Below are 72,089 nucleotides of genomic sequence, written 5' to 3'. Positions count from 1 at the left end.
TCGCTTAAGTCCGAGGCGATGTAAAACACAAATAGCAAATATTCTTATTTGTGCAATGGTGCGAGATTTCGCATTCGATGAAAGAAAGAAACAATCTATTCAAAGAGGCATTAGCTGAGGTGAATAGAGCATCTTTCTTTCACCTCATGCGAAATCTCGCACCATCGCACTCATGCCTATTCGCTATTTGTATAATGAAGTGTGATGAAGGTGACCCTCTACAAGTCAAATAATCACGGAGGTGGAAGCAATTATGAGACCAATCATGGGGTCTCTCATACCCTTTTATCAGGAGCTAAATTTCGCTTAAACCTGTACAATCAGTGGGGCTAAATGGGACGATAGCTCTACCTAAAGTCCAAGGTTGAGTCTAGTCTATTTTCTGTTCTCAAGAAATTTTACAAAACAGGCTAACTTAATCAATACTAGTAGTAGAGAAATCTCTGTCCCTGGAAAAAGGCAATATTAGCCACACAATTCCAGTATTCAACATGAAAAACCAAAGAGTTTATCCCTGTAGTAATCTAAAAAAGGGAGCAAGAAATACTGAAAGCAAAAAGCAAAATCCCAAAAGCGCACATGACCTTGGGCAGCATTGTGCATTTAGCCAGCAGGCTTATCCGTGTACTGCACCTTCATTTTTATTGAGCGCAATGAATTGTGACGTCACCTCCTAACGCCGTGCAATGGTACATTTTGGACGGTACATTTTTTAAGGTCATTGTGTGAAACGGTACGAATGTTTGACATTCAGCCTCCCATTTGCTCGCGTACAACAAGCTAAGTAGGCGTTGTATAATAGGGGATGATGTGTGTGTGTGTATTTGAGTTTTGTCAGACGTGTATCAATCAGATATGATTATTTACCTCTGGGACCAACCTTTAAAGTCACCATCCGAAAGACGTGACCAGGGCTCGAACCTCTGCATCAATTTGTAACTTCCCCACAGCTTGGATTACAGGTGCATGCCACAACGCCCAGATGATGGTGTGCATTAATTAGTCTGGGTTGAATAAACCACTGTGAGATATCAATAGACTTCTTTTCAACAACTAAAGTGGGGGGGGGGTGCTGAATCAACTTTTGCCCTTAAACATATATATTTTTTTGCAGAGGTCCTTAAAATCTGACTATCCTCCAATTGTTGGAAGCAAGGTTGTGATGTTCAAGCAGAAACATTTCACTGATTTGTAAAACTACAAGGTGTATCAAGAAAACATATTGATGGATGATCTTTAATACTGAAAGTACACGTGTGTTTCTGCAGGAAAGACACTTTGGAGCGATTCAAAGCCACTTCTGACTATAAATATATTTTGTTTAGTAAGTAGCAGAGGGTGAGGAGGTCCATGGAACAGAGTCTCAAATGTGAAAGAAATTAACTCTGGCTCTGACAATTAAGAGTTTACACAATATATCATTTCTTAGACCTCAACTAAATAGACCAGTGTGATATTGAAGTGGGATGTAAATTGGAAGGATAATTTGGGAATTAACACACAATAGGATGACTGGTTTTAGTAATGAGATGAAAAGGGGTATAAAAAAAGAGAAAAATGAAAATCCATATTTCATTTTTCGAAACAGAAATCAGAAATAGTAATCCTCCAAAAATTCATTTTGCACAATTAATCGTGAGCCCGGCAGACACTGGGCAGCGTCAAATCGACGTTGCTCTATCCCTTCAATTGCTGAACGCTAAACAGGGTAGCAGCAACTCCCGCCTTTTAACGTCTATTGGTCTGACACGGCAGGGGCTTGAACTCCCGACCTCCGGGTTGTGAGACGGACGCTTTACCAACTGAGCCAACACACCAGTATACATGACAAACAAAAAGTTATGAAAGAGAACAAATGAAGTATAAATAAAGAATGTATGCTAAATTTTCATTATTTTTTAAGGGAACAAGTGTAGGTGAAAGAAGGGATAGAAAAGAAAGGTACATTGCATTCTCAACAATCCATGTGCATACATGTATTGTATCTATATTTCAACAAAAAGAAGACATTAAACTTACAAAATCTGAAATCCTTTATCACTAAGCACAACAAGGGCTCAAAATGGGGAGAAGGTGGGGGAAAAGATGTGAAATATGATTTTGAGGATGGGAGATGCCTCAGCCCTCACTTAGGCACCACGATTGAAATCTCTGTTGCTAGTCTCTCTCGGGGAATACGCTGAGGCATCCCCATCAAGATTGTAACAGTTTCATCTTGCTAAATTGATTAGAGTATGGATAAATACAACCAAAAAAATCCCTGTCGCTTTTTTTCTTTCTCCCACTCTCAGCCCCCTTCCCTTCATTAGATTCTTCTAAAGAGTGACAACGCTCTGAGGCAACTCCCAGCACAGTCCCATTAGTCCGCTTCTTCGTGCTCATGATGATAACGATGAAAGGCTCTTCGAAGATGATTCGGGGCATCGGTGCAAGCACTGGAAATAGGAGGGATTGGCAAGAGAATGAAAGGAAAATCAACTCGTCCTAAAAAGAAAACCCTCGGTGAACACGAGAGGGATTGACTTTCTTCCTGTGGATGATACTGGAAACGTGAAACCACGCTGGTTAAAACATTTAATCTACAAAAATACACAACAATCATCTCTTTTGTGTCGGAGTGTAAATTCCGCTGCGAGCTTCGTCCTTCTCTGTAAAGAATTTAGATTCAACAAGTTTGCCTCTTTTCAAATCTTTGTACGCTTACCGAGCTTTCTTTCTTACGCATCCACCATGGGCCATTGTCTAGCATTGTCTATCTAGGGCTGCTAATGCATTAAAAAATGATATTAAAAAAGTGTGATCACTCCCTCCCTCAAGCAAAAAAAAAACAGTAGAAAATGATTGAAAAGATGATTAATGGGGAAAAAAATCTGTCGATAATCATACTTCTATATTCAATCTAACAGGTAAAACGTCTCGTTCACACTTTAAAAATTCAGTTTACAGCTGTAAATTTTGAAACAGCTTTAGGAAAGTATTTCATGAAAATTGTTGTCCGATAAGTTTCATAGTTGATATCTTAACGAACGGTATTACCCATGAGTTTAAATACATCATCCTACTCCATCTGTAGCTGAAATAACTCTAACAGTCTGAAAGATGAATACCAGTTGTGGCAACAATCTCAAAATGAGTTTGAACAGAATCCAATGAAATTAACACACCAAAGTGTATGTATGTACAAGTAAAAAATATGTGCCAATTAGCTTTGGAGGAAAAGGCGTAATTGATGAAAAATGAGCAAAATAAGCACTGAACTCCATCAAATGTCTGGTATTTTTCGAGCAACATTTATACAGTGACCCATATAGACACCGTTCTCACTTTGTCCCTAAAACTAGGTTAGTGGAAACTAGTTTAACGTGTGGTGAGAAAGGTCAAAGCGGTCTTGGAAGCGATCTTCCAAACCAGTTTGGAAAACCACCTCACGATGTAGTTTTCAAGATTGCTTCGCCTCGGTAAACTGGTTTTAGCGCAAGTGAGGACACATCCGTTCTTCGTGAAGCGATCTTCGCACATTTTGAGCGCGCTACTCCACACAACAGGTGTAGGATGCCTATGCTGCAGTTTCTAATTTTGCGCGAAACGTGTAACCCCACTGAGAGCGTTTCCTCAGCAACAAGATCGCTTTACGTGAAGTGATTTGGAAAACCACTTTCGTGTGATCATGTGGGAACGCTAGCAAAGCGATCTTCCAGACTGGTTTCCTGACCCGGTTTCCAGTAAACTAGTTTTAGAAAACGGCCTCATATGGTTTTCTGTGTTAGTGATCATCAGAATTTTGGCAATTAACCTTGATTCAAAAGACTTTTTCATTAAATAATTGTTTGCTGCAACTACTGTATTTACCTTTAAGAAAATCAAGAATTCTGAATAGTTAATAACCAACGAACACTGCTGAATAGCCAACATTAATGTTGAATAACCACCATAAACATTTGAATTATTTTTTCTGTACACTCTCTTGTACAATGCCTTTTTACTAGTCTGAATGTTTGTTAAAAGTCACACTCCTATAAAGTGATGCTTATAAACAATGTTTACACCTGGTTTCATATGGCTTTATACAACAAATATCCAATATTCTTTTGGTTAGCTGCCATATTTATCAGCTTCTATGTAATCTTTCACATGGCTTCCAGATACACAAATTGCATCAACAGCATTCTGGTAGTGAATTACATGTAAATGTCAGTGCCAGTGGGTAGTATGTTCCTTGGGGGCGGGGTATGGGGAGGAGTGGAGCTCAGTTCAGAGAGCGGTTAGCAAACTTTGATAACTAGTGCGTCATTAGTAAATGGTTTCGCCATCTCGTGATAACTCACTCCATGCTTATCAGGGGGATATTCATCTATATAATTGCTTTATTACGTATTCATACAAAATGACAAAAGAAATAAGTAAATCAATGAAAAAACATAGGATATGAGATCATGATACTTTTCCCACCCCATACGTGCTGCATTTTCAGGCAGCTCCATTGTAATTCAAGTAATGTAAGGCCATAAAAAATTCCAAATAAAAACAAAAATACAAAGATCGTCAAAACGAAAAAAAAGAAAGAGAAAATTACAGGAGCAGTTAATCTCCAGCAATTATCACTATGCGGTCATTAAATGTACAGAAATGCGTTTTGTCACATGATATTCATCTCATAAATGTCAAATAAAAACATCCAATGATTTATTCAATTTTGCTAATGAATCACTTAATATGATAATACCATTAGACCCCATAACTAGATTAGCTCCAATCGCATGCCGCCATGTTCCAAGAAGGAGAGCATCAGTAGTATCGCTTCCTCGCCATCAAATTTTAAAGCACTATCAAGCTGGTGCTAATTGTAATTAATGGCAATTAATAAAGTGATTGTAATATTTAGCCGCCAATCAATGTGATGTTATTTTCCTATTCACACAATGCAATCTCACCTGAAAACCTGCAGTAACATTTGAAATCCTGTCATTGATTCAGTCAGAGCAAGAAAGGAGTTAGCATTTCGATGCCATGTTATTTTTGTCATTTTTTAAAAAGATATTACTACCAACGATGACATCTATTTCAATGCAGATTAAGTGAGTATTGTTGCTTAAATGCCTTGCTCAAGGGAATAGGTGCCATGGCAGGAGGTTGAACCCCAGACTTTTGTGTGTTGTAGAGTCAGGAGCCTTGGACCACTCGACCTAAGCCTCTCCACCATTATTGGGTCATATCGTGGAGCGTTGTGGCCCAGTGGATAAGTTTCTGACTTTCAAACAGAGGATCGTGGGTTCGAATCCCAGCCACGGCGTAATTTCCTTCAGCAGGAAATTTATCCACATTTTGCTGCACTCGACCCAGGTGAGGTGAATGGGTACCCGGCAGGATTAATTCTTTGAATGCATAAAGCGCTGAAAGGCAGCTCGAGCTAAAGCCAGGGTAATAATAATAAGAACGCGCCTCAGAATAGAATATTTCTAGATAGATGGCGCTATATAAATGCCTATTATTATCTCAGGACTGCAATAAATTTAAAATGAGAAAACCATCCTAATAATAATAATACTAACATCATATTTACTCAGGTGAGCCACTTCAGTCTCTAAAACTGTTCTCCCGGCGGGCCCTGCTATTATTGATACCCCGGCTTTAGTATTTTGGACAACTTTATCAAGTGCAGATCAGGAATGTTAAATATGCAAGTGAGAGTGCCACTAATGTCACAAACTGAACTATTTCTATTGTATTCCATGGTATGAATGGTCAAATATTCAATTTTTTCCAAATTAATGTAAAATCCCTGTTTGAATCTCATTGGCCGTTTTAATTTATACTAATAATTTTGATTTAAATTTGATTTAGTGAAGGGCTTCCTTATCAAAGAATCCATAAAAACTGAAACATTTCAAACTGCCCATGATCACTGGTTTGGGAAAAAAAGGAAAACTGAAAAAATGCCCCAATTTGTTTTTACATCCTATTTGAATAAAGTTATGCTTGTTTGATTTTTCTCTATTTATTCACATAAAATTGTCGTTGGGGTAGTCTCGACCTTTAGTTTTTAATGAATGAATATTGCCTGTTATGATGAAAAACAAGAATAACATTGAATATTTATTAGATAATATGATATACCTTTCAATAGAACATCTTTCATGTCAATGCTTTTGGAAGCAAAAGAATTGCAAGTAAGATATGTTGCCATAATGCAGTCTAATTTGATAATAACTGTCTCCCTGGGTAAAATGTTTGAAGCACAAAAATATGAGTCTAACATAATGGTAAGAGTTCATTTGATTTGGATGGGGTGAAATGATGCAGCTATTATCATAAATGTGCTGGATGAGAACTTGAAAAAGAGAGAGAAAGAAACAAAAGTCAACAGGTTTCACAACCATAAGCTTTCTTCAGTTATCTTCATGTGAAAATGATGCAACGATGAAGGATCTTTCACTGGGTTGCAAAATAGAAAATAAAATATGACCCCCGATAGAGAGAAAAATTGATTTATGTCCTTGTTTCTTGCAAAACTATTTATTCATGGCTCGATGATCCCTTTTCTTCTTTTGTGTAAAGGTAAGTGCAAACAAGAGGTAGATATTGTTTCATCATGGAAAGATGGGTGCATTTCACAAATTAGGAGAGAAATTTTCATGAAATATCTTGCAGAATAGAGAAAAAGAAAGGTTGTTGCTTGCTTTGATTGCATCATATATGCTTGGTTTCATTGGCCCCATACCCGACCAACCAACCAATGCAGAATTTGATTTTGTGTAGTTGGATCTTTGTATAAGGTGTGCCATAAAAAGGTCTGTTCAAATGTTGAAGTTACCCCCCCCCCCTCCATAGAGAAAGTATCCATTAATTCTTCTTGAATATATTGCGCTGAAATTCTATCTATATCCAAAATAATCTGGCAATTACGTCAAATGCAGTAAAGGTAAAATGCTGTATAAAATATTTGGTTGTGATTCTGTCCAAAGTCATTTTGTTAATCGTTGCCACAAATACTTTGTCTTTTTAATGTTTGTGATGTTCGATATTAAAATGAAAGGTGACTCAGCTTAACGATATATCAATGATATTCATTTCAACCCTAATACTTCACTTAAAGGACTAATCCACCAAATATTAAATTGACTTGGATAAAAAGAGAAAATCAAACAAACATAACACAGAAAATGTTATCAAAATCAGATACAAAGTAAGAAAGTCATGACATTTTTTTTATTTTTGCTTAATTTTGCAAAACAGTTATATTCATCCCGGTCTGTATGCATATGAGGGGACTGATGATGTCACTCACTCATGCTCTTTCTTTTGTAGTTTTATTATATGAAATATTTTCTCCTCATTACCCTGTGAAACAAAGTTTTATTCCTTCCTGATTTGAATTATCATTGTTTTATTATATTTTGTGGTTCAGTCACATTAGTCCTTATTGAAAAATCTGCAAAAATTGAAATATTGCATAATTAAAAAAACAAAGATAGTGAGGGAGGGACATCATTGACTCTCTCGTTTGCTGAATTGTGCATATAGTTAATATGTGAAAATTAAGAGAAAATAAACATCATAACTTTCTTACTTTACATCCAATTTTTATGAAATTTCCGGCATTATGCTTGTTGATTTTTCTCTATTAATTCAAATTATCATTATTTTGGGTGGACTTGACCTTTAAATAGCATTATTATAAACAATTTTCTTCTCCATGTGTTTTACAATAAACTGACCAAGAAACAAATTGTGTCAGTATATCATTCAAAGAATTATTCATTTTAAGGATCAACTAAAATCACGAAAACATTTATAACATCGACTTCATGTTTTTTCACTAGAAATTATGGAGATTGCAAGTTGGTCATGTTATGTGTCTAAGATATTTATTCAGAGACACATAAAAATACAAAAGGCGGTGCTGCACCATTCCAAGTTTGCTCAATCTCGAGATTTAAGCCCGATTGGCCCTCTTCGCGAATAATCTTGAGATTCAAGAAACCCTATCTCCACCATCACAAGAAGAGCGATTCCTGCTCCAGCAGGGCATCGATGCATTATGGTCTGACGCCATGAATAAATAATCCCGAGTGCGTCTGCACCTACGAATTAGCGCGATAATTTGTAAAATAGCGTGCTATTTTGCAAATAATCCAAGTTGGCTCGGGATTGCAATCTCGAGATTAATCCTACGAACTAGCGCAATAATTGCGTCTCCATTGCAAATAATCTGGAGATTGTTCAGATCGAGATAATTTGCCAGATCAGAAATAGCGCACTAATTTGAAAGAGTGGGATGTTGCAGACGGCCCCACAGAGTTAACTGCGGGGTGCATTCTCATTGGTGCTCAAAAGTTAGTGAACAACACAACAAAATGGACATATTAAAAGTGTACATGTTTGGCCATGTTGTAGATATTTAGTTGTGAAGTCAGGTGATAAAATATTTCATTTAATAAATAATAATGGTATTTTATTTCAAGGCTGTTCGCAGCAAGAGCTGAATTGTACAGAACTTTTACATAAAAAACAAAATAAAACATAACAGTATAAAAATAGAATGATAAAAATGCACAATGCATGAAAAAATATACTACTATTAATACTTTGGGGGTTAATATGAATCAACAGAATATTTTCAAATATAAGTAATTGCAGAAGTTTCAAAATTTGCCTAAGATATAGTATACGAGAAAGCAGATAGGAAGGATTTATGATGTAAGTGAACTAGATTGGATAAATTTGACTTTTTTGAGATTTTGAATTAGTGATATAAAGTTTGTTTCTCTGGGTTCACAGAACATTGTAGTGTTGCTGTCTTCATACAACACTCAGCATGAAGGAGTGCAACTTTTGGAGGGCTTCACTAACTTAAGCACAACTGCAGCTGTCTGAACATGCCTGTATCACATACATCCTTCCAGTTCACAGTTAGCTCATGATCAACTTTTCTCATATGACCTTTGTGATTTTTCATTAGGATAAGCACTATCATTTTCAAATGTAGATGTTGCTCCAGCTTTACTGGTAGAGTATTCAAATTCAAGAACAAAAGGTATTGTATAGACCAGGTGACTAGAATAGTACATCAGGGATAAAGTTTGGAAATCTGTTTTATTGTCTGCCTTTGGCACATTTGAATATTGTTTAGGCTACTGTCAAATACCAGTGATTATGAAAGGAATACATGAATAATCATCAAATCACAAATGCCTGTCAGTGAATTTGAAAGCCACCTTCATGGTTTATCTCAAATGATCTTTTTCTGGTCATGCGCAGTTTACAACCGTGAACAGTGAACAGGCTTATTCTTGGGACACCCTATAGATGCCTTGCTCACACTTCACAGCACAATTTGATATCATAATAAGTATAATGAAATCACATCCTTATTTATTCCACGGGTAATTGGCGTTAACCTACACTGTTTCCTTCTTCTTCTGCGATACTCAAATATGACAGTATTTTCCACATCGCTAGTATCATAGATATCGTCTTTGTTTGTAAAGGTGACACTCTGTCGAGATGACCAAAAATGACAATGCTCTTGAAATAATTGCTCCAGAACGCGACCTAAAGGGTTGTAGGGTAATGGCTAGAGCTGAACTTTGGTTTTAGATTTGAATGTGGCATAAGGATAATTTGCTGATACTTGGTTTCCTTAACAATTGTTGCACAGACGAGCATTTCAATTCAATACTGATACACACATGAAAAAAAGCCAGAGATGTATTTGTTCATGTTTAAATGTTTGCAAACACATACTTGAAATGTTCAAATTTTAATAGAAAATACAATATGCATATTTCATAGAATTAAAAATATACATGGCATATGAAATTTGATGCAAACATATGAGCTATTTGCAATTTTTTCCAATATTGTTACATTTGTGAGAGTGAGTTATGGCACACGACATTGATCGAAAAATAGACTATTTAGCCTTTTGAATAATTTGTCATTTCATTTCATGAAAATAACTAAAACAGATTAAATTCATTTAGTCTTGCTAATAATACATATTTCCTCATTCAAAATTATAATACACTACTGTAAGCAGCATGATAAATTTGTGACATTTTTTCTTTCTTTTGATATGGGGATGGTTGATGTTAGTGTGTATGTGGAAGGAATGATAACGACAACAGTGACGATGACGACAACGGTGACGATGATGATGATGATGATGGTAATGATGATGGTGATGATGATGATGATGGTGGTGGTGATGATGGTGGTGGTGATGATGAAGATGATAATGATGATGGTGATTACAATTACGATGATGATTATGAAGGCGATCATGACTAAGATTATGGTGATGATGATGATGATTATGAAGATGACTGTGTTGGTGATGACAGTAATGATGATATAGATGATGACTATGATGGTTGTGATGACAATGGGAACGATGATGATAACAACAATACCTATAAATATGATAAAAACACAAAAATTACAAAGAAAGACATTTCACATGCTTAATTTTCCCATGCTCTATGTCATGCATAACATGAACATGGATCCTTTCTTGGGAATACACCCAAAGTACAAAGACTTTCCAAAAGTTCACAAACGGATGGCCACAGTGATTCTGAGGGCTCTGAAAAACATTTCTTTTCTAGCAACATAGTATTCCGTTTACAGCTTTTTCTATCTATTCTCAAGCTTCTTTTCAGAAAGAGAGGTGTAGGAATTGGAGCATAACACAATGAATAGAAATACAAGGGGATAGGTTCAATCACATCATTACGTGGGAAAATTTTTAGGATTGTATTTATTAATTACGTTATTGCATGTATAGTGTCAGAAATGACTGGGATGGGTGGATGCGGGATATGGTCATAAGTATAGTGAAACCTGTATTCTGTTTTTTTTTGCCATATATATATATATAGAAACATAAGAAGACTCAAGACTTAATAGAAAAGCCGTGAGGAGACATAATCTTCATACTCTTTTGGAAAATTATGTCTCCTCACAGCGTTTCTATTAAGGCTTTTTTGTTTCTACAGTATGACGCTGACGCAGAACTCTTAGATTTTTTTCATATATATATATACCCTCACTTGATATAATTGTCCCATTTATACCAATCATCAATTTTTGGTAAATTAAATTTCTTTGTTTTTATGTCATTTTGTTCTGAGCCATTAAAAAGTTGCTGTAATTTCGATATGAAAAAATTATTCATGATATGTTCATGAAAAGTATCTGATGAAAAGATCTCAAATAGTATACCACAAAGTCAATTAAAACTCGCTTCTTTCATAATAAGTAGTGCAATTTATTGTGTACATTTATGGAAGGTGAGGGTACATGCAAAGAGCAATCATCATGGTTAGGTGGTTTCAAACCGCCTCGATCACAAGAATCCCTGTTAAATTACGAGAACTTTTTAAGGCTAAAAAATACCCGTTAATTATTCCTGCGTTTACACCGCCCCGAAACACATCCTTCTGGATAAGTTCCCGAAGTTACGAGCATGCGCAGTATGGTCTGATAAGCAGGCAAGGCGCGAGATTCAAAATCACTAGCCCAGCAGACACCCACGCCGCTGCTCCCAACGACACGCTGTGCTAAAAGTTCCCATAATTTGCTTTCACATTGCCAAAATACCTGCGACCTTGGAAAAATCCCCACGAAAGTTCTCGTAATTTCGCCAAGTACCTACTATTTAGCGGGTATTTTCTTTCTGGGAAATTACGCGTAGTTTGCTTTCACATTACCAAAATACCTGGTATTTTCTGATCGGGGTAAATTTCCCGATCAGAGAATACCTGGAACTGGCGAACTTCGAGGCGGTCTGAAACCACCTAGTGTCCCAAGTCGAGATCCTAAGCCGACTTTCTGATCCATTAAACAGGAAGATTTTGCTTAAAATGTCAGCTCCACCATAGTGGTGCACGCGTCCAATCAGCCCCTTTTATCATATACTTGACGTACTTACAGCCTTATCTCAATAGATGTGCTAAGGGGCTCAAATCTTGGTTCCATAGTGACAGAAAGGGGTAAAAGAATACTGGATGAGATCCATTAGGAACGGTGAAGAAGTCGGGGACCCCGTTCCCCGCCCCCTCCAAAGATGGAAGTGCTCTGATTTGGGGTAGAGATAAACCATATTGATGGAATCATTTGGGTCAGAGACATAAAAACAACGCTCTTTCAACAAGATGATTGACACGTCCAGATATTAAAGAAGAAAAAGAAAGAGAAAGAGCCAAGTTAGTGATGTGATATCATCACTCACAGGTGAAATACAAAACAAAATCTGTATCACATAGTTATTGAAATGAAATTCATTTTCTTCCATTTCACAAAATTTCTTCTTTAAAAAAATTACTGTTTTCTTCTACTGTGGACCAACAGATCCTTGTGGGGATTTCAAAGAGTCGTTAGTAATTAGGAATGACTGAAAGTTCTAGGGTGCCCGATCGGATTTATTTCAAAATCGATCACTGTCCAGACATTGACCCCCTCCCCCCAAAAAAAGAGTCCCAAATGTCTTTTTTAACACCAGGAAAAATTTGAAGTCTCATAAGCACAATATACATGTATATAATTTCATAGATTATATTCCAGTAAGAGAGAGAAGGAGAGAAAGAAAGAGAGAGACGGGGGGAGGGGGTAAAGGGCACTTGTCCTCTAGTGAAACTTGAATAAAAAAATTTTCACCTTGCTGCCTGCCTTCGATCAGAGTCTAGAATTTTATCTATTCTTTTAAAATAATGCCAAGGCAATATTATTTGTATATGTTTAATTCATTATATTTTTTGTATATGTTTAATTCACTGCTTACAATTAGGGGTATATCTAATAACTTTAACAAAATATCTTTTTCCTATTAATTATTAAGGAGAATGATGCCTATTTTCTGCAACAGAAATCCAAACAGAAGTAAATGAACATGACCCCAAACCCCAAAACCAGTATCCATACACCCTTCCCCTCCCCCAATAAAACATTCTTCCCCAAAAAAAAATAGAAATAAAAAATAAAAAAAAAAAACATCAAAACGATTAATTTCTTTGCACACTCTGAATTCTTGTCAAGGAAAATCACAAAATGTTTATTCTGCAATAATAGCTCCTTAATCTGTTCACTTTCTCCTCCTTTTCCCTGCCATTTTCTTCCCCTACTTCAACCATTACCCTACAAAGTTCCATTTTGTAACATCCTTATCATCGAGCCTATCTTCTTTTTGCCAATGGTGCTAAGCGATTTTTCTTATTTTATTTTCAAGTTTCTTGGCTTATATGGGGCTATCACTTGGGGATGGGACGGGTATGGTGTAACCAACACCTAAATGTCAGCTGGATGAAAGTGGGATGAAGAATGAGGGATGAAGAGAAACAGAGACAAAGATGGAGAGAGAGAGGGAAGGAGCTGGAAGATAGAACAAAGGAGCATAGTGTGAGAGACAGATTGAGTGAGAGAGACAGACAGACAGAAAGACAAAGTTATAGAGACATGGAGAAAGGGAGAGGAAGCTGGAAGATAGAAAAAACGAGTAGAAAGAGGGACAGAAAGAGAGAGACAGAGAGACAAAGTTAGAGAGAGACGTGGAGAAAGGGATAGGAAGCTGGAAGATGGAAAGAAAGAGCAGAAAGAGAGACAGACAGATAGACGAAATAGAGAGAGACGTGGAGAAAGGGAGAAGCTGGAAGATGGAAAGAGCAGAAAGAGAGACAAACAGATAGACAAAATAGAGAGACGTGGAGAAAGGGAGAAGCTGGAAGATGGAAAGAAAGAGCAGAAAGAGAGACAATGTGAGAGGGAGAGACATGGTGAGAGAAAGGGGAAGAAGGTGGAAGAGAAAAGAGAAAAAAAAGAGAGACGAAGGAGAGACAAAGGAAGACTGAAGGAGTCCATTGGAGAAAGAAGGGGGGGTATGTGAATAAGCCAAGAAAAAATAACATTAGAGTGAAGGAAAGACAGAGAGGCTGATAGAGAGGTAGGGGTGTGATAGGTATTTAGACAGAGAAAGAAGAAGAGAGGAACAGGGTACAGAAGGGGAAGTAATAAAGAGAAAATGAGGATGGCAATTTGAAATGAAAGACGATCATCACAGAGAAAAGGAAAAGAACTTTGGAGAAGGGTCAGAGAAGAACAGAAAGACAATCTGAGAAATAAGATGAAGATATACATGTACAGAAACAGACAGAATGAGTAAGAGAGAAATGGAGAAAATAAAACGAGTGAGCCGCAAAGCGTTCATTGAGCCATGAAAATGCATTGTTGTGGCCGTCGCTTTCTCACATTGACGCTCTTCCCATCTCTTTTATGTGCCATCTCCCTGGTTTGCACTTTCCACACTAACCAAAGCACACAAGTATTTCCCCCGATTCCTCCCTTATTAAATTGGGCATGAATTTTTGATGTCTTAATTTCTCGTGATTATCTGTATCTCACGACGGAGAATGGACTTTTGACACAAACAGATACTCGCCGTGGACGGGCAGCACTTGCCGGTCGGCCGCCCGTCCCCCTCTCCCGTGGCTTCCGCACCATGACAGTTGCCCCCGTTTCACGGTCGAGCGGGAAGCAAAGACGAGGTGGGATTTTCTCGTTAGGATTAAATTTGAGAGGGTCGATTTGATAGTTTGATGTCTCTATTTTGGACAGCCATATGCTCCTAAGTTAGTGGATTATTTAGCTGTGTGGGAAAAAATGCAAAATGAAGGTTGTTTTCAGATTGGATGAAAGATGAAGGATATTTGTTTTCTCAATGAATAAAGGCACACGTGTATGCATGCCGATCCCAGATTACAGAGTAATGCGATTGCCAAGCAATGATATCATTCTTTTGAAAGACAAGCAAGGATTATTGTCACGAGCGTGTTCCAAAAAAATTTTAGTGATTCGTCATGATAAATTAATTTTTAATAATGCCTCATCATTTCATTTTATAAGTAAAGCTGAAAGTTTGTAACCAAATGCCAACAATCCACAAATGTAAAATAATAGTCTTTTTGACGATAGTCTGATGTTACGTGTAAATTGAGAATTCGGGGCCATAGAATGATTTGGTAAGTGTAGGGGACTAACCAACTAGAAAATCACAATCAGACAGTTGTTTTTGTTTTCATTTTTGTAAAAGTTTATTGAAAAAGTGGGACCCCCCCCCTTTCCATATGACTAAATTGTGCACATAACTGTTGTGCGAAAAACAGCGAAACTTTAAAATGTCATGAACTTTCTTATTTTACATGCTCCAATTTTTCTCTGTTATTTCAAAACAACATTTTTCTGAGGTGGACTTGATCTTTAAAGACCAAGCATCTGTCTGGTATGCCATACACAGTTTGTCACTTTCTCAGCAAATAACACATTTTCTACCACTATCATTTTTTTTATTTGGCACCTATATTTTATTCCCATGTATAAACACATTGTGGTGGTCATTTAATGGATAGCTTGGATTTTGATCTGACTAAAAGGGGCTTCATATTGCTAAGATTCCCTGAAAATAATCTCTGCGAGACTGCATTTAACATATTTCCATTCATGTATTCTACAGAGATTTTAGTAATATGATTAAACATTTCACACGTATCGGCAATCTACGCAACATGTGCAAACAGATCGCATACATATTCAAAAGAACAGGTACATGTATATCAATGGTTCTTTGTGTGATAGGCTTTGAACAAGACTCACAAACAAAACTCAATGCATGATTTCTTGGCTCAACATCATTGGAAAATGTTTGACATAACATACATATATGTTCAGTTCACAAATAGCACCTTAAAAGATAATGGAGGGATTATGAAATTTTGTACATAAGACATATCAAGTTGTATTTTAACCTGCTACAAAGATCGCCATGTAGAAAAAAATGAGACTTTTCAAAGTTTCATCAATTTCTCATTATGTAAAAATGTAAGTTTGATGTAATTTTTTCTGACTTTGAATTTCCTGTCTATATTTTCAGTAAAATGAATATCTCCTCACGCTTTGTCGCCCTTAAGAATTTGTCCATTTGTCAAACGAATGCCCCTCCTTAAAATTACAAATAGGTGGTTTCAGACTGCCTCTATACGAGGTGCTGCATCAGCCCGAGTTTGGTCAATTTCAAGATTTTAGCCTGATTGGCAGTCTTCGCGATTAATCTCGAGATTCAAGAAACCCCGCCTCCGCCATCATCAGAGTGATTCCTGCTCAAGCGAGGCATCGATACATTATGCGTCTGCACCTGCGAGTTAGCAGGATAATTCGTAATATAGCGCACTACTTTGCAAATAATCCCAAGTTGACCTGGGATTATAATCTCAAGAATAATCCAACAAACTAGCATCAAAATGGCATCTCTATTACAAATAATCTTGAGATTGTTCAGAGCGGGATAATTTGCTGGATCAGAAATAGCGTGCCAATTTGAAAACTTAGGTTGGTGCAGACGGCGCTAAAGTTTGTCGGTTCCAGGTATTTTCTTGGGTAATTCGCCCTGATCTAACCCGATCAGAACAAAAACAGGTAATTTTGGCAGTGTGAAACCAAATCAGGGGTAATACCCCGATAGAAAATACCAAGGAGCTTGAAAATACCCACTCAATAGTAGGTACTTGTCAAAATTCTGAGAACTTTCACAGGGATTTTTCCCAAGTTCGCTGGTATTTTGGCAGTGTGAAAGCATATTATGGGAATTTTCTTAGCCCAGCGTGGAGTTGGGTGCAGGCACCATGGGTGGCTGCTGAGCTAGCGATTTTGAATCTTGCGCCTTGCTTGCTTATGAAGACAAGACCGTAATGCGCATGCTTGTAACTTTGAGAACTTTCCACTCAGGGATTGTTTCGGGGCGGTTGTGAATGCCAGAATAAATATTTATTATATTTATTTATTAGCCTGAAAACGTTCTTGTAGATTTAACAGAATTCCTGTGATCGAGGCAGTTTGAAACCACCTAATGTGACAATCCTTCCTACTCTATCGGTGACGCTAAAATCTGCAGGATGTGAGTTCAAACTAGGACTTCACTGTGATATATATATGCATTTCTTTGCTAGGTATTTATTAGCCTGAAAACGTTCTTGTAGATTTAACAGAATTCCTGTGATTGAGGCAGTTTGAAACCACCTAATGTGACAATCCAGCCTACTCTATCGGTGATGCTAACTTACTCAAATAATATCAGCCCAATATTCACTATTCACACTGATTGGTCTATCATCGCATGAAAGAAAGTAATTGAAAGCCACAAAATAGCTTCAAACGATTCGCTTTTAGAAGAAATAAAGCCTGGACAATCAGGGTCAGAATCACTCAGAAAAATTACACTATTAAAAAGCAATGCATCTCAACGGCCTTCTGAGCAACGGTGCAGAAAAAGGATACAGGCTCTACTTTATAAAATCATGAAGTGCAACAGCAGTGAGCAATTAATTAGCTATCAAAGAATGAATAATAGATTTACATTTCCCAGGCTCTTCCTTGCTAAGCTATGAATTCAATCTTCTGGTGATTAATATTGAGAATGAAATAGAGGTCCAGTGGTTGATCAAGCACTTAGGTGTGCAAGTCGAGGGTTCAAGCTAGGGCTTAAATCTACTGCTAACACTCCTTACTAAGCTATCAAAAATGGTGTGGAATTCAATCCTCTGGTGAATAACATCGAGCATGACGCAGAGAGGTCCAGTGGTCAGATGAATCATACACTTTGGTGTGCAGGTCATGGGTTCAAACTAGGGCCTAAATCTACCGCTAATGCTCCTTACTAAGCTATGGCAAATGGTGTGGAATCTAATCAATTGGTGATTAATATTGAGAATGAAATAGAGGTCCAGCGGTTGGTTGATCAAGCACTTAGATGTGCAGGTCGTGGGTTCAAACTGCAACATGAATCTAAATTTGTCGTTCCTTGCAAAGCTATGAAAATGATCTGGAATTAAATCCAATGGTGTGATTCACATTATGCATGATGTAGAGGTTAAGTGGTCAGCTGATTCTTGCACTTAGATGTACAGATTGTGGGTTCAAACATGAACATAAGTCTACACCTGCCGCTCTGTGCCAAGCTATGATAACGATCTGGAATTTAACCCATTATGTGATTCACATTATGCATGAAGTAGAGGTCCAGAGGTCAGTTGATTCTCGCGCTTAGATGTGCAGATTGTGGGTTCAAACTTTAACATAAGTCTACATCTACGGCTATTTGCTAAGCTGTGATAATGGTCTGGAATTAAATCCACTGGTGATTAACAACAAATGTGATACAGAGGTTCAGTGGTCAAATGATTCAAGCACTAAAATCTGCAGGATGTGAGTTCAAACTAGGACTTCACTGTGATCTATATATGCATTTCTTTGCTAAGCTGTCCTTGGCTATTTGTCACTTTTAGAAATCAATACATTAGCTTCTCTCTAATGATGCACTCATGTGCACCTATCTCACTTCATCATTTTTTTTATCCAATAAATATTCTAAATGCATATTCACAATGGACATCAAATGCAATAACCGTCATTCCACAGACAAATAATGATGAATTTTATCAACTGTTTCTTAACTTTTATTACATGGTAATGAAAAGGAATTGGCGTCATTGTTGCGCCGTCTAATCAGCAAACGGTAATTTAGTAGAAAATACTGATATGTGACAATGATAATTATCGCAGAAACAATTGGTCTCAGAAGCAATCATCACATATCATTAAAAATCAAACATAGTCCCGCTTATCAAATGAATAGTCACTTGACAAAATTTAATAAGAAATGAAAATATGTGATGCAAAACGTCACATGATCGTTTGATTCACAAACTGCAGCAATGCTGACTACCAAAGTGATCTGGTAACAGCTCCTTCGATTCTTATCGGAGATAAAATGAAGAGCAATTAAGGGAAAGGGACTACCAGACCTGTGCGCATTATGGCGGTACGGATTCGCCGTTCACCGCCCCATTATTTTAATTAGTAGGAAAATGGATTGATGATTTGATTGTAATGATAATAGTTTCCGATTCACCCACCAATCAAGGTTAAACATGCCTTGGAATTATGAGATTGGTTTGGGGGGTATAAAGTACAGTGAATCCAAAGGTGTTGGGTTAGCATTGGAGGATATAATCTCTTTAGAGCTACAAGGTAATCAACAGGTGTATTCAGACCGACTCCATTACCAGAATACTTGTTACCTTGTTCAGGCTCAAAAATACTCAATGACAAAGTAAAAATATAATACATGTATTTCGCTCTTATACAAATAGCGCTTAATACATCGGAACAACGGGTCTAAGCGCTTTACAGATATATTATTACCCCGGTCATCGGATTCAATCAGTCATTCCCGCACACAATGAATGCACATCCTCCACTCCCTGGGGAGTGTTCCAGTCGGTCGCTTTTGGGGCACACATGGTACTGGAGCAGCTACAATGACTTTCACATCTTACCGGGTACCCATTTAGCACCTGGGTCAAGAGTGGCAAGGTGCAGACTAGCGCCTTGCTATAAAGGACGCTAGACCGTGGTGGGATTTGAACACACAACCCTCTGTTTACAAGGCTACAGTTAGAACCACTACACCTCCTCTCTTATACATCCACATTCATACTGACCCAAAGCAGGCAAGTTCGCGGTTAAGTTCTAAAAGTCATGAGCATGCCCAGTATGGTCTGTTTAGCAGGCAAGATGTGAAAGGGAAAGTATCTGTTTCCATTTGATCATCATTGCCCTCAAAAATTAAGGGAAAATGGTACCTAAATATAAAGTTTGTGAAAATTTGCAAAAGCATTTAATAGTGAATTAAAAATTGTTGAATAAAATGTTTTTATGATTTTGTTCATTTTATGCAAATTTTTGGTGGGGTCTTGCATGTTATCATATCGGAAAATATCAAGAAAAAATATGATTGCCATAGGAGATAAAATCTATTTTTTTTTTAACATATCTATTAACTTTTTTCTACCTGACATGGAACATGACAATATGTCATTAAAAGATCACAAATTATGAGGATTAAACACTATTTTTTATATATATATACATGTATATATTAAAAGAATACTTAAATGTAATTTGTGCAACAAAATTCAAAATTTCATGCCATAAAAATACAAATTTACAAGATACAAAACATACTGGAAAATTAAAGTGTTCTATTCCATCAATGACGTCACAGAATAGTAATTTTTCTTCAATGGGCGTTTCATTTTCAACATCATTGCAAAATAGTGAGAATATGTTCAGTTTAATACTATTTAAACCAATCAGTATGCATGATTTAAATTAGGTACGATATAAATGCTGTTATTTTTATCATAGAACTTGAAATAGTATTATTGAAGTATAATGCCTTTCTGGTTTTAAAAGAGAATAACTGCCATCTTCTATTAAAAACTATAACACAATTGATTTTATCTCAGATAAAATAATATTATTACATTGGATATCTCAGTATGAGACACCAGAGATATTACAAGATATAGGACCAATATTGCATGAATCATACATGTAGATGAGCGCAATATTGGCCATATAACACATGGATTAGATCAGGTATTCAGTGAAATAAAGCCTTCCAATATAACTATCATCATCTATTCCACCCAAAAGTAAAGTCATTGTACAAATCGGGTCACTAACCACAATCAGTTAGAGAGAAATGCCAGTTGTGGTAATGATCTCAAAATTAGTTTGAACAGAATCCTATAACGTGACCACCCTTGTGTTTATATGTATTTAAAAAACAATGTGCCACAAGATTTCTGGAAGAAAATATTAAGTTTCAAATGTATAATTTAGATGAATATATAAATATATTGCGTTACATGTTTCTTTATTACATTTGAAGTCAATGTATTATTGGCCTGGTTCCTAACATTAAGAACCAGGGGTGGTATTCTGAGGTCATTTTATCTTTAAAATATTTTATTTTATCTCTTAAAATGAAATTGGTATTCTGAGATGACATTTTATCTCTCAGATAAAATTTACAATTTTATTTGGCGTATAAATTTTATCTTGCGTAACTATAGATGATACGCAACAGAACAGTGCCTGTGTAGACATACCCATCGGGTATTTGGGTATTACAACGCGAATGATGTGCTTGTGCCCAAGTTACTTTGAAGAAAAAAATAAAACAAACTCAAAAGAAGAGGGTAGGGGCTATTTTATCTCCGCGACGTTGATTTCATCAATATTTCTAGGTGAATTGACCCCAAATGTTGACATGAAAATGAAGAAAGATTATATATTTATTGAGAATAACACCTCAACGTTATTCCTGTACAATCAGAAAGTATTTCATAAGACTTATCTTGACTAATATTGTCTTTGAAATGATGCTTGAAAAGATGCGATATAGACTTCGAAAAAAGATGAGAGTATTGTCCTTGTTGTTAAAATGAAATCTCGGTAAAGACGCGCAAGCGTATAGTGCAAGCGTATTTGAAGTCAATAAATTGACACAATCTCACCCCTTTGCCACACCTCCTTGCGGAATGGATTTCAATTGGTTGAGTGACACAAGAGAGCTATAAAAGCGCGTTTCTAATTAGATATTGATTAAAAAGTAGGTGTGTATTACAGAGATTACAGAGAGAGTACCAATTCGGAGAGATTTTAAGGGTATTTTATCTCACTGATTTTAACAGAGATAAAATATCTTATTTTATCTGACATAAAATGGATCTCAGAATACCACCCCAGGCCAATAATACATTGATTTCAATGGGGCTGATTATGTATTCATAAGGTCATATCTCAGACCCCCATGGACCGATTTGCACCAAATTTTGGAAAGGTTTTTTTTATCATGCTCTACCAAAATACAGTTAAAAAACACAGAAATGCTAAAATAGTTTTTTGTGACGTCATCACTTCGGTACTCTATACTCCCAGTGTATTTTAAAGCTCGTTATTACCGGCCATGGGTCTCCCGATTGCCTCAAAATTTGCACAAGGGTCAAGAATTATGTAATCTACAAAGTTGTATATAGCTAAATTTCCAAAAATCCTTTTATTTTAAAAAAATTAATTAGTTGATGCTAATTTATGCAAGAAATCATATTTTTGTATTTCTCATTAAAAAAAGGCCTCAGGAATTGCAATTTTTGGTATAAATGTCTTTCATAATTCCCTTATCAATTCCTGATAGATAGGTCGTGGATTGTGGTTATCATTTCTTTGATATGTATTTCATTGTTTTTCAATTTTTTTATGTATTTGTTTGTTTTTTGTCAAGCATTTTCAGATGTGTATGTGTGGGAGTGTGTGTGTGGTAATTATTTACACTATTTGAAACAATAATGCTACTTAACTGAAAAGTATTTACATAAAACGGACTTCTTTTTGTCCGGTACAGTACTTAATTGGTTTCAGTCATATTTAGATGGCCGCTCTTTTAGAGTATCAATTGAGTATCCGCAGGGTTCTGTACTGGGGCCTCTGCTTTTTACTTTGTATTTACGACCACTTGGGGACATTCTGAGGAACAATGGTGTTGAATTTCATTTATATGCTGATGATGTTCAGTTATACTATTCTTTTGATCCCAAATCTCAAACTAGTTTTCGCAATGCCATTTCCTTGATTGAGAAATGTGTTCAGGAAATTAATGAATGGATGATAAGAAATAAGTTACTATTGAATGAACAAAAAACAGAGTCTCTTTTGATAATTTCTCCGAAACTTAGGCACTATTTATCTGACCGTGTTCATTTGTTAATTGGTGATGCTATCATTGAACCTGCCGAATCTGTCAGAACTTTAGGTGTTCAATTTGATTCGTCACTGACGATGACTCATCAAATAAATTCCCTTTGTAAAACACTTAATTTTCATTTATACAATATATCTAGGGTCAGGAAAATGTTGACGTATGAGGCTTGCCATCATGCAGTTCGCTCACTGGTTTTAAGCCGTCTGGATAATGCAAATTCTCTTTTGATTAATATTAATGTTTCCGACTTAGACAGACTACAACGAATTCAGAATCGTGCAGCTCGTATTATTTCAATGGCTAGAAAATATGATCATGTGTCTCCTTTGTTCAAAGAACTTCATTGGTTACCGGTAAGAAAGAGAATTACATATAAGATTGCATTGCTTGTTTACATGTCCATGAATAACCTAACACCACAATACATATCATGTCTGTTTTCTCCAGTTCAACAAAGTCAATATTCATTACGTTCTAGAACAGACCCTTTTCTTTTACAAGTCCCAAGAATGAACTCCAAGAAAGGTCAACAATGCATAGGTTTCACAGGTCCCAGTATTTGGAATAATCTCCCTATCAACAACCGCTCATGTCCTTCACTGCAATTATTCAAAAACAAACTAAAGACCTATTTATTTTCTTTGTAATATCCATTTGATTAATATTGTAAGCACTTGGAGAGCAGAATATTCAACATAATTATAATATGATACTGTAAAGCGCTTTGAGCATGTTTACATGGAAAAGCGCTATATAAATATTAAATGTATGTATGTATGTATGTAAAAGCTCCTGATTTTGTCCATAGGGCTATACACCGTCATACAGTGCGTCCCAGAATAAACGAAACCGAGATTTAGCGATCATTTATCATAACTTAATCATAAATAGAATAGACAAATGACCTACCAACTTAAAGCTTAGAATCTCCTCTTTCATCTGATATTACTTAGGTTATTTCTTATTCACGCATGAGTGAGCAAAAACAATTTGAAGAAAGGATACCAAAAACTCATTTGGCGGGGGTATCTGGGTTTCAAAAAGAAAACCACATTTCTGAAAAGTTCAATATCTGCTCTTTAATTTGGTACCAAAATTACAGAAAATGGTCAAGAAATAAAAAAGTTCTGGTCATTTGAAATAAGGCTTGTATTTCCATAATTTCATGAGATAAACGTGTTTTCACCGGTTTCCCACAGAAGCTTTCGCATGGTGAACAAAAGATTTAATGCATGGCTGATCATCAACAAAACAGAGTGTCGAGAGAGTTTGAAAGCCAGCCTGGAGAACCTCTTCATTTTATGAAATTATTGAAATTCAAGCCTTATTTCAAATGACCTGGGGACCGTTTCATCACCATTTTTGTCCGACAAGTTGTCAGATCTGACATCTTTCCTTGATTCTGATTGGCTGAGAGGCACTGTTACTATAGTAACTGTCGGATAAAATGGGACTTGTCGGATATAACGTCCGACAAGTCCTTTCATGAAACGCTCCCAAGAACTTTGTTATTTCGTGACCATTTTCTGTAATTTAGGTATCGAATTAAAGAGGAGATATTGAACTTTTCATAAATGTGGTTTTCTTTTTGAAACCCAGATACCCCCTGCCAAATGAGTTTTTGATATCCTTTCTTCAAATTGCATTTGCTCACTCATGCGTGAATGAAAAATAATCTAAGTAATATCAGATGAAAGAAGAGATTCTAAGCTTTAAATTGGTAGGTCATTTGTCTATTTTATTTATGATTAAGTAATGATAAATGATCGCTAAATCTCGGTTTCGTTTTTTCTGGGACGCACTGTATAGAGAAATAGCAAAATTTCAGTGACATGTGTTTGGTAAACGTAATTTAAAGCTTGTGTATAGTTTTGGTAAATCCACCAAAATGCACCTATCACTATTCTAATTCATTGCTAGCTAATATGAATGGATATGCCCTATAACAGTTATGATGTGGAGGATATGAAATGAAAATGTGTTTTACAGGATAAATTTTGCGATTTTACATGGAAATTTAACTTGATCGGGTCACCCGATCAAATTAAAATATCTGTGTGTTTTTGTCTTTCAATTAAATCCTATTCCAAATCATGGAATGGGCTGAAACTTTCAAGATATGTTCTTTGTCTGTAACTTTTGGATATCTAATCACTAAATTTATGAGATAAGTGCTTGAATGCCCATTTTTTAATTTAAAACAAGCATCGCCGAGAGAGGGCGCTATATATCCAAGATTTGAATATTTGAAATTTTCTCAGAGAAGTGCAGTTGGAAAAATATCTAACGGTCTCTATGCTTCAGTAAGACTGTCATATTAGATGATATTCGATTATCAATCACATTATTGACCCTTTACCAAAGCTATACACAGGCTTTAACACCAGCAAAGTAGGTGTGATATCCATGAATTTGGTATCAAAATGAGCAGGAAGGATCGGAGAAAAAAGCCATGAAATTTTGTTTCAAAATATTGAGGCGTTAGGAAATACTGACTAAAATTCGACAGGGGGGGCATTATGGCCACCCCTCCCCCCCCCCCCCCCCCCCCCCGAGAGTATTAGGGTTAAATGTTCTTGAGGGGGCAGTAATACACCATGAAGTATGCACAGCCTTTTTGAGCGAGTTGGCCAACCACTAGCTTTTCAATCGAATCATGCAAACATTGTAGAGTGAAAATTTCATGCAATGAAAATTATTAAAACACAGCCACTTCTGTTTCCTTATTTGGGTTTCAAGGGTTGGGTGGATATATGTTTTTTTACCAAAAAAGATGGTTTTGTGATACATGTGTAAAAAGCAAAAGCAAACCTCCTATGATAAACATTCATACAGATATATGTATGAATACATACAATAGAGCGAGGGAGATATTTATGGAGAGTTTGTAGTCTTCAAACAATACCAAATACGAGAGAGAAAGAAAAACACATACTGTCCTTCCTCTACCACAAGAGGGTGCTATTAAATTACTATAACCAGACTACTTCTTGGAGAGAGATTGGCCGTATTGGTTGAAGTAGTTTGTTATGCATAGTGAGTGTTAGGTTGCTGAGCAAGTACATGTGGATGAAAACAATTCTAAAAATCGCCACTAAATGAAACAAAAGTGGCCAATCAAGTGATCCTGGCTATGTTTGACTTTAGGAATAAGCAATCAATAACATGAATAATTAAATTTTGTTGATTGCATATGTAAGGATTACAACAAAATTTGCTATATGATTTTAATACCAGCTCTCATGTCAGATCGAGAAGCCTGGCATACCAAATTGATTCATTCTCAGATGTGTCTGATTTGTAATGTAGTTTAATCTTACTTTGATTTAGTTCCTTGTTTTATTGTCTTTTCCATTCTTGTCTTCTCTTGTGATAGCTCAGTCGGTAGAGCAATAGTTTCATTTGCAATAAGGTAACCCAGGTTGGATTTCAACTTGGTACGCTAGTTTCCTTTAGTAAGGCATTAATCCTTATCATCAGTTCACTCAGTGAGGACCTACATGTAAGGTCCGAAGCCTTTGGAGTCTATGACATGGGTCTGAAGGTATTACACATTGTCCTTTGTCTACCAACAGATGGAGCTATTTACTTCTTGACACTAGAGTGCCTCTATGGAAGAGTAGCAACAACTCATGATTTGAATGTCATTGTGTCAGCTATCGTGAAATTCTGCCGTCCCATGCCAAAAGGAAATAAAACTCTGTGGAATGATTTTCTCAGTAAATGAGGAAAATGTGTCATTGTTCTATGTGGAAATATATAAAGTGACTTGCTTTTAAAATGTCCACATTTCATAAATTAGGGCTTTGTGACTACAATTCCTTTACAGAAATTTTCCCAAATTCAGGAAAAAAGGGTCAATTTTTATTATAAAAATCTGAGTTGCTTCCTTTTGTTAACGGATGGCACTATTAATCTATTCAAATTCACTAACATCGGTTCATCTTCAAAAGAAATAATGTACAGCCATTTGGGAATTTGAAAAATAAAAAAACATATGCCGATGTTGCGACTCTTAAACATGTTTTAGGACAGAATTTGAAATCTAATTTACATCTGCATGCATGAAATTGCAATGACCTGACCTTATTTTGCAGGCAAAATTTCCTGCATTATTGAATTATGCTACAGTGGTGCATAGTTGAAGACTAATAAAAAAGAATGGGAATATATACCAGAAAAATTATACTTTCAGGGGCTCCTTTTTTCAATCTACTGCCCAAATTTGCATCGTTGGTTAAGCTCTAACACTACAGTGAAAGGAGTGGGGGGGGTTCAAGTGCTATTTTTGCAATGTTCCAGGGCTCAAATGAACATATCGGATTGACATCGCCAAAGTTCCAGTGTAATTTTTCCCTCGTGTATGCTGTACCTGCTACAATCCTGAGCTGTCATAGCAAGGGGAGGGGGAGGGTTCTTTTTAGTTGGCAACCAGTCAATTTGACTATTTTCACCATCATAAATATTATATTATTCATCTTTATTTTCTTTGAAAAATTCAAATATTTCTTTCTTTCTTTTTTTTCTTTTCTTTTCTCTTCCTTTTCTTTTCTATTTTTTAGAGTACCTACAAGGATTTAAAGTCGAGTAGGTGTGTCTCAAAAATTAATGTTGTTGTTGTTGTTGTTTTAGCTTATAAGGCGCGTGTCATTCAGTAGTGAATATTTGCGCCAGATTAAGATACAACTTTTGGTAGACTTCACTCAAGACCTAATTGTGAATTTAATTGTATGTGCCCTCAGAGTGCAGACAACTTAACCCTGTCCCTCGCATACACAACAATAGAGTAAAGGTATCTTCATGAATAGAGGTATAGAGACATCATGGAACAGAACGTATGTACTTACATATGGATGAGTAAAACTGTAAGTAGAGTCCATGCTATGGGTTTGAAGGAGATATTCTGGTTACCAGGGTGGAATGTCCTGACCAGATCGGTCATCAACGGATTGACCTCATGGACAGACAGTTGGAGAGAGACTGCAATGCCCGGCAAGCTGGAAAGTAAATTGATTAATCAATGATCATATTAAGTGACAGGATCATCAAAGATGAACTGAAAAGAGGCAGAGGTGGATCCGGGAAGGAAAAGGGATACATGCAACCTCTTTTTTGTAACGATAAATGAAAGTAGTTGCAGTAAACACTGATTAATGAGTAAGGCCCATATTCTGTAGTCAGGTTTAACTTAGACCATGGTCTAACTCTGTGCCACCATTATGGGAAGCCAAAAGTGTCAAAAATATAATTAAGTTGCATGCTTCTTATATTTACTGTGCTATTCCCTGATTCATCGATGGTGAAGACGATGGATCTATTTATACTTCCTAGACAAGCTTATATGACACCTAGATAGATCCATGTGAATTGATTGCTTGTTTGATATCGATCATTCAGCCCATTTTACAATGACGTCATCGACCATGCAATTTTAGATCCATTCACAAACCAAACTTTCTCTGCATGAGTACGTTTTGCATCGAAATTCATGAATTTCATATGAAAAAAAAAATCATTTTTCAGGTGTCATATAAACCAATTAGTGAATGTCTTTTCATTCGTGCAATGGACAGAATACTTCACTTGGTGAAAGATGAGATATATATCCATTCAACGAGGCGTAGCCGCGTTGAATGGATCATTTCATCTTTCACCTCTTGAAGTATTCTGTTCATTGCACTCATAAACATTCATTTTCGTATAATGAACAATTTGAGAGCCAAATGAGCTGAAATATGATATCTCTACTGTTAGTGATTTATGTAACAATTGGCTATCCATAATTAAACCACAACTTTAAACCTAAGTTTAAGTTAAACCCGACTTCAGAATACGGGCCCCTTTCTGTAAAGCCACGGTTTAACTGTCACTATATTATCACAGATCTAAATTTGGTACATTTACATTAACTGAACTTTGTAACAAAATGAGCCAGTCTATTGTTTTTTGTTTTTGTTTTTCCTTTTCCACGTCATTGATGAAGTTCTACTGCACCAGTTGCCAGTAAAAAAAAAAGGATTAACAATGAAAAAATAAGGTTGGTCTGCACATTTTTGGCGTCAAATTTGAACAAGTGGAATGCCTCTGGCCGTCTCACCTGCATCACGCGGTTCAATATAGCAGCAGTGCTGACTTTGCATACTACTCTGACTCGCACAAGATGTTCAGTGATACATGGTTACTCTTATGTCCTCTTTTTATGAACTAGACCAATAAACTTACAGAGATATGATGGTTATTCAACAAAAAACCCCAACATGGCCAAAGTTCATTGACCTTACATGACTTTTGACCTTGATCATGTGACCTGAAACTGGAACAGGATGTTCAGTGATACTTGATTACTCTTATGTACAAGTTTCATGAATCAGATCCATAAACTTTCAAAGTTATGATGGTAATTCAACAGATACACCCAATTCGGCTAAAGTTCATTGACCTTTGACCTTGGACATGTGACCTGAAACACGCACAGGATGTTCAGTGATACTTGATTACTCTAATGTCCAAGTTTAACGAACTAGACCAATAAACTTTCAAAGTTATGATGGTAATTCAACAGATATCCCCGATTCGGCCAAAGTTCATTGACCCTAAATGACCTTTGACCTTAATCATGAGACCTGAAACTTGCACAAAATGTTCAGTGATGCTTGATTACTATTATGTCCAAGTTTCATGAATCAGATCCATAAACTTTCAAAGTTATGATGGGAATTCAACAGATATCCCCAATTCGGCCAAAGTTCATTGACCCTAAATGACCTTTGACCTTGATCATGTGACCTGAAACTTGCACAAAATGTTCAGTGATGCTTGATTACTATTATGTCCAAGTTTCATGAATCAGATCCATAAACTTTCAAAGTTATGATGGGAATTCAACAGATATCCCCAATTCGTCCAAAGTTCATTGACCCTAAATGACCTTTGACCTTGGTCATGTGACGTGAAACTCATGCAGGATGTTCAGTGATACTTGATTAACCTTATGTCCAAGTTTCATGAACTAGGTCCATATATTTTCTAAGTTATGATGACATTTCAAAAACTTAACCTCAGGTTAAGATTGCGATGTTGATTCCTCCAACATGGTCTAAGTTCATTGACCCTAAATGACCTTTGACCTTGGTCATGTGACATGAAACTCTAATAGGATGTTCAGTAATACTTGATTAACCTTATGGCCAAGTTTTATTAACTAGGTCCATATACTTTCTAAGTTATGATGTCATTTCAAAAACTTAACCTCAGGTTAAGATTTGATGTTGACGCCGCCGCCGTCGCCGTCGGAAAAGCGGCGCCTATAGTCTCACTTGCTTCGCAGGTGAGACAATAAAAAACCACCCATATGAAATTGAAATATATCAGATTCATAAAAAATAGAAGCTTACATTGCACCAAGTTTATCAAGTATGATCTTTCGTCTGATGGTCAGCTGTGCTCTAGAGTCTACAGGTGGTAGTGATTCTGCTCTTACAATGGATTCCACCAAAGGCTGAAAAATTATATATAAAGAAAAAAGAAAAGCTTATGAAGCATTTGCCTGCTACAGTCGACTTCCGTTACGGAACCAACACTGTACAGCTACCAACCTTGTACTAACATGAGTATCACTAGGGAGAGCGATTAATACTCCTGCCTGTAATGCGTAAAATTGAGTTATTGGTCAGGCAAGAAAAGTGAAAGGTGGCACCTTAACATTTGACCTTTTGACCTAAAATCAATAGGCTTCCTGGGATCCATGCTAGTATCATACAAACCAAATTATATGAGCCTAGGTTGAGTTAAACTGAAGTTATCGCATTTACAAGGACTTCAGTAGGGTAAGATGAAAACATGTCACTGTGACCTTGACCTTCGACCTTTTGAAATTAAAATCTACAGGCTTCCTGGGATCCATGCTTGTATCAAACACATCAAATTTATCGAGCCTAGCTTGAGTTAAACTGAAGTTATCACGTTTACAAGAACTTCAGAAGGGTACAAAGAAAACATGTCACTGTGACCTTGACCTTTGACTTTTTCACCTCAAAATCGATAGGCTTCCTGGGATCCATGCTAGTATCAAACACACCAAATCATTTGAGCCTAGCTTGAGTTAAACTGAAGTTATCGCAATTACAAGGACTGCAGACTACTTCAGGGTAAGATGAAAACATGTCACTGTGACATTGACCTTTTGAATTCAAAATCAACAGGCTTCCTGAGATCCATACTAGTATCAAACACACCAAATTATTTTGAATTATTACCTGAATGAGGCATTTTGGAGACATGATATAAACGCGTATTTTGTCTATCTAACTGATTAACTCAACATAAACTACGTCACAATGGCTCGGTCAGCGATCAGCTGAATGACGAGTGACCATAATATTCGTACACCCCTCCTCCCCGAAAAGAGTAATTTTCCTACTGCACCTACGTACAATAATTAGCGGTCCATAATATCCGTATTCCGAGCTCATCAATCCCCACCGCATTTGTGGATGCGTATAAAGAGATACGCTTCATAAGGATCCGCGCACCAACAATATACGTCATAATAAAGACAACGCCGGATCCGAGCGATTGGAAGTACGTCACAATGGTAAAGTGCAGAATTGACACTAGAGGCTTGACCAAGGTAAGTCCAACAATTTGGTTATATAATCTATCAATATGTTAATTTAATGTACCAGAAAGTGGTAACAGGTAATAATAATATTGACTGGCGTTACTTTCTGGAGTTGCCCATAAATTCTACTTTTTGAGGATTATTTCCAAGTTCCGAGGTCATTCCATTTGGAAAACTGAAGTTATAATCATTGACATGCATACTGTGTAAGTTTCGTGATTTATAGGAACTGTTATGTGTTTTTCATGATGAATCTGAACGCGTTACTTTTTGAACTGTCTGTGATTATATCCTGCCATACATTTGTGGGGACTCTTCCCGTAACTGACCGTCTAGATACAAGGCGGGTTAGTGCTTCATTTTCGCTGGACATGTCAACGCCAAATCCACGGACTTCCATTCAAAAGTACACGATAGACGAGCTGTACAAGTTACGTAACACTACAAAGGACGTGTTACCATTAGACGTGAGAGATACGCTAAGGTCACTTGGCATTGCTAGGCACCGACATCGTGGTCGCCGCGGTGGTAGTCACATCAGACGTTCTATTCCTGTTCGATTATCCTCACGGAAAGTTTTGGACAGTGAGTACAATCCCTCTTCATCACGAAAAGAGAATCTGATCCACATTAACCTGGTAGAGAAAACTAGAACAAGGTATTACCTCCCGTCTATATATTTATGTAACGCAAGATCTCTAAATAACAAACTAGATGAGTTTTCGGTTATAGCTGGGGATTATGACCTGGATCTATGTGTAATAACAGAAACATGGTTCACTCACGACCAACCTTCGTCATCATATGGAGTCGAAGGTTACCAGGTCTTCACAAAGTCAAGACAAGGTCGCAGAGGAGGCGGTGTTGCGATATACTCCAAGTCACGCCTTAACCCGACACCAATCCAGTTCCTACCAGTAGCTGATCCCCATGAGGTAGTTTGGATCCAGATCAGACCCAACCGTCTTCCACGCTCAGTCAGCAGTATTTTCATTGCAGCTGTCTACTCCCCACCGGATAACGAGGTGGAAGCCGAACTCTTGCAATACCTGACAAATTGTGTTGACGACATCAAGACAAGACATCCATATGCCGCCTTAGTCATCCTTGGAGATATTAACAGGGTCGATATCACACCCCTGTGTTTTGGAAATCAGTTGCTCCAAGTTGTCAAAAAGGCCACAAGAGGTGAGGCGATTCTTGATCAGATCATCACTAATCTCCAAGCCTTTTACAATGAACCGGACATTTCGTCACCAATTGGACTGTCTGACCATAATGCTGTCTTGTGGTTGCCAAGAGAGAGCCTTCCCCACCAGACAAGTCTGTCAACCAGGAAACGAACTGTCAGACCTATGAGAGAGTCAGATATTCGTTCCTTTGGCCAGTGGATTTGCAATCACGACTGGTCCGAGGTTAACCAGGAGGACAGCCTCCAAGTGATGTGTGACAATTTTTACGACACACTTACCAACAAGATGAATGAGTATTTCCCTTTGAAGACGATAAAGCTACATCCTACAGACAAACCTTGGATTACGCCTTACCTGAAATCTCTCATTCATCAAAGACAAGTTGCTTTTCACATTGATCGAATGAGATGGAGATACCTTTCGAACAAGGTTGCGCGTAATGTAAAATCTCTGAAATCTAAATTCTACGTTGATCGAGTTCAGAAACTGAAACGTGACAACCCATCTAGTTGGTACAAGAACATAAAAATCATGACTGGTACGGATAAAAGAATGAACAACGACATCCGTGTTCCAAATATCCAAAAGAACGACCAGTGTGGTATAGCCAACGCAGTCAATGACTTCTTTGCTAATGTTAGTGAAGATATTCCAGCACTGTCTACGAGTGAGTTACCTGCTTACCTTCCTTCTGGTAAACCCACTACGATCCAACCGTGGGAAGTTTACAAGGAACTTAGGAGGATCCAACCTGGGAAGTCAAGCGGGCCTGATGGGATCCCTGCACGTCTCATTCGAGAATTCGCTCTTGAGCTCTCTTCACCTCTGTGTAAGATCCTGAATGTGTCCTATGCCCAAGCCTCCGTGCCATCGCAATGGAAAAAAGCAATTATTGTGCCTATTCCTAAGGATTCCCCACCTAGCACCGTTGACAAATTAAGACCGATCTCACTCACAGACCATTTTTCCAAGATTGCAGAGCTATTCATCGCGAAACGCCTGTTAATGGACATTAACCCTTACCTAGACACCAAGCAATATGGATGCAGACCTAGGGTATCCACCACTCATTGCTTGGTAGACATCGTCAACTTTCTTGCTGAAAGCTCTGAAATATCTAATAATGTATCTACTATTGTATGTACAGACTTCAGCAAGGCTTTCGACAGAGTCAATCATACAATCGCAGTCACCGAATTGATCAATCTTGGAGCAAGCCCGTATACTATCCAGTGGGTATGTGACTTCTTGACGAGTCGCATGACGTGTGTCCGTTACCAAGGAAAGTTTTCAGATTGGCAAGTAGTTAAAGCAGGTGTCCCCCAAGGTACACGCCTTGGTCCTTTGATTTTCCTTGCCTTAATCGATGATGTTTTACGCGACCAGCCTGTCGCTCACTGGAAATATGTAGATGACATGACAATAGCAATTTCTCGCAATGTCTTGGATCGTGATGATGTGTTGCACGACTCGCTCTCTATCCTTCAGTCATGGTGCCGTGATAACCATCTGCTACTCAACCCGAGGAAATGCTCCACCATGCAGGTGTGCTTCAAGAAAAATCTTCCTCCGCCAACTCAAGTGAACCTCAATAATGAGGAGCTGCGTGCCGCAAACGAGATTAAAGTGCTCGGGGTGATCATTCAAGGAAATCTTAAGTGGGACGCTTACATTCGTGACATCGTATCGCGAGCCAACCGTCGAATGTTCATGGTAAGATCTCTTAAACGGTTCGCTCTTCCACTACGAGACTTGATTGTCGTATTCACAGGATTCGTGCGTCCTCTACTTGAATACGCTTGCCCTGTTTGGCACGGTTCGCTGACCTCAGCCCAAAGCCAAAACATCGAAGCTGTGCAGAAGAGAGCCCTCAGAATCATCCTCGGCTCTCAATATCACTCATATGAGAATGCTCTCGAATCAGCACAGCTGCCTACCTTGAGAAGTAGACGTGATCAACTTTGCTTACAATTTGCTCGGAAAGCTTTTCAATCTGGGTGCCCATGGTTTGATAGGAACACAAATACAAGGACACTAAGAAAAAGAAGAATATGCATCGAACCTAGAAGTAGAACTGATCGCTACAGGAACAGCCCAGTCCCCTTCTTTACGAGACTTTTAAACTCACATGGACTGTGAAGAACTATGTCTTTATACCTTTGTTGCTTTATTTGTAGCTTCTCTTAAACTGTAACTGACTTTTGAAATATTTTTCTAATTGTTAATTTCTGCAGTAATCATTCAACTTTCTCTTCCGAAAAATCACTGGCTAATGTTATAACCCACTTTACACCTACATTTTTGTTCAGATCATATTACTTCCACGTCCTCTTATTTTAATTTAAATTTCTTTTGAGATAATTCATTCATTACTCCGATTCCCTTAACTATTATTATTACCATCAACACAGTGTTTATTTAGAATCATTATCAAGCATGTCGAGAGCAATCCCAACCCAGATTACTGTATCATTTATAATATTTATACATGTTTTCCTCCTTCAGTTCCACCCAATTAATAGCTTTATTTTTTTTTCTTTTCTACAAAGCAAGTAATTTCATACAATCCTCTCTTCAATCTACATGTATTGTTATTCATTCAAAATTGGTTAAATATATATTTATGTTAAAATGTGCATTATGTTAAAGGTATATACATCTAGTCTACTCCTAACCTTTCCCCATTCCTGTACTTGACATTACTTCTCCCTCTCTATGCTTTTCTTTTTGTATCCCCTTTCCAGTATTATACACTAGCATACTTTGTTATTTTTTTTACTGTTTCGCTTGTTTGTTTACTAAGATTTTACTATGTACAAATTCATGCAATTCAGCCTTTGGCTGCTAATTGAATTTTTATCACAATAAATACCATTTATCTATCTATCTATCTATCTATACCAAAAATATTTCCCTCACTAGACCCATATCGAGTCGAAGATGAGGGCAATATGAGACTAGTTTGGGAAATATATTTGGTATCTCCCTCAAGGCCAATCAATATTATATAAATATTGTCTCACAAATGACCTTTGGTCTAGTTACATTCATCCAATTACAAAAACTTGTGTAAGTTTTATGAAATAGAGACATAGAGAGACAATTTTTCTAAATGGGATATGATTTTCTATTAAAAAAAATCCCAGTGTAGAAATCCACTATATCAGGAGGAGAGACCTGTGGGTCATAGTGATTCAGTTCGCATAGATGAACACAGCATGACCTACATGTGTACAAGGTATACACTGAATGTACAGTGCAGCTAATAATAGCGTGTGTATAGGAGATACACACAGCAGAAGGCAGTAAACATAACCAACAGACTTTTTGAATTAGAGAAAACTGGTCATAAGCTGAACCCATCTACTAGACAGTTCTCAAAATCAAGCTAATAAATTGCTACTTGTATCTAAATTACAGTTTTTCATCCTATATTGTGGTCTGTTTCAGGGTTTTTTAGGACAAATACAGGCACTCATACACATGTTTTGTCTCAGTTTGAGAATTTTTTAAATCAGCTGCTCACAAAGTTAAACGATCCCTTTAAAAGTCATGCTTTAATGCTTAGATTTTATACACCCTACATAAACCAGTATCAGTTTTAGGTTGATCTATATGGGGTGCACATCTCTGCTTCTCTACATCTGAGAATTGGTGATTGATCCATTTATAAATTACATTTCATTTTTAAAATCCTGATAATTAATTCAATTTAGAACTTTTAAAATTCATAACTTTCTTATTCTTTGTCCAATATTCTTCAAAGCACTTATTGTATTGTCTGACTTTTTTCTTTTTCCTCTAAAACATCTTTCTACATGTATTTGGGTTGGATTCCACTTTAATTGTTCTTGAGTTTTTGTCTTTTATTTATGGCTATATATCAACACCTTGAACAATCTGCAGGGTGGATATGGTGCACAGTAAATCATATTATACCACAAAAATATATTGGGGGTTTACAATAACTGCTCAAAATGGAAATAGCAAGTTTCGCTCAGCGATATACAGGGTTTTCAGCAACACAAGCATATGGCAAGCCCTTTTCACATTCATTCCTTTTCTTGATAGCAAGAAATAAAATTTGTATAGAATATTTTATTTCTTGAATAGGAATAGAAGGAACAAAAGTTAAAAGGGTTTGCCTGCATTGTTGAAAGCACTGTCCGTCGCAAAGCGAAAACTCATTATAATCTATCACCTACCTTTAGAGGTTCTTCTTCGTCTTTCACTGCAGGTTCGGAAGGAGCCGTCATCTCACCTCCCATGAAGAACTCCCTCACTCTCAAGGCGTACCTCTCCTCTTCTTCCCTGCGGAGGCGGTCAAAGTCTGGCATGGGTTTGGACGGGGCAGGAAAGGCACCCTCTCGTAAATCTTCCCGGTCCAGACGATTTCCTACCCGCTTCTCAAACTCCTTGAGGGCCTTCTTCTTGAGGTCTTGATCACCATCTTTCAGGTTGCCATCTTTACCAGTATCAGAGTCACCAGAGTATACTTGGTCTCCTGACTTTGTGAAGTGCCCACCATAGATGTGTCTCAGTGTTTCATCCGTTCTCCACTCCATGATGCACTGTTGGATGTGTTGCAGGATGACAAGCATTGGATTTTCAGCTGAAGTCACTTTCTTCTTTTTCTTTTTAGCTTTCTTCTTCTCGTGACTCGTTCTTTGATCTGAGGAGGAAAGGGACTTCTTTGGCCGAGTTTCATCAGCTTTCTTTGTATCATCCTCTCTCATTTCCTCTGGAGCAATATCTTCCTCCAAATCAACACTGTCTTTACTCTCTGCTAATCCAGTCTGAACCAATTTCATCTGGTTTAGTTTATCCATTCCATCTTTAGCAATATTCTCTTTGTTTGGCACTTCACACTTCTCATTGATAATATCAACAGTAGAAGCGGTCTGATCTAGTTTGCTCTGGTTGGACAAATGTAATTCATCAGGTGGATGTGTATGCTTTGTCACTTCTTGTTCTTTGTCAACAGTACATGAAAGGGATTTAGCAACATGCCTTGGACCTCCATCATGGCTTCTGGAATCTTTCGTTCTGTGATTCTGTCCTTCTTTTGTAGGTCTTTCCACAGACTCTGCAATTCTTCTCAGCATCTCTTCTCTTCTCTTATCCTGGTCCTTCCTCCTCTGATCCATCTCTCCATCTGACTTGCCCAAACCCATTCCTGATACTCCAGAAGTCAGACCTTCCTGGCCTTGAGAAGGGCCCTCTCCTGTTTGCTCTTTGGCATTTGGCATTTCCACTTCCTGTTTCATAATGATTTCATTCTGAGGCTTGAGACTTGTGTTGGTGGCAGCGCTGGCATCATTCTCAAACAGCTTGATACGAGGGATGCTGGAATAAGTAGATTAAAATGTTTATCAATACTGAAATTTAAAAACAGCAATGACTTTGAGTAAAAAAAATCAAGCATCAAGTCGATTGATTAAAGGCAGATTTGTAGTTGATTTGCATGCAATTGCCACTCAAGTTTCTTTTAATGCTCCATTATGCTTGCTTTATAGAATTGCATTGGATTTGCAATAGAACAGAAGTTTTTGGTAACACCAAAATAATCTGTGATGGAACCCACAACCCACTGCTCAACAGGCTAGTATTCTACCACCAAGCATGCCTCATTTGTGTTTTCTACTGAAAATTAGAAAACAAAGTCCATGTCAACTCTTTGCCCACTTTGTTCGACTAGAGTCATATACAGAAGATCGCCAACTTCAATTCAAGTCATGTTTAATCCACAATACACACAGAGTGTATCAAGTCTATCATACATTTAAACATACACAACAGCGATGTATGCATCACGTTGTACAGTGTACAGACAGAGATTTTCTCTACAATACAGCTATCAATGGTTATTTTGAGTTGAATTAGCAAAGTCCCTGAGTTAATAAAAGCCAGTGAGTATTGGGTGGAACTTTTCTTACTTTTTATGATCTCTCGACCAGACAGGTTCATCGTTGAGTTGAGCCTGGTAATACTTATAAGCCTGAAAACATCTCTGACTGCAGAAGTTCTATAATCAAATATTAAAAACGAGACAGAGATAAATGAAAGAGGGAGAGAGAGAAAGGGGGAGAAAAACAAAGCAGGAGAGAGAATGACAAACGTTAATCAAATTAAAGGGTTTGAAAATGAATTTTTCCAAATTGAATAAAATATGATGAGTACTACCCGTTTGTGGGCTAATTATTACAAATGATAAAGATCAATATTGATCGCATTGATAATTAGAGTATTTAAAATTGATCACTAAGCTTTGTTGGGAAGGGTTCAGCAACAAACCTACCTTTCTCTCTGTGATATCAAAGACCTTCTTACTCTTGAGTGAGATGTGGTATTGCTGTTTTGGGATGTTAGTTAGTTTGTTGGCGCACATGGGATAGCCACAGAGCTTCTCGATAGCTCTCTCAACGGCCACATCTTCAAACTGCTTACTGGTGATGTATTTACCCTGCAAGAAAGAAGGCAGTGTGAATAACATTAATAATGATGATGATGATGATGATAATAATTAAAATAATAATAACATTAATAATATAATAATAATCAATCACATTAATAATAATAATAATGTTAGTAATAACAATACTATTACTCCTACTACTACTACTACTACTACTACTACTACTACTACTACTACTACTACTACTACTACTACTACTAGTACTACTACTACTACTACTTCTACTACTACTACTACTACTACTACTACTACTACGACTACTACTTCTACTACTAGTACTACTACTACTACTACTACTTCTACTACTACTACTACTACTACTACTACTACTACTACTACTACTACTACTACTACTACTACTACTACTACTTCTACTACTACTACTACTACTACTACTACTACTCCTACTACTAGTACTGATACTACTACTGATACTACTACTACTACTACTACTACTACTACTACTACTGATACTACTACTACTACTACTACTACTACTACTACTACTACTACTACTACTACTACTACTACTACTACTACTACTACTACTACTACTACTACTACTACTACTACTACTACTACTACTACTACTATTACTACTACTAAAACTACTACTACTACTACTACTACTACTACTACTACTACTACTACTTCTACTAGTGTGGAAGCGTCGTGGTGTAGCGGTTCTGACTCTCGCCTTGTAATCAGAGGGTCGTGTGTTCGAATCCCACCATGGCCTAGCGTCCTTTGGCAAGGCGTTAATCCACACTTTGCCACTCTCCACCCAGGTGTTAAATGGGTACCCGGTAGGATGTGAAAGCCTATATGTAGTATGCCTAGCAATTGAGTCTTGGAACTCTTGTTGGAATGCTCCCCAGGGAGTGGAGAAGGTGCATACATTGTATGCGGGCATGCAAGGATCCGATGACCGGGGTAATAATATGTCTGTAAAGCGCTTAGAGACGTCGTTCCGATGTATTAAGCGCTATATAAATGCGGAATATTATTATTATTATTACTACTACTACTACTACTACTACTACTTCTACTACTACTACTACTACTACTACTACTACTACTACTACTACTACTACTACTACTACTACTACTACTACTACTACTTCTACTACTACTACTACTACTACTACTACTACTACTACTTCTACTTCTACTGATGATGATGATGCTGATGATGTGATTCTGAAGCATGGTGGCCAATTTGAGGATCCCCATAGAAAGTACAAGACTTTTTAAATGTCCATAACTCACTTATTTCTTAACCGATTTTGATGAAACTTGTTTTAAATTGTCCCTCCCATTTTACTCTTTCCAATAAGATTGCTTTAAAGCCTGTAAAAACTTTGGTAAAAGGTCAATAATGTGAATTATATTGAATATTCAGTAACATCCCAGTACTATAAAAGTGTAGGGGTTGTTAAATGCTTTTTCAGCCATCGGAATTCAAACTTTGATTTTTACCAGCCTTTAGAATTCAAATATATCTAGCACCCTCTCTTGGTAATTTGTTTTATTACTATTATTATTACTTGTAGCTTTAGAAAACTTACTTAACAAATCTAGTACATCAGGAAATTTTCAGCTCATTGCATGCTTGAGAAGGGATGTTATATAAATAAACAAGACAATAATACAAAGATACTTAATTTCCAACAGGCAACAGACCAAATTAATGTATATACTCACATTTAATTTTTAATTTTAACCTTCACATCAAAAAACTGTTTTCGGACACAGCGACACACTTTCTTAGGGAATTTACCAAAACTAAAGATAGATTTCAGTCAACTATTACATTCATAGAAAAGTTGTTGTAAAGTATATGTTTTCCATTTAAAAATGGACTGAATTATACTTACACAATCTTCAAAGAAAGACTTTGAGATGGATGTTTCAAGAAGGCGCTCTACAATCTTCATTGCTCTTCTCTCACATTCGACCCGTTTCCTTGCTGCTTCCAGAAGTTCCTCTTTCCTAAAAAAGTGGGTTTAAATAACAGTCAAAAATTGAATCATCTACTGGAATTTGTTGAAAATTGAAAGTATTAACTTTCTAGTATTAATACTAGGAATAATCAGGAATCTTCTGGTTGGGTGAGGAATTTATCCTCGAGAGAACTTACGGACAAGGAAGTGTCGGTGTTATCGAAGGGACTGAATTTTGCTGTCACACCACAACGGTTACCGATAACTGAGATTATCACCGCCACAGAGTCGGCTATTCACAAAGCCAGGTTAGATACTGCTCAGGCGGAGGAACTCCGACACACCGTAAGCGCCGCTGTCAAGCACGCCAAGCTCCCCGCGGCGAACATCACAGCGGAGGAGAATTCAGCGATAGAGGAATTGAATAAAAATAATGACATCGCCATTGTTCCAGCGGACAAAGGAAGATGTGCAGTAGTGCTTGACAAAAGTGATGACGAGGATAAATGCCTGACATTGCTGAAGGACAAGAACACCTATCGCCAGATTAATTACAATCCAACGAACGGCTATCAGAAGAAGACTTGTGCCCTCATCAATTCTTTTCATGCTAACGGTGACATTAGTGAAGAACTGAAAAGACACCTCACCCCGGCCACGGAACCGACGGTACCAGCGTTTTATGGTCTCCCGAAGATCCATAAACCAGCTCCGATTCCAGTAAGACCTATTGTGAGTAGTATTGACTCTGTAACCTACAATTTGGCTAAATTTGTTGCACGAATTCTGAGTCCGTTGGTGGGTAACACTATACACCACATCCAGAACACAGATAACTTTGTCGAAGAACTTAAAACGGTCAAATTAGATGAGAATGAAACAATTGTATCATTTGACATGAGTGCCTTGTTCACTTCCATCCCTGTTGTCGACGCAATCACGGTAGTCCGTCAATGTTTGATCGACAATGACAGCTGGAAAGACCGAACTAAGTTGAACATTGATCAGATTGTGGAGGCTGTTTCTACTTGTTTACATACTACTTATTTCTCGTTTAAAGGAGTACATTATATACAGCAACATGGATGTGCCATGGGTTCTCCTGTCTCGCCCATAGTTGCTAACCTGTATTTGCAAGACTTCGAACAGAAGGCAATTTCGAGCTACCCAGGCAGAAAACCTAGAACTTGGTTGAGATACGTGGATGACACCTTCGTTATCATCCACAAGTCAGAGTTGCACGACTTCTTCAAACACACACATCAACAACCAAGACGTGAATATCAAGTTCACACAGGAAGCCTGTAAGGACAACAAACTTGCGTTCCTTGACTGCGAAGTACAAATAGTGGAAGGAGGCAGTTTGGATTTCCGAGTATATAGGAAACCGACTCATACCAACCAGTACTTACACTTCAACTCTCACCACCCCCTGGTGCATAAACTCTCGGTGATAAGGACGCTGTTCCATCGAGCGGACAGCGTTGTGAGTAAACCGGAGGACAATTCGGCTGAAAAGAAAATCATTACGAACTCTCTTGAAAAGTGCGGATATCCCAGCTGGGCGTTCCAGAAAGCCACACGTCCGAAGCAACCTCGACCTGTAAGACCTTCGGAAGAACAGTCGAATACTCCGGATAACCAGTCTGACGCTGCGACAGCCCAACCTCGCCAGAATAGGACCCTTGTTACAATTCCCTACGTTGCGGGTCTATCAGAAAGGATCAGTCGCACTTTTGGTAGGTTCGGAATCTCCACCTCACATGAGCCGCACAGAACACTGAGACAATTGCTTGTGCACGTGAAAGACCAACCGGTCAAGGATAAGAAGCGAAACGTGGTCTATGGTATTAGATGTGAACAAAGCGAGTGTCAGGATTCCTACATCGGTGAAACTCAACAATCACTGAGAGCTCGGATGTACCAACACCGTAAATCTACTGGTTCCGCAGCCATTCCTGAATCGGCGGTTTTCACCCACTTGAACGCGACGGGACACACTTTCAACAACAAGGACGTGGTGATCCTGGACAAAGAAAGCAGGTGGTTCGAGAGGGGAGTACAAGAAGCTATTTGGGAAAGAGTGGAGAAGCCAACATTGAATCGGAGAGGTGGTTTGCGGTTCCAGCTGTCACACGCCTGGGACCGAATCCTACAGGAAGTTCAAAGCTGTCTCTCACGGGATTAACTTCCGCCCCTGGGGAACCAAGTGACGCTACGGTCAGCTGACTCTGGCGCGGAGTCACTTGGAAAGACGTGATTGGCTTTCATTCGCCTGATGAAGCCAACAGCGGTTGGTGAAACGTCGCGACGACAGAGAATTGTAAGTTAATACTTTCAATTCAACAAATTCCAGTAGATGATTCAATTTTTGACTGTTATTTCAAGATTACTGGATGAATCATAATATTCATGGAAGTAGGTTTAAAGTGTTTTAAGATCAAGTCCACTCCCAAGACAAAGTAATATATAAATACATGTACATATACTTAAACAGCATCAACCTCAAGTGACGAAACCGCATATTTTTTAATTGTTGAATTACCAAACTTATTCAGTCAATCAGCACGTATAAAATGTAAATATTGATTTTTAAAAAAAAAATTTATTATAATAAAAATTATTTACAAATTACAATCAATATTTACATTTTATTATTCAATAAAAAACATTTTTAATTTATGAATTTTTTTCAAAACGGCACTTCCTAGTGCCGCTATGTAGGTAGTATGTAAGTGTACACCATATCAAAGCAGGTTCAAGGGTCAGACTAGCATTGTATCGCAGTGTTTACAATATGGATACAGGACATCGGTCTGGTAAGAAAACTCTTAATTTTTCTTTTTAGGGGGGGAACTAAGATCCCTTAACACGCATTAGGAGTAAGGGTATGCAATTTAATAAAATTTTGGTCTATAAATGGACCACTAGTTCTAATGTTAAATATGAAGGGAATTCCCTTCTGGACTAATATCTTCTCCACAGTCAGATAGGATGCCTTGTCAAGACTCCGTGAGTTATGACAATATCAAAATCATAAAAAATATGCTTGCGGAGTCCTCAAGACTAAGCGGTGGGCATTGACCTCGAAATGTTAGAATTTTACTTAGAGTAGACTTGCCATGTCATGATGAATTGAAATTGAATGATTTCCAAACAGCATGAACAGTTTATGGTAGTCTTGAGGACGCAATGATGATGATTTTTTTAGATATGTCATATACTTCTTCATCATTGACGTCTTGACACTCTCTCCGTAGTGTCTTAAGCGAAGGACCAAAACAAAGATGGAATTCCCTAAGAAATCCATCTTTTTAAACCAAAATCACGAGAATTCTATTAATTTCATTCATTCTTACACCTTCCTACGCCTAATGCGTAGGAAGGTTTTAAATATTATTATATAAAAATTTTAAAAAATGAAGATTTCTTACCGAACTGATGCCGTGTAGACCCCTCGTTCCACATGTAAACAACGGAAATACAATAGCGTCGACCCTTGAACCGCTTATGTATGACGTACTTCCGGAAAGCAATGCCGTCTTAACGAACAATTTAGAGATAAAAATTCTTATTTAACAAATTTATCTCGTGATCATAAATAATTTATATATATTGATATGAATTATTTATAATCAAAAAATAAATTTAATATTTACATGTGGAACGAGGGGTCTACATGGCATCAGTTAGGTAAGAAATCTTCATTTTTTTTTTATTTTTATATAATAATATTTAAAACCTTCCTACGCATTAGGCGTAGGAAGGTGTAAGAATGAATAAAATTCATAGAATTCTCGTGATTTTGGTTTAAAAAGATGGATTTCTTAGGGAATTCCATCTTTGTTTTGGTCCTTCGCTTCAGACACTATGGAGAGAGTGTCAAGACGTCAATGATGAAGTATATGACATATCTGAAAAAATCATCATCATTGCATCCTCAATAGGCACGGCCATAGTCACTAGATGGCGCTGTCGCGGAAGTGCTCAAAATTTGTACGTAAGTTTTGTCTGCTTGTCAATCAGTGCAATTGCATAGCGATGCGATATCGTCAACATTAAGCCCCTGTCAGCACGGATGAATATGATATTTTCTCTTTGTGATTGTCCTCCCGTGCGATGAAAAATATGTCATCGTAATGCATAGGACTTTCGCGAGCTACCGAAGTCATTTTCGTGCCCCAAATTCCATGAAATCTTCCAAAAATAACCATGAAAGTGTCGGTAAGTCAAAAATGTTGAGTTGCTCTCAATTCTTACCTTATTTAGTTGTATTTCTTGCAAAATGGGTCTCGAAGTGTTCTGGATTTTCCGTTGATTGTGAAACTTGAATTGATTTCCTTTCTGTGTCTTGCAGTGAAATTGCAGCGCGGGGAATCGCAAGGGCTGTGGAAGCCCTTCTCAGTGAGGTTTACAAGCTGAGCTGCCCTAGAATTCGGTCGAATTTCGAGCCATTTTAATCGCGCGCACGGGATGATTAATTAACATCACTATTAGAGATCAAGATTACGTCACGTACGTGCGTACGTGTGATACACAGAAATGAAATTGAACTTGAATCACACGGAATCACAGATTCACAGTCAAGAAATGCTTTGTTTTCTTTGTTTGCTAAATGATATCCTGAATTTAAAATCATGAATAAACACCAGAGTAATGACATGAAGGAGATAATCATGGTCACATGAGGAATAACTAAATATTTTCTGAAAACGAGTGAATATGATGGAGCAATAATGTGCATGCAGTGGAAAATGAACATTCACCTCACTGTCAGTGCCGTGGTGTCAGTCACTCAGTGCTTTTACTGCCTTTTACTGGCCTTTTCTTTGCACTGCCGCCGCCACTGGTTTTCTTTTGCCAACTAGATTAAAACTCATTTATTAATATGTTTATTGCAATTTTTGAATAAATGGTAATACAAAGTGGAAAAAAATAATGAAGATAAAAATAATTTGGACTAAAAACTTGTCATGCCATCACCCCCCCCCCCCCTCTAAAAAATATACACACTATCTTGAATGACTCGTTTAATTCAATTTGCATTGAAAAAATAATTGTATTCATGCAATTTTTATTTCTCATTGTTTCTGCCAGAATATCAGATGCCATTATGAGTACCTCACCACAAGGTTGAACTCCTAAACATCTTGATAATGACTATCTACTGAGATATATCTTGCCTTCTTGAGATTGGAAGGTTTAAGTTCAAGTCAGGGTGACCTAAGGCCCTACTAACAAGAAGAATCCAGATTTACATAAAAACAAATCCCACGAAAGATACAAACTTATTTTACTCATAATGTGTAGTGTGTATGTGAGACACTGTGTTTGTGTTTATTTTGAGGAGGACCTCCTGTCTGTTTTTATTATTTTATTGACTGAATGAATGATCAATACCTAAAAGTGAGAACTGATTTTTGAGGAGAGTACATTAGTGTATGGTTTTGAGTGAATTTGAGTAACTGTTTTTCTTTATTATTTTTCTCATAATTATTATTTTGCCTTTTATTATAAATTTTAAGTTATATATTGTCAGTTTATTTAACATTAAGTTGAAGTAACCAAATTTGATCAAAGTGTTCAATTCTTGGGATAGAATTTTATCAGGTAATAAAACTGAGTTTGGTAAATCTAAAAAAGGATACTGAAAAAATATGAACACTTGGAGATGCTCACTAGGAAAAAACATGAAAGGAAATGGAACTTAAGTGGATGTTATAGCTTGCCTTTCGCAGATCTCCAAGCACCAGGAATCATAGGCGGCGGAAGTGGGGGGGGTGTACCCCCCTAAATTTGAGGTGGGGAGGGGACGATTCCCCCCCTCAATTTTTTGTTGATAACCTTATTATTTAATTATTTTTTGGCTTGTCAATTTTCAATTTTGTTTTCTGTGCCCCCTCCCCCCCCCCCGAAGATATGATTTGGTCACTATTTTTTTGGGGGGGGTCAAAAAATTTTGGCGGTTCCCCCCTAAAATTTTTGGCTTCCGCCACCAATGCCAGGAATGATGATGTTCAACTGAGAGTTGCTGAAGTAGAATCTCCGTTTGTCTGTGAACTTGTTATAGAGAATGATTATTCCAGGACAAGTTAGATGATATTACCCAGCCCATAGCATACATCCCAACAATGGAATGGAGGCAATATACCCCTGTAATACATGAAGTATCATATTATCTTCAGGTTGGTTTGGAAAGTAAGTCTTAGAAGTCAATATTAACGTCTGCCCAACAAAATGGTACTATCTGGCAATTTGGTGGTTCAATCACAAGCAGAAAAAGTTTAGTAAATTGACACTAGTAAGATAATTAAACAAATATAATACAGCCAAACTGTCTGACCCCTTACTTGACTACTGACTTAACTAATTATTAAAAAATGACAAGGGATGCTTAGGCCCTTTGTAACCATTGCATTGGGCAGACTTTGAAGCAGATGACTAGAATTCATACTTTCATGAAGATGAAAGAACATCAAAATGATTATTAAAATTTAGCAAATATGAATTTATAACACTGTCATGGTTATAAACAATAATGAATTTCTATCAAGTAAAATGACAATACAATGTAAGAAATAACTGCAATAAAGTAATTTCATTTCCAAAAGATATCTGCCATAATTCAATAACCAAATTTCTCAAGATATTTCTTCTTCTGCGCAAAGTGTATGAAATGCTCAGTGTAAATCATGCTGTTTATAAATCTCTAGGGAATCTTTTTTTTTTCAAAATGAAAATACATGTAAACTTAATCAAAACCAGGGGCGGTTCCAGGATTTATCCTGGGGGGGGGGCACATTTTCAGGATGAAAATTTGTCGAGCATACTTTGATGAAAATGGCATATTTTCATTACATCTTGATTGTGGCTCTCAAGGGGGGGGGGTTGAGCCAGATGTGCCCTCCCCCAGATCCACCAGTGATAAAAATCAACATTTGTGAAAGATTGCATACCTTATACTGAATGGGTAAATTCAATGAATATGTCTACAAACAAAATGAAACTAACATGTTTGGATAAATTGCTTATTTTTGTTTCAAGAAAGAATTCATTAATAACAGCTTAGAGTTATTGAGAAAACATCAAGGAAAAAAAAAACATTCTGATATGCAATAATTATATCTGTTATATATGCTTTGTTTTTTTTTCCCAAAAATTTAATCCTTGACATGGGGGGGGGCTAGTGTAGTAGTCAAATTCAACCCCCCCCCCCCCTGTTAAGTAAAATGCTTTATCGAAATAAGATTATGCTATCATTTATAAATTACTGCATTTTGGAGCCCATTAAAATTCAAAATAAATTTAGAGGGCAGTGCCACACCTTATTCACTAAAATAAAGCAGGGGCATGGAGAGGACTCAAAAACTTTATCAGCAGGGGCAATAATTTTCACCGCAATGTCAATAGTACTATTAGATATCTTTAAAAAATCCTGAAAACACATAATTAAAATGAAATTAAACTTCTCCCAGGAAGTGCCCCTGCATTACAGCCCTTGACCAATATATTCTCAAGAGGTTCAATAATTCCTTCTCTTCCCATGTAGATGTAGTGCGAATGTGTCTGAAAAAAAATGATAATTTAAAAAAAAAGGATCATTATTAAATATTGTAGAGTGAACAGAACATATCATTTTTTGATCTGGCATTGGAAAATAAAAGGAAATTAATTAACACCCCCCCCCCCTTCAACATTTTTTGTTGTTTGCTTCTGCTTACAACTTTATAAATTCAACTGATACACCTTTCAAAACTTTTGGCTCCATTGTTATGATTATGCCACTGTTCAAGTATTATTTATTTGAAAACCAATGCTAAGACTATAAGGTGAAATGAAATTATATAAAGAAAAAAATTATTTCACAAAGTATAAAATCATAATAATGTAGGTCATGTTGAAATTAGACCCTTGACTGGACTCAAAATTAGATCAAGTGTAGTTTAGACCAAATGTAAATTAGACAAATTGTAGACCAAATGGCAATTAGAAAAAAAATTAGACCAAATGGGTCAAGTCCATTTGGTATAAAGACTAAAATATATATATCTAATTTTAAAAAATATATAATTAAGTAGGTCATGCTGAAATTAGACCAACTGGACATTTCAAAAAATGAGAATTAGACCAAGTGTAGACCAAATGGGTTTAGCCCATTCCGTATTAGACTAAACGAGAAGTGGGCAAATTGCATGTGGACCAAATGAATATACATATTTACACTGTGGAACTGCATGATATAAAGCCAATTTTATGTACCAGTATTTGACAAAGTAAACAAATATATAATTATGTAGGTTATGTTGAAATTAGACCAACTGGACATTTCGCTGAGAATTAGACCAAGTGTAGTGTAGATGAAATTGCAATTCAGTAGACCAAATGGGTCTAGCCCATTTGGCATTAGACTAAATGACAAGTGGGCAAACTGCATGTAAACCAAATGAAAATACAACATGTACACACATTTCACACCTGGGACTGAAAAAGAGAGCCGTAGCAGACGACGGAGATGTGTACATGATATGTGTCCGCAAAAAACGTGCACGCATGTATGTACTAACATGAAAAACAGCATATGGGACGATCTGACAAAAAATTGCACATGCGGGGCTATTGGAGAGTCACAGCATCGTGATCGTTAAAACTATCGATAGTAACTACAGTGCATAACGCATGTACCGCGATGTCTATGACTTTTTCCGACCCATGTTGGTGCTATGAAATCGCTCTTTTTTACAGTTTAAATGAATTTTACGTAGGTTTTAAGTGGTTTCACATGATAAATTAGATATTAAGAAATTTTTTGATATCATTCTTTGGGACAACAAACACATTTTGAAATTCTTGTTGTCCTGCCTATAGATCCTCAGGCTCAAGATCAAGACTAAGTTTATGGTGCCTCGAGGCTCGTGGGGAAATTTGCTCAAAGTCGGCCAGTGCGAAACTGCATTACCATTGGCATTAGTGCCATTTTTAATTCATGGTGAACATGTCGCAATCATATTTGGAGTTTCTTAAATAGAACGTCAGTAAGTAAACGAGAACTGCTCATTTTGATTTGACGACCACATATAACACAAAAATCAATATGTGGGGACACACATTAAAAACCAAAGACGTTCGACAGTGGAAGCAGATACCTTTTTTCATCATTCTGGAGGTTAGATTTTCTGACACGTGTTGTTTTCCCCGATAGTGCTGACATCTTCGAATTTACCAGATAGTAAGGGCATCTAAATTTGCACAATACGACAGCAAAGTCTTCTATTCGCCGGAAAATGTCACCAGTGCAAGAGAGCACATTTTCATATGGGCGCTGACATCTTTTATAATATAAAACTGTGTTGTTCAAGACAATAGAGGGGGTTCCACCCAAAATATTTGTGTTCCACGGTCAGGATGTGCTCTGCTGAGACTTCATCTGGCTTCGCGGCATCCCCTGATTCCCCTCCCTCCATATAGGAGGAGGGGGACTGAGAAAAAAAAAACAGAAAATGTTGAAAAACTCCTCTGAAATAGCGGAATTTCAGTCTAAGATTTGTGGTACAAGAACCAAGATTGTTATCCAGTAAAATGGTGGAAGGGGAGGGGATTGTCATGACATCCAAAGTATTAAAAAAAATTAAAAAATAAATTCATGAAAATAATCATGGGATGAACTACAAAAAGAAAAGAACAAACATCCCTATGATCTTTTAAATAATTAAAAAGGAAAATGTGAAAAAATAAAAGGGGTCCCAGAAGGAATTTGGGGAATGAAAATAAGGCTCACAGGAAAATGAGATATAGAGATTGAAGTCTCTATTTTTTTTCGTTTGGAAAATAAATGACGTCGATCTCTGGGCGTCCTCGAAGGGACCGGCGTTACAAGAAAGGGGTGAACCCCGCATCTCTTTATTTTTTTTCTAGTGGTGAAAATGAAAGAAGAGATTAATATTTTTTGAAGAGAGGTATGAGATGATTAACAGTATAATATGTCTACCCCGATAATTGATAAAAATATGATGTCAGCTGTTGGTCGTGTGCCCCACCCCACCCCATCGCATCCCCCTTCAGAATACAATGATAACAACAATGGGCATTTATATTGTGCCATCTATCTAGAAATAATCTATTCCGGGGCGCATTGTTATTATTATCATTCAAGTATTTAATCCTGCTGGGTACCCATTCACCTCACCTGGTTTGAGTGCATGCAGCACAATGTGGATAATTTTTTGCTGAAGGAAATTCCACCATGGCTGGGATTCGAACCCACGACCCTCTGTTTGAGAGTCAGAAGACTAATCCATTGGGCCACAACGCTCCATGATGATGATGGTGATGATGATGATGACGATGATGACGATGATGATGATTGATGGTGATAAAGAAGAAGAAAAAAAATCATTTCTGTATCGAAAAGTGGAGTTGATGATTGTACAGACCCCTTCTCTTCTCATAACAATGGGCAGTAGGAGATATATCCACCATACCCCTGGGATTTATGTCAGTGGATAAAGTGGAATACCACAAGGGCTAAGCCTAAACCCCAAAGTCTAATAATGTCGATTGGACTATGGCCCACTTACTCTAATTTTCGTTTAGAATGATATGTACTTTTTCACTTCTTCAATATGAAAGTTTGCTAACCAAATCTAACGATTTTAGCGTGGGGCCGGTGTCGATCCCGAGAGATGGGGAATAAATCCCCCACCCCCCCCAAAAAAAAATGTTTACGGTCGAATATCATGATATTTATGATGAAAATATATTTTTCAACATCATGTCAAAATCTATTTCACAGTATTATAGATTTTTGTGTAAAAAAAAAGCTTGCAATTTTTGTAAAATGTATATTCTACCCTAATTATATCTGGTCCCCTATATGTTTCATACTCGTTATGCCACTGACACCCCCCCCCCCCTCAACTCAAAACGCCATCCCTAACAGGGAATGGTTTGTATCTGTCAAATCCCTAACCATGCACCGGCCGGCACCCGTGCATATAAGACAAAGTGGTAACATCAACTGGATCGGACGAAATGGCTAAAGCCTGATTAGACATTTAGACAAATCAGTTGGCTAACTTGTAATCAGAGCAGATGGTTAGTAGATAAATTAGGATAAGAATCTTATCCTAATTTATTTGATGCCATCCAAAGTGATCTTATTAAGATCACTTTGGATGGCATCAAATAAACGGGAAGTATACAGCTCCAGCTGTAGACTCGTCAACAATTTACCCTACAAGCCAAAGGGCTTGTATCTTTCTTGTTTATTTAGATATCAAAGCCCCAAATCAATTTTTAAAAAGAGGGAAAATCGGGGTCAAAATTACCAAAGATTTTTACTGAGAAGCTTTTGTTTTTTTTTATAATTTTCTTCGGCGACGAAATGCCCAACAACTGTGGCAGATGACCATTTTTATTTTTTTTTTTTTTTTGGGGGGGGGAGGTCTCAAAATTTTTGGCAAGGAAGAGAAGAAATCGAACCCTTTAACTGAAAAACCCTGGCTACGGGGCTGATATTTGTCCAGTTTTCAAATGGAAAATGCTCTTTGCGCTCGCATCAATTGCTTAGTTAGATACATAAATCTGTTCATGTTTAACAAAAGTGCTAAGAACTGCATTTTTTTTCAGGTCTGAATAATAACAATTTTCTACTCGCGCTCGCAATTATTAATTGGTGAGTATAACATCCTTTTCATAAGTCAATGCAAATCGTCATTAGCAGTCCCTTTTCAGATAAGTAAATTAATATTATCAGCCCGCGCTTCGCGCTCGTATTTTTTATTTTCATTTTTTGGGTAGATACGAATTTTGTTCATGACAAAAACTGCTCATAATATTCAATTTTCATGTGGATATACATGAAATATAACAAAAATTAGCACGCTCTCCTTTCTAGCATTAATAATTTAGGCCTTGTATTTTATTTGTAAGAACAAAGCTGAGATGTATATAAAACTTCAGGTTTTAGTTTACAAGAAAATCAGCTAATAGCGGCCAGGGAAAATGTGGATGAAAATCATCTTCTGCCCCCCCCCTATTGGCGAAAGGTGGATCTGCCCCTGTATGTATGTCTTGATGAATTTGCAAGGAGCAAACAGATAATAATTATCCCCACCTTTTCTTTTGTATTTTTTTATAAGAAATTATATTTTTGTTCAAATTTTCTCTACCAAGAATGACACATTAATTATTGAATGTGTAAGATAACAATTCTGTATAATTGTTTTGATACGAGGGAAACATATCATACTGTCTTGTATGAAAATATAAAATGATTATGATTTCAGGCAATAACATAAGAAAAGGGAAAGTGGCGACTTAAAACATTAGCCTGCCTAATGCATATTCTCGAAGACGTGTATATAACACGCGCATTTTCAGGGGAGGGGGCCTTTCGGGGCCTCCCCCCCCCCCCTCCCCCCCCCCTGGTAGACGAAAAAGGGGGCACTAAAAAGAGGAAGAAAAGAGAGGGAAAGAAAAGGTGGAGAAAAAAGGAGGAAAAGAAGAAAAGAAAAAGAAAAAAGGGGGAAGAAAAAAGAAGAGGGAGGGGGTCATTGCGAATTGATGTTTTACTTAGGAGCGCGGAATTGATGTTTGACATGGGGGGGGGGGCGCCGAATTGAAGTTTGACATTATAATTATAGGGGGCGCCGAATTGATGTTCGACCTATAGGGGCGCCTTACTGAAGTTCGATATAGAGGTCGCCGAACTTATGATTGACCTATATAGGGAGCTCTGAATTGTTGTTGGGGCGCCAAATTGATGTTCGACACAGGGGCGCTGAATTGATGTTCGACCTAGGCCCGCAGAATTTATGTTCGACCTAGGGGCACCGAATTGATGTTCAACCTGGGGGGGGGGTGGCCCCGAATTTATGTTCGACATAAGGGTGCGCCAATAATTTGTCCCGGGGCGCTAAATTTAAGTTTCACATGGGAGGGGGACGTCAACCTTATGTTTGCTCGCGTCAAATGCTCAGATGCCGATCCTGTTTATGATTACCAAAAGTGCTAAGAAAGTTAAAAAAAATAGGTCAGAATAAAAAAAAAAAACAATCATCTCGCTCTTCGCTCTCGCATTATGGTTTAGTAAAGTGACGATCCTTTTAATGGTAAGATAAAGTGTTTAGAAAGTCTCAATTTTGGGTAAAAAAAACTTATCTCGTTCTTCGCGCTCACATTAATATTGATTAGATATACGTATACCCATGATGTTCACGGTTGCAAGAAGTGCTGAGAATGTCCTATCGGGAAACATGATAATATCCCCCCTATTGGCGAAAGCTGGATCCGCCCTGGTAAAGAAATTACAGCTCCCGTACACATAATTTTAGTAGGGCCTACCACTCTGATGAGAATTGAAACTAAATTGAAACCCGAAATTGCTTATAATTCTAGGCTTTCTGGTCGCATTTATTCTTTTCAAAAAGTGGTATTACAACAATTCCTGGATATTTTTTTTTATTTTATTTCATGAACACATTAAAAAAAGTGGTCTTCGATTGCCCTTTTTTTTCACGTGATTATGAAATAAAATAATTCAACATGCATTTAAGGCACTTATGATTGCCTGACGGGGGGGGGGGGCGTTTCCCGAAAAGTTCACAGGGGCGCCAATATTAGGTCGGGCATCCCGGGATGCAAAATCCTGGATACGCACCTGTATAAAATGAATAACCGTTCTGACAATAATTGCTAAACTTAAATTCAACAACTTTGTTATTTGTTATCAGAAATGATGAAATTATCGACATATATTTTCAGGGATGGATCTAGCATCGTCCATCAGGAGGGAGGGGCGAAAAAAATAGCCATTAAACTAACTTATTGATGTGAACGTCTCCTTTAATTTTTTTTTATAGTTTTTTTTTGGTTTATATTTCACCATGCATTGCAAGAAATTACATTGAAAATATATACACAGTATGAATTAAGCATAAGCATGATTAGCCAAAAAGGTCTAAATAAATCATGTGAGCTGAACGAAAATTTTCATGTATTTACTTATACCTGAGAGCTGAACAATTTTGGAATCATGAACGGGATGTGTATCTTTAAAGGTCAAGTCCACCCCACAATAAATGTTGATTTGAGTCAATAGAGAAAATCAAACAAGCGTAACACTGAAAATTTTTATCAAAATCGGATGTAAAATAAGGAATTTGCGACATTTTAAAGTTTCACCTATTTTTCTACCAAACGTGTAAAAAAATAATGATACGCAAATGAGAGACTCGATGATGTGCCCCATTCACTATATTTCTTTGCCTTTTATTGCTTGAATTATACAATATTTCTTCTTTTACAGATTTACTAATAATGACTGAACCACAAAATGTTAAAACACTGGTAATTCCACATGCTCAGGAGGAATATAAGAAGACTTTTCACATGGCAATGAGGTAAAAAATTAAAAATAATTCATTTCATATCATGAAACAACAGAAGGAATAATGAGTGCATGGGTGATGATGTCATCAATCCCCTCATTAGTATACAGACCAGAATTTTGTTTTGTGAATATAAGCGAAACTACATCCGATTTTTATGAAATTTGCAGCATTGTGCTCGTTGGATTTGTGTGTTATTAAAGTCAACTTTATGTTGGGGTGGACTTGTCTATATAACTAAACAATAATGCGAGAAAGAAGCGAGAACTGAATTACTAATATACAATGACCCCAAAGGGGACATTTTAAAAGCATATTATTGGTAAATCCCCCAAATTGTGGCTATCACTGTATTTCTCAATCAATAGATTATAAGAATATGTATGCCCTAAAGATATGAAACAAAAAAGTGGTTTACATTTATGATAAATTTTGCGATATTACCTGAAAAAATCGAGTGCTTAAATTGCTAACTTAAATGTCTTAAAACATTTAAATTTAAAGGGGAATCCAACCCAAATAAAAACTTGTTTTTATGAGGAAAAGAAAAATCAGACAATTTGATAGGTGAAAGTTTGAACAATATTGGACAAACAACAAGAAAGTTATGAATTTTTAAAAGTTGTAAATATTGGTAATCACTATACCCATGAAGACTTCAAATTGGCCGCATATAGGATGTCATAGTGATGTAAGGCAAGGACTACTCTTCCATGTACTCTAATACATATTATGGCTAAAATGTCATTTTTCCCCAAAGTTTTATTTCAAATTATATTTTTCTTTCATGAGGACATAAAACAATATACTACCTGTGTTATATTTAGATCACTGTCCCAGGGGAGTGGGTATTTAGGAGAAAACCACAAATCCCTGATAATAAAGTACATGGCCTATGAGAAAGTTGTCCTTGCCCCTTGTCATAATTTACTTACTCAGTTGCCAATTTGAAATCTACATAGTATTAGTGATCTCAATTTTAAAGCAGCTATAACTTTCTTATTGCTTGTTCAATTTCTTTCAAACTTTCACCATTCTGTTTAATCTATTTTTCTCCTGGCCAACACAACATTTTATGGCCATGGCTGGATTCCCCTTTAACAGCATGGTGCAATGCCAACAAATTGACAATAAATGTTACAAAAACTAAATATAATTATGTTGTTTAAAAAGAGACGAAAAAATGTTTAATATCAGGACAATTGTCACCGAAAGGAACTTTATTAGAGTGTGTGGAATCAACATTATTTCTTATACGCATCGACGAAAAGCTTATAAGGAAGAAACACGTTGAAATTGTATGCCATGTGCTATAGGCACAAAATTTGAATACTAGATCGAGGAATTATGTAACAAAGAGAATATATACAACTCATTTATTTCACCACATTGTTTGGGGTGGGACGTGTAAAATAACCGTAAACACTACATTATTACTTCAAAAAAAAAAAAAAAAATAGCTAATGACGTTCAACATTCATACTTATCACTCTGCTTTTATGATCTAAATATTCTCGATGTTTTCAAACAATACCAATATTTGATAGGAGTATTAATGCATGATTTAATTAATAATCGGTTTCACATAGTTTTATTGATTATTTTTCATTTAAAGACCATCCTTACAATACAAGAAATAGAGAAAAGCGAAATGTTAATCTTGACAAATAGAATACCAATTTGGGAAAACAATCCATTTCATTTTCTGGTCCTTATTTATGGAATCATCTGCCAATTAATATTAGAAACCCCCAGTCACAAGATAGAAAATCGTAAAAAAAACCTAATGCTATACTGAAAGAATATAAATAATTTGGTATGGAAACTGCCTGAAAACAAATAATTCTGTGTAATTTAAGATATTTTTCTTGTAAAAAGTGTAAATATGTTCACTAAAAATGATCGCAATTGTCTGCATCAGTAATAAGTAGAATCAGTACTGAATTTGATGAACAATATTGAGATTTAGTTAAAATATGTGTTTGAACTATTATTTGGGGCTAACCTCAATTGTAGCATCTTCCTATATTATGTGAGCTCTAATTACCAAATCTTCTGTTTTTCAGTGATGTACCATTCCATGTAATTGTACCTGACAATAATATTTGGTAATAAATTGAATACAATTCTTTTTTTTTCTTTCGCAGGGCCGTTGAATAGTTTTGAAAGTGGAGGGGAGGGGGCTGACCAAGCTAAAAAAAAATCATAATCAGATGGAATTTGTAAGCTTCTTTTACACGTTTATTGAATAAAGTTGAGGGGGCTGAGGCTCCCCTAGGCCCCCCTCCCGTTCCTCGACTCATGTTATAGGCATGTTATATTACCCCGCCCCCCTCCCCGGCCCCCGGCTTCCAGTGTTTCCAGAAGGAGAAGCCCCCCCCCCCGGCCCCTCATTTTCATTCGCCTCTGATTTTGCTCTTCCTTATTGCTTTATTTATGAATTATCTATTCACACAATTACCATCAAATTATAGACAGGCATCTCAGCAATTCGTGTACCTTTTTTTAATCGAATAACGGTAGATCTATATCATTTATCCCCTTTTTTACCACACCATGAAAATCAACCTGCAGCGACTGTGTGATGCGATTGGCCAGGCAGCCAATGACCTCATCACGGCTCTACGCTCTCGCAATGCAATCTGGGAAGCCATTTAGTGCATTTGCCTTTCGTGGCCTGGCTGGCTGTGTGTGTTATGTGTGTGTAGAATATGCGCGGACTACGTACACGAGATTACAAACAATCGCCGATACACCCATCATATGCGAGCGAGGCAGTTCTAACCCGACGCGACGGCGACATTGTACATGTGTGTATGCATTGCGCCCCGATAACGGCGGGGAAATTGCGTGGATATATGAGAATACGTTGACTGACCTCGAAAAAGGTTCGGAGACAGCCGATGTTTTGCATTTTTCTGCCTTGAACTGTCAACCATTTGTTCTTGAAGTGGAAAATATCGCACAGAAGATACACAAGGTGTTGTAAACATGGATAATATGCCAGATTTGGGTAAGACTGTAGAGAAATCAGTAGGTTTATTTCGGAAATGTATGACTTTGTAACGGTGAAGTCGAGCACGTTATTTGCTACGCGGCAATGGCGTGCCGTAGTCGTAGATAGATTTGTACACAAGAAAAGGTCATTTGAGGTAAATGTCAATCGACGTGTGATGTGGTCTGTGTGGACTAGCTGGTTGGTCATGCTCAGTCAAATAAATGCTAGATCAAGAGAAGTAAGTTTAGGCTATTGCCTAACTTGGGGCCTGTTTTTTTTAAAGAGAAGAGGCAGAGCTCCACTTCGAAGTTCGAGTTCGACTCTGTCTCTGCCTGGACTGGTTCATGTTCTTGCACACTCATTCTGAATTACAAGGTTATGATAGCTTGCATACAGCATAGGCCTAGTTAGTAAGTAAGATTCTAACGTTAGCCCAGAAAGGCAAAGACAGCTGGCAGCCGTCTGGTTTTGAGGAGTTTTTTAAACATTTTTTTTCCTGTATGATGGGGTGTCTAAACTTTCTAAGTTTGCAGACAGTTGAAAATATTCATAACCTTCGTTAACAAATAACATGAATAATACTATAGATCTAGTCTATTCAAAGTATTTTCATTTTATACAAATTATGATGCCAAGCCCAAGGCCCAAGATATCGTAGACTATAAAATTATTGATAAAAAATGTGAAGAAGGCCAAGGAATAGAAGGAGTTTCACCAGTATCGCGATCTCAAAACTCCATTCTGATCGAAAACTTTGCTGAAAATGGTTTTAAAACATACTATCTCACTTTGCGGACCAAAATTTTGTGCAGATTTAAACAAAACCTCAAGCTAATAATATACATGTGAGATATTTATATCAGACGATAAAATGCTGTAGGATCGGTCGGTGCCACGTTTTACTCCTATGTTTGATGATATTTGCAAAATGATGATATCGTGATGCTAGTTGAGTTTTAATAGGTTTTGTAGGAAGGGGCGTAGTGTAAATGGTGTGTTATTAATTTTCAGGTCCCTTTTCATGTTGATGACAGATTTTATATAGGCCTATTGAATATAGTTGAGGTAATGACCATCCGCACAGAGTATGGGCGCACACACACTCATTCAATGAACAAGGTTATGATATAACCTTGTTCTCAGTTACATGTATATCTCCATGTGTGGCAAAATAAGGGTGGCAATGTTTGGCTTATTTTCTCTTTTTCTTTGGGGCCAATGCTGGATTTTTTTACACTGACAGTTTCCATTACACATATTATTCATATAACTTGACTCTTATTTAAATTTGATTCTTTAAATCCTTTTTTTCTTAATTAAAAATAGAGATCAATCTTGCCATATATTACTTTCCGCCAAAAGAGGGCGTACACAAAATATGCCCAATATTAAAGTTTTTGAGCGCTCTGGTGAATACAAAAATTATTCCCAAGTTACTAATGAAAAATAAATTGCAAATGTATGAAAATTAGTACTTTTGGTCACAAAAGTGATATTTTAATGATTTTTTTAAAGAGTGCTCTGTACAACATTGGCATACCATAGTCCTACCTGTAGATTCCCCACAGGCAGGGTGGTAGCAGTGAACAAGTGGGCACACACTCATTCAATGAACAAGGTTATGATATATATGGGCACACATGAAGTTTGGACTCACTGCCATAATTTGTGAGTGGAGCCAACAGATTTCAGCGGAACAATCATTGTAATCAGAGACCAAAGCTTTTGGTCTAGGTCTTGCACCCCCCCCCCCCGTCTATGCTGCTACGGTACTACAAATTGGCACTAGCATTGAATCATGATAATAGAATTTATAATGATGGACCAGAGTTACTAGACTGTAGACATTGTTGAACCATGTCCATTATTAGGCCTACATTTCATATTATTAATATTACAATTTTTTTGCTAGTTCAGCCAAGCCTTGATATTGATGATTGTGATATCGATTAGAATTGAGAAAAAGAATGAGAGAAGTCAAATAACTTAAAGGAGATCTATAAACGTTAGGTGCATTTTGTTGATATATTTGTGTGAAGCTGTATAGTGACCAATGGCCTGGACTGTACCCCGACACTTGTTCACTGCAACCACCCTACCTATAGGGGAATCTTATGGTCTGTCAATGCAGTACACAGCACACACTTAAAAATTCATTAAAATATCACTTTTGTGACCAAAATACTCATTTCTATTACTCAGTAACATGGAAAACAATTTTTGTATTCACCAGAGCACTAAAAAAAACTTCTAAGGCATATTTTTGTGTATGCCCTTTATTGTTCGAAAGTAAAATTGTAAGAAAATTGTCATTTTTCAATCTCTATTTTTAATGTAGAAAAAATAATTAAATTTAAAAGAATTCAATTTACTTAGGCGCAACGTTATATGATGAAAAGTTGTAATGGAAGCTGACAGTGTAAATAAATCAAGCATTCGTCCCGAAGAACAAGAGAAAATATTAAAGCCAATCATTACTTCTCCAGGTGGAATAGTAACACAGAACAAGGTTATATATCATAACCTTGTTCATTGAATAAGTGTGTCCTGAGTGAAACCAAAATAGTAAAGCCTCTAGATATTATAACATTTGGGCTCACAATTTGCAATCAAAGTACAATAAAAACATTACTTGAATTATTACACTGAGAATAATGATAGGCTTTGTATTGCACTATCTATCTATAAATATCTTTTCCGAGGTGCACTTTTAATTATATTCCTCCTGCTTTACATGTAGCTCAAGATGCCTTGCAACACTGCATGCATAACAATGTAGACTTTTTCTTGAAGAACCCGAAGGAAAAATACCATGGCTGGGATTTGAACCTGCAACCCTCAGATCAGGCCTGCCTCAGATTGAAGGATGAGAGTAAGAACCACTAGACCATGACACCCCAACATAAATGTTTTTGCTGTTAAATGATAAAAAAAAAGGAATTGAAGCATATCCAATCAGTCAGTTGGCTCAAAACTCCACCAAGTATAACAATATATTTTTGGACAGAGACACTGTTCTCATTATGCTTTCTAAAGCAAATTACTGGAAACAGGTTTAGGAAACCAGTTTGGAAGATCGCTTTACTATCATTCCCATTTGATCACACAAAAGTGGTTTTCAAAATCACTTCATGTAAAGCGATCTTGTTGCTATGGAAACGCTCTCAGTGGGGTGACACGTTTCGCATGAAATTTGAAACCGCAGCAAATTCTTGAAGGAATTCTACACCTGTCGTGTGGAGAAGCGTGCTCAAAATGTGCGAAGATTGCTTCCCGAAGAACTAGTTAGTGGAAACTAGTTTAACGTGTAGTGAGAATGGTCAGAGCGATCTTCAAACCGGTTCAGAAAACCACCTCGCGATGTAGGTTTGAAGTTTGCTTTGCCTCGTTAAACTGGTTTTAGCATAAGTGAGGACACAACCGTTTTTCAGGAAACAATTTTTGCAAATTTTGAGCGCGCTACTCCACAAGACAGGTGTAGAATGCCTACGCTGCGATTTCGAATTTCGTGTGAAACCTGTCACCACACTGAGAGCGTTTCCAGGGCAACAAGATCGCTTTACATGAAGTGATTTTCCTGAATTGGCTTCCAGTAAAGTAGTTTTAGAAAGCGTAATGAGAACAGCCTCCTACTTGTTCATATTGCTTTTTTATTTGGTATAGGCAGGACGTTAGAGGGAGATTAGGCTGCACTGCAACTGTTTCTCAGTCAAACAGTGCTGTCAACCCTAGGCTTAGTATGGCGTACATCAGTAACACCAGCTTCATGTATTCTTCCATACAATGGTGAAAGTCAAATGAGAAATTACAATTTCATCTCCAAAATGCTAAAAAGAGCCTTGAAAAATCCCCATTCACACCAGTGCTACACTACAGGTAAAATAACCTTTTGTACGTCTGACCCCCATTTTTCTTGACTTTTACTTCGCTTCCTAAACTGAACAAGTCTGTTATTTGAAAGCATTACAGACTGTCAAAAGAACCCGAAATCAGAGACAGAAAATTTCATGAAGGTCCCAGTTGTATGGGGGTTGGAGGTACGTGGAATTGTCATACAGATTTAGTCGGTATTTTGTCAAAAGTGCATACATGTACGTAGCCCCTGAAAAAAAAACACCTTTGCCTGTCCTTGTTTATTTTTTTCTCTTCTTTTGAATCTGATGTTGGTGGACTTCAGTGGTGGACTTGGCCTTAAAAAAATGATCAGTGATATACTTGGATATCTGTTACATGTATGTCGCCCATGCAGTATCTGTACCATGACTTCATGCATATTATTTTCTATAAATAGTAAATACCCACTAGGTTGGTCATGAATTGCTTCTTTTTGTGAGTAAGAAGCAGTATTGTAGTCTAGTTAATGCTCTTCACAAATTTGTTCAACTTTTTAATGGCAGATTGTTCATTCTGAATATGAGTGTAATCAGAATCAGATTGCTGTCTGGCTGTCATGACCAGAATTTTGATGATTATGTATTGGAGAGTTAACATAATAGTGTGACATTGTATGGGTGATAGCTTGTGTAGATTAGATATGAAGTTGAATGTACTCAAGTGAAGTGGCCCCAAATTGAATAACGAGCCAAGTCTTGTGTTATTCAAGAGCCGCAAAGTGACTGGAAATCTGACAGGAAAAGTTAGCCTACTTTAACTTTTGTCTTGTATTGTTTCATCAGGTGGAAAAGAGGTGGGTTTTTTGGCAGCCCAAATAAAAAGGTGTGAGGTACATTTTTCATACCATGTGTTTTTCATGGGGCTGCCCGTCTCTTGAACTTTCTCCCCCACTCCTATCGCCTGTGGGCTGTACCCACTGCCACCTTGTTTGTGTTGATTAAAATCTCGCTTTATCAACTTTCCCATCATATTGTATGTTTTACACGCTACAAGCCTGTGTAATTATGCAAAGTTCATTTCTTGTTTGTGTCTCTGTCCTGTTCCATCCATGCACATTGCGATGGCTATCAACTTCACACAAAGCTGTAGGTGATGGGAATACCTGGGGTTGCGCTCTCCACTCCAGCTGCTCTGGAGAGAGGAGTTCCCCAATAAGTGAGTAGCAGGATGAACAGGCCTGCAGGCTGTGTGATGAGCTACAATGACAGGAAGTGAGCCAAGACTCTGTTGCATCTCCCGCTCTCCAAGAGGAAACTTGACTCACAAATCAGACGGGGATATCTCGGTCCAGGGAGGAAGGGGAGTTGGAAAATGAAACCGAAGATAAAGATATTTTAGAGGTGTGCTTAGATGGAAAATATTGATGGGATGCGTGGGGACTGATGGAGGAATGGTGGTGGGGTTTGGAAATTGTAACGATGCCCCATAACATGTACAAGTATGATGTAAAATAGGCGCATCTTAAAGTGATTGGTTAACATTGGTTTGACTTTTAAAAAATCTGAGCTAGAAGGTCACACTTGTCACCTGTGTCTGTGATATGTTACAATAATGAAGCCCAGAAAAAATTGTGTTAAAAAATAATTATTTAGTGCTTCAAAAATTGAAATATAAAGTGACCGGAAACACCATCTTAATTTCATCCCATACACTTAAATGTATGTGTACTATTTAGGCATCTATAAGACACCCATTTATAAAATCGGGGTTTGCCTAAGTACAGTTCTAGCTTTTCATCCTCAATAATGGTTGTTTTCAGGGTTTATTAGTTCTAATACTTGCACTTATACACATGTTTCATCTTGGTTTGAGAATTTTTTAAATCGGCTGCTCACAAAGTTAAACAATACCTTTAGCCGAAGTCCCCCGATATACAGTACATCAAATTTGTTCAAAATAAAAAAAATTTAGCTTTAAATACAATATCAATAAAGGTTTGATGGAAATTTATCAAAAAAGGTTAATTATTTTTAAAGATTATTTTGTGTACATGTTGTAGCTTCTCTTACATGTACATGTATGCACTGTTGCCTCTTTGTAACCCTAGAAATGTCATTAAAATGCCAGGTATTTTAAGATGTTTTGAATTTGTTTTCCTTGTTTAGTAGTGACTCTATTCTTTTGCCATGAATTACAAGAATAATGGTCTGTCATGAATTTTTAGAACATTTAAAGCATGTCGTAGAATCAGGAGATTACATGTACATGTAATGTACATGTAGTCAGCAAGTCAACTCACAAAATGTGAAATGCATAAGCTTCAACTTTTGATGGATTCCACCAGACTTTTGTTGATATTAAATGTACAGTGTATGCATTCATTCTCTGTTTTAGATTTTAAAAAGTCCCCAAAAGGACTGCCTGACTCACATTCGTAAATTGTATAGCTCTAGTGCATGTTATGTAATAAAAATCTATTTAAAACAGATACACTGTACAGGCTTAGAGGCCCTTTTAGGAATGTGTAAAAATGCGTAATGCAGTTAGGGGATATTTTGGTAAGGCCAATATGAAGCGTGTGAAAATTCTAACAAGTGATCAAGGGGATGATCTTTTCTATTTCTGGATGGAGCTTGTGTGCGGCCGCATGCATGACCTTGAAACGAAGGAGTATTACTCTATGACACAATTATTGGTATATGGGGCCATAAGGCATACATGGAAAGTACTCCATGTACTCAAGCGCAATAGAAAAAAGTGTGGAACTTTGTGCTTGCTGGAGTACTATAGCAGCATCAAAAGAGCATGTTTTAGCTCTATCCACCCATGGATATTAATGTTTCCATTTTGCGATGTGGTTTTCAGGATTCTACATGTACATGTGACAACACACACACAAAAAAACTTTTAATTTTCAAAACGCCTATTTTCGTCACTGTTTTTTTTTTCAAACCTTCAATAATAATATTCAATACAGGGTATTTATATTGCGCATATATCCAAGGCTCGACATTAGCAGTGGCCCGGGGCCACCAAAAATTAATCTCGGGCAACCATTATTGAAAAAACGTTAAGTTTTGGTGGCCCGAATCGGGCAACCAATAATTTTCAAAGTAGCGCAATTTCTCTCCCGATTTTGCATGCATTTATCAACTTTGTACAGTTCAACTTGCAAGCCAATTCGTCATGCGCCTTTTTTGTTAATCTACACACAAATACACACACACAAAGATTGCATAGTCATGACTGTATGTAGGCCTACCGCTAGCATACAGTAACTATTATTCAGCCGGCCGCGCCGGCTGTCTGGCTGAGCTTTGCATGCATGAAAACACTGCAGCCAGCTGTGCGCTAGCAGACTATTCAGACTCAGGGACCTTCGATATGAAATGTTACTGCTAAGAAATCTTCCCCAGAACTTTGAAAATCTACGTCAAAGTTTCATTTTACATGAAATGCCCTTCTATAGTCCATATTACTGAAACCTGATTATTTGCAAGCATTAAAAGGAGGAATTATGACCTCTCTTTTGACTAAAAAAGACCGATTTCCAAATGCATTAATACACATAAAACACATAAGTGAGTACATCACAGTCCCACATGTGCATTTGTATGTATGTTGATATTTGGTTTCTTTCGAAGCCATGTCTCTTCTAGCCAAAAATAAATAGACAGCTTCTTTCTTTCTTGTTCAATGACTTCTTAAACCACTCTTAAGGAAGTAAATACTTTGGGAAGGCATTTCATTGATATGAAATTATGTGAATTTTTCCATCATTTTGTCAAATATAGGGAAGGAATTTTCTCACTGTTTTTTCCAGATAACTATTTCCGGTTTCTTATTTTGTTCTTTCATTTTTGTTTACAGTGATTAAACCATTTATACCCCTTCCCATTGAATATGCCTGATTAAAGAATATATATTTCTACTGAATAACAATAATAATTTTCCCCATTTTTTATAATTTTGTCTTATTCATTTTTCTTACATTTTCTTTCGTTTTTTCTCAATTTTTTTTCCTGTTCTTTATTTTTTCTTTCTTCATTTTTTCTTTTGTTTCATTTCACTTATTCATTGTAAAATTTTTGTTTTCTTTTTTTCAATATGCTATTCTAAAAAATATTTTTGTTTATTTCCCCCTTTTATACATTGTTCTAATTCTGAAAAATATTTTTCTGTGATTTTCTCCTGCTATTATATGCTGGAAGAGAGAAAATAATCTGGATTTGGGGCCTGCATAATCTAAGTTTACGATCAAAAAGGAAGAAAGGAAAAATCATTGTTTTGTAAATCTATCTGAGTTTGCTATATGCACTATTTATTTACTTTACAATTATGAGTGTGTGTCTATATGGAGATTAAAAGTCCACACAACCTGGGAACCAATAAAATTCTTTTATTCTCTTTCACTCATTTCATATTTACAATGATAGAACAATTTATATATACAAAATAAGCAAAGTACAATAACAGCAGGCACGATTTACATACAAGATGTACGAAGAATAGTGGTAGTGACTGCAGAATATTTCAGAAGTTTGTTTTATTCATTTTAATTAATGTTTTTCTTTATATTTTTCGGGCCACCAAACTTTACTACTGGGCCACCAAAAAAAATTATTTGAAGGTTTTGGTGGCCCGAATGGGCTACCACCAAAAAAAAGTTAATGTGGAGCCTTGATATATCCACCTTGTAAGGGGCTCAAGCCAAGGTACTCTTATATTACCCGGCTAAGCTAGGCGTTCACAGCGCACACAGCTTCTTGAGGAATTACTTCCTACTGGTACCCATTTACCTCACCTGGGTTGAGTGCAGCACATTGTAGATCTGTTTCTTGGTGAAGGAAATTACGCCATGGCTGGGATAAATAAATACAAACTGTATAATCAACTTCATGATATTTAAAGCGAACTTCCCTATTTATTTATTTAATGTATAGATTGGTTTGTTTGTTTATTATTATTTATCTATTTTTTGCTGGGGTAAGCTTTTAGGGGAAGCTGCAGCTACATGTATTGTCTTGCTTTTATGAGTCTGATGCTGTTGCTCAAAAAAGTATTAAAGTGAGAGGTGTGATTAGGAAGACTCTGCCTTTACACTCCTGTCTTGTTGTTATTGACCAGGGCCCCATTGTATAAAATTTACCATTATGGCAACTTTGCCATGCAATGGTAAATTGCATGGGATCCTATATTCTGATTGACTGTTGATCAGCGTTGAGTTACCTTTGGATGGCAAAGTTACCATAATAGTAGCTTTTATTGAATGGGGCCCAGGAATCGGTGAAGGTTTTTTTTAACGAAAATCTGACACTGAACATAACAGCAAAGATATGGAGCTCTGCCAAGATGGAAAGAAAGTTTTAAAGATAAATACCTGTGAAATCTCCGCTATTTAGCGGAAATCCGCTATTTTCATTTTTAAGACCGATTTCAATTACCGCTTTTTTCCCCGTGTTCCATTTCCGTTTTTTCTTCGTCAAAATTCTGCTATTTTATCAAAAACGGCTGGAAAACAAGTCTAGGTAAATGGATGCGAGCAGAATGTGTGTGTTGTGAATATACACGTTACGGGGCCTTGTATTTTGCCTTCGCGAAGTTTCGAATTTTTAGTATGTAACTCTATGAAACTGCTGCGGATCACACCGTGCACCGTTGCCGTTGTTGGCATACAAGCGCAAAGCAGCGGCTCAAATCAAGAAATTTTGCGACTGGTAAATACGTCTTTAAGGATGATGACGTCATCCAAGATGGCAACTTACGTTGACCAACGAAAGGATCGAAGATGACGATGTTTCGATCATTATTTCAAAGTAATTAGCGGTAACTGCGGTCTAAGGTACGATATTTCTGAATTTTAAACATTTTTTCGTAAATATGGATGTGATTTTTTTTCATAATGTGACATTTTGTGTACAAAAAAACGATCGGAAAATTGGGTTTCCACTGTTAGATCTAACGTTACTGCTAAAATACGTTGTCTGTACGTACGGGCCTCCAAGCTCTTCAGTCTATGTATTGGTAAGTACATGTAGGCCAACGTAGTTCAGCGGAACAACCAAAATACAGAGACTGAAGCGTTTGGTCAAGAATACACCGTGAATCGTGATGGGCAAATGTAGCGGCTTGGCGATAGTAAGTAGTAAGGTAAATTTTCAGATTTTTCCGCTATTTTTTTGAAACCCCACTCACAGGCCTGTAAATATCAATTGTGATAATCTCAAAATGAGTTCGAACAGAATCCAATAAAATGACCACCTATGTATAAATAAGAATATGTAAAAATGGATCTGGAAGAAAATGTGTAATTGCTGAGAAATTAGCAAAACAAGCACAGAATTTCATAAAATGTCGAGTATTTTTCCATGCAGTATTAATACACTGTCCCACATAAGCATTTTTGTGTTATCCTCAGAATTATCGATTTTCAGCTAAGATTGGTAATGGGTACATGTACGTTGATTTTAATTTTAATTTTTTTATAAAAATATAATTTGTATAACAAGCTTTCCATTGATGAATAGTTGATTTGACTTTTAATATAGAGGCTCTTTTTTTTTAGAGAGAGAGAAAGCGACAAAATAATTGGTCCCTAGAGATCAATTTCTGATGACACCATTCATCTTAGAAATTTAATTGCATTCACAGTTACATGGAGACATGATGATGAGCGGATAGTAACTTTAAGGTAAAAGTAGTAGTTGCAGCAAACAATACATGTCTTTCTTGAGAAACTCTTTTAAATCAAGGTCAGTTGTCAAAATATCATACAATGTACATCTACTTTTGTAGATCTGGTACATTAATGTTAGCTTATCTTTGTAAGATCATGAAATCTTAGCTTAAAAACTGATCATTCTGATGATCACTAACACAGAAGAGCATCTGTGGGACAGTGGATTCATATTGCCTCGAAAAATACCCAACATTACAGTGTAGATAGAATTCTGTGCTTATTTTGGCCATTTCTCAGCAATTAAGCATTTTCTCAAGAGCTTTTCGGCACATATTTTTCATTCATACAAGTACATACAAACTCTTTGATGGTAATTTTATTTGATTCTGTTTGGACTCATTTTGAGATCATTACCACAACTGGTATTTACATGTACATGTACAGTATCTTTAAATGGTTGCAAGGAGATTTCAGTATTAAAGTTCATAGTGTAGGCAGTGTTTACCAGGTCTTGCATTTCAATATTCGAAGGGGAAGGCGACTTTTTTCTACAGGGCACATTTCTATAATACAATTCAATTGGGGATTTCCCTGGTTCAAATGGGAAAAGGGCAGCCGTACATGTAAAGTCTGATGAGATGGGGATTGACAGGCCTCGAAATAGGATTTTGGGGGGGCAAAGCCACTTTTTTGAGGGGCACTTTTTCACTGAGGCCAGGCAGCAGAGGGCACCAAGGCCATACAGAGGGGCACCAAGGCCACTTTTTAAGGGGCATGTAATAAATTATTTGTAGGTCTTACAGTTTCGCGGCGTGGGGGGGGCTTTCCATAGTCGATGTTATACATCAGATTCATTACTAAACCACATTATTTACTTAAGAAAAAATGAACTTTAATAGTCTGACAACACTCACTGTATAAGTTTTTAAAAGAAAGTTTCATTATTCTTCAGAATCACTTCAGGACAGGATAAGACATCATTGCATTGATTTGAGTCTTGAATTTGACATCCAACATGTAACATGTGCATATTAACAAATCAAGTAGAAGTACCTCTGGTAGAAGTAAATTAATTTCATCTAATTCTTTATCCAAATTACCTCATGGCATGCCAAGTAATTAAGTTATACCAAGGTAGTATCTTGAAGGTAGACCAGTAGCAAAAGAGAATGAAATGTGGAGATACATTTAAAAGCCAAGCACTGTAACTTGTCCACTCTGCAGTGAGACACCTGGCTCTAGCTATCTTGAATGTAGACAAATTGAAGTATGAGTTAAGAAGAGTTAAGAACTTATCCTGCCCCAGCTTCTGGATAAGTTCAGATGTGGAGATGTAAACTTGTACACTCACTCTGCAATCACAGAACTGGTTCTAGCTACATGTATCTTGATTAAATGTGAATCTGATTAGCACCCAAGAAAGTATCACCGGTCGTTCGTAAGTTGTTCGTAACTGACGAACAGCTTTATGAAACACTCCCATTTAAAGTACTGTACTTACGCATCGCGCGCGCTCGCCAGGACAGTACAGTGCGCGCGACATTTGTGTAGTACACGGAGCTCGCGTTCGTCCATTCTTATGCTGCAGCTTACATAGCAATATGTAAAGCGCGTTAGCGGCGGGCCGGCCGGCCAGCTGTGTATAGCTAGCTCATCGTTCGGCGCGGCTTCGGACTAGACTGCATACATGCACTGGACGTCGCTGGTAAAGCTAAGGTATTGAATACTTTTTAAAATCGGAGAAAAGTTTTCCTCGCTCAGAAAAAAAGGTGCAGACTTTCAAAAGGGGCACATTATATATCAGAAAAAGGGCACCACGGCCATATAAAAAAGGGCACATTTTTAGTGGCCGTAACTTTTAGCAAAAAGAAGGGCATGACGGCCAGTAATGGGGGCATCGAAGGCCATGGCCGTCAATTATTTCGAGGCCTGGATTGAGGTCAGTGAATTGCTTGGAATTCATTCAAATTCCTAGAACTAAGAGCTGCCAACCATTACGTTTTTCTTCATAAACCATGATTTTTCTAATAAAATATAAAGTATAGGTATATACAGGAAATTGTATCCTATTGAGAAAAAAATTCTGTTTCTATTCCTAAAACTTTTATTAAAAATTACCTTTTATTTCATAAAAATTTTCGTAAAATTTACCCAAATTTAAAGTTTTGGTAAAAGGCCTATTATATAATTGGATGATTTGTAATATCATGTACATGTAGACCAAAGGTCAAAGATCATTTGTGGGTCAATATTTAAAAATACATGTAGGCCTACAGCATTGAAGATCTCTGAATACATACTCATTCCCAGAGGTCGGCAGGTCTGGTTTTGAGAGCTGTGTTGCGTATTCCTTTTTGATTCCCTTTTTTGGGTTGCACTAGGTTGAAAGCTCTGCATGTACATGTAAATAAGATTTACATGTATATAAGATTTACATGTAAATAAATAAGATTTACATGTAAATAAGATTTACATGTAAATAAGATTTACATGTACACCGTACGAATGGAAAATTTTGTATTTTGCTGATCTTGCCTTACCATGTTCTCGTATATGGAGAAGTGAGAACTGTCCCATCTTTAATCGAGAGGTTTCGTGCGAATTAATTATTGCCTCAATGTGTAGAACAACATTTTGTACAGAGATGTGCATGTAGTCGAGGCCTTACATGTAACTTCAGAGACACAAGGCCGTTAGAGACAACCATCTCCTACATGTATACACTTTGTACAGTACATGCGACTCAGGCAGAGTCCAAGGCCGGCCGTGGCTGCATCCCTAATCATTTTAAACCATCTTTGAGTTTCAAATGATAAAGTAGGTTGAAAAAAAAAAAGCGAGAAGACATTTTTCTTCTCCAGGCTGAAAATAATTATATCTGAATTTATGGAGTAAAATTCACTGGGTTTCATCAAATTCTGATATCAAATATTAAAGTAATGAAATTTTTAAATTTAGCAAAAATTTGTGGAAGCTGCTAAGCCTGTTATTCAGTATGCACGCCATCATGATTATGCAATCAGTGAACTGATGCAGTCATGCCCCCACTTTCCCTTATATTAAAATCTCAATTAGCGTAATCAAAATTATTTCACATTTTAAAAGTTTGTGTAAAAATGTGCCTCGTAACTAAATAAGTTTCTGCGGTGATATATCTTACCGGTGCATAGCAAATCTGTTGTCAATCCTGTTTCTACATTTTTGGAGGAGAAAATTTGAAAAAACATAATTTTGATGAAATAAAAAAATCAGTGGGGTATGTATGACTATGACACCATTAACATATTCATGACATAACATACATGTACA

General features: G+C 37.0%; 1 protein-coding gene across 1 annotated transcript; it reads right to left on the bottom strand.

Moving 5' to 3' along the window:
• Positions 1–27,223: 27,223 nt before the first annotated feature.
• LOC121428767 (putative RNA polymerase II subunit B1 CTD phosphatase RPAP2) lies at positions 27,224–50,242 on the bottom strand. Its single transcript, XM_041625585.1, has 7 exons — positions 50,026–50,242; positions 40,817–40,931; positions 38,763–38,927; positions 38,401–38,489; positions 36,670–37,810; positions 30,046–30,149; positions 27,224–27,648 (listed from the first exon to the last, which is right to left on the bottom strand). The coding sequence occupies exons 1-7, from the start codon at positions 50,088–50,090 to the stop codon at positions 27,495–27,497; spliced, it is 1,833 nt and encodes a 610-aa protein (XP_041481519.1). The 5' UTR covers positions 50,091–50,242; the 3' UTR covers positions 27,224–27,494.
• Between the last annotated feature and the right edge of the window lie 21,847 nt (positions 50,243–72,089).

The sequence above is a fragment of the Lytechinus variegatus genome, chromosome 15 (assembly GCF_018143015.1).
Source record: "Lytechinus variegatus isolate NC3 chromosome 15, Lvar_3.0, whole genome shotgun sequence".
Lineage (NCBI taxonomy): Eukaryota > Metazoa > Echinodermata > Echinoidea > Temnopleuroida > Toxopneustidae > Lytechinus > Lytechinus variegatus.
Note: the sequence above shows the minus strand (reverse complement) of the source record. Positions and strands in the feature narration are given on the sequence as shown.

Bases quoted from the DNA above. Each gene is read 5' to 3' on its own strand.
- LOC121428767 (XM_041625585.1), bottom strand. From the start codon at position 50,090: ATGTCAGCACTATCGGGGAAAACAACACGTGTCAGAAAATCTAACCTC. The intron at 38,490-38,762 runs GTAGGTTTGTTG...ATTTGATTATAG, and splicing joins TTGATATCACAGAGAGAAAG to AACTTCTGCAGTCAGAGATG. The intron at 30,150-36,669 runs GTAGGTGATAGA...ATAATTTTTCAG, and splicing joins ACGAAGAAGAACCTCTAAAG to CCTTTGGTGGAATCCATTGT.